This window comes from Zea mays, chromosome 10 (assembly GCF_902167145.1).
Source record: "Zea mays cultivar B73 chromosome 10, Zm-B73-REFERENCE-NAM-5.0, whole genome shotgun sequence".
NCBI lineage: Eukaryota > Viridiplantae > Streptophyta > Magnoliopsida > Poales > Poaceae > Zea > Zea mays.
Genome location: NC_050105.1, coordinates 40,069,653 through 40,141,741, shown reverse-complemented (window position 1 = coordinate 40,141,741; position 72,089 = coordinate 40,069,653). Strand labels below are relative to the sequence as shown.

The 72,089-nt window shown below is 43.3% G+C and overlaps 1 long non-coding RNA gene across 3 annotated transcripts; it reads left to right on the top strand.

The window, feature by feature from the left end:
- The first annotated feature begins 46,222 nt into the window (after positions 1-46,222).
- LOC109939181 (uncharacterized) lies at positions 46,223-50,376 on the top strand. 3 transcript variants are annotated; one of them, XR_004853137.1, is made up of 5 exons: positions 46,272-46,875; positions 47,992-48,119; positions 49,078-49,154; positions 49,782-49,874; positions 49,972-50,376. It is a non-coding gene; the product is annotated as an uncharacterized lncRNA (long non-coding RNA). The 3 variants fall into 3 exon arrangements; XR_004853135.1 differs by lacking the exon at positions 49,078-49,154 and having other exon boundaries at positions 46,223-46,875; XR_004853136.1 differs by having other exon boundaries at positions 46,275-46,875; positions 49,078-49,874.
- Positions 50,377-72,089: the final 21,713 nt, after the last annotated feature.

The window sequence follows — 72,089 nt, the reverse complement described above, 5'->3', positions numbered from 1 at the left end:
CTGATTCCGCTGAAGTAAAAGGCGAAGAAGCTCCTAAGGGAGGCTTGCAGTGAAAAAAATGTCAACCTTCGGCAAATATCATTTTGCATAACATCACATCATTACATCATTTGCATAGCATAACATCATACATCATATTGCATCAACAATGCAAGAAGGGGGTCTCGGTATTGATATTCGAAGATTGTTTTGAAGAAATAGTGACAAGACACAAAAAATAGCTATTGAAGAGTTATACCTTCGTCAAACTCTGAAATGGAAAGATCTATTGATTATTGATTTTACAAGGATTGGTTACTGATTTTATGAGAACACGGATATTATTTACGAAGCATGAAAAGAAGGGAACGTGTTTTTTCGCCGAAGGCTCAAAAACGGTATGTATATGATGTTTCATGCATCGTAAAGAATAGAACTATAAACAACTAATATATTACATTCAAAGTTACAAAATATTACACACAACAAATGTTACATTCTAAATGTTTTTTACAATAACAGCTAATCTTCCCTTAGAACTATCTCTGCAGCTTCGTTTAGTAGTTGATCAACAACTTTATCCATGATGGCTTCGGCCATTTTCCTAATTTCGTCGTCCCCCTTCGCGTAGGGGTCCGCAGATGGCTCGGCAGGTTCTGAGGGAGGAGAAGATACGGCTATATTACTATTACAAACCGTAAATATTACAAACCGTGAACAAGTTCGAAATCAAAAAATTACAACAAAAAATCAAAAACCACTAGTCAATACCTATTTGCCCTTCGGGCTCTGCACTTTTCTCAGCGGACTCTGCTACTTTTCTAGCGTCATGAATGCCTTTTTCGCTTTTCCGTATAATTTCTTGGGCCATTTCCCGGCCACCATTGTCCCAGATGTCGATGAAAAATTTTCCACCGACCAGGCTCGCTTTGGCCGAGGGGTCTTTTATATCTTCAGAGGACAAGGCGGCTTCGGATTGTGCCAAGGATTTCACGTGGTCACAGCCTTTCCTCTCCAAAATGGTAGCAATCCCCCTGGCACCCGAAAAGGCGCATATGTCTCCTCAACTACTTAAAATTTCTTCAAAAGCTTCAGCTTCGTGGCTGATCCATCCAATTGGGCCTTCGAGGTCACCCCTTACGAAGTTCTCCTCACTTGAGAATGCGCCAACGCTGGCGAAGCTAGTTTTTATTGTCTTAACACATTCCATAGATTTTTCATAGCATCTTTTCTTAGATGCACGAAGCTCTTCAACATTTTTCTCCAAATGATTTGCCCATTGTTCACTGATTTCTTGTTTCGTTTCTTCAAGGGTGCGCTCCTCTTTAGCTCTGGCTAGTTGTTTTCGAAGATCTTCAATTTCACGCTTCTGAGCCTCAGCTTGAGCTTTAAAAGTAGCTTCGTCTTCTTTTATTCTATCTATCAGTGAATATAATATTTTATCTTTTTCGAGACCTTCGTTCCTTAGTTCAATTACTTCAGAACGAAGGTTGCTCAGGGCCATAACGCACCCTTCGTCTTCAGCATCTTTTTGAGCCCTGAGGGCATTGCTAAGTATAAGACCCTGCAAAAAGTTTGGTTTCAATAAGCTTAAACAAATGAAAAATTTTGATTTCAGGAAATAATACAAAAACCTCATTTTCGCACCTTTAAGCTATTATACGCCAAGCTGTCGGCTAGTTCGTCTTTTGATAGCACCGAGAGCTCGTTTTCTAGTGTTGGGAATCCGAAGCTCTTGCTCATCTCCCGACAGACAGAAATCTCCTTGTTGTCAGGGAGACAATACAAAAAGTCTTCTTCTCCACTGCCGTTGAATATCAACGCCCCCTTTGGATATTTTATTTTTTGGGCGTAAAACTGGGCCTCTTGCTTTTCTTTTTCAGTCAATTTTTTCCCCGAAGCATGACGTAAAATGTAATCGAAAGTTTCGGAAGATGCTTCGGGGGCGGCAGTGCCAGTTTTTTCAGCCGAAATTTGTTCTGTTGTTTCTGTTCCTTCGGTTTCCAAGGATTTCACCTTGGTGGGCTCTGAAGGCCCAGCTTCAGTTCCAGATTGATGCTTTGAAGCTTCGGCATCAAATGCTTCGATTTGCACTTCGGAAGTCTCGCCAATTTTTTTCGGAGTAGTGCTTGAAGACTTTATTGTCTCCAATACATCCAGTACATTAACCATTCTTTTTCTCTTTGGGGTCATCATTGGCATTGGCACTGGCACCTCAATTTTTGCTGAAGGACTTATAATTTCCAATGTCTTTGTTTCTTCAGCCCTCGGTTCATCTATTTTTTCCGTCGCCGGCACTTCGGCCAGCCCTTCAATATTCGGCAGGGGGGTTGGTCCTTTAGCTTCGGTGACCGAAGAGGTCTCACCGACAAACTCAGGCACTATGGCCGGTTCAATATAACGTGCCCGGTGTGTGAGAACCATCATCCTTTTCCTCTTCGGCGCTGGCTCGCTAGTAGCAGCGGAAGCAACTTCTTTCGCAGAAGATGTATTCTTTCTTTTTTGACCCCGCGTTGGATAACGGTAGTCGGGGTAGACAAACCCAATAGCATCAAACACTCGGTTGAGTCTCTTCTTCTTTCGGCCTTCGAAGGCCGCTGATAGTGCAGTGTCTTCGGCCTTCGAGTATAATCCAAGCAATTCATCACTTATGGCCTCAATACTTTTTAGCCAGTCGTCATCTGGCTCGACGAATTTATCTCCATATTGGAATGTGTATTTTAGCCTAACTAATCCACCTTCGTCAGTTTCCCTAACGGTCTCCTTCGGCATTTCCCACTTTTCTACAAGTGGCCATACTCTGAAGGCAATGTGTTCTTGGACCAAATCCCTTGTCCCAATAAAAGAGCAAACCACGCCGAAGGCTCTCTGGCATTCTTCGGCTGCTTCATCCATTTCCACCTTCGGCCTCCGGAGGCCGAAGCGTTTCCAGATGGGGCGCATAATAATATCTTTAATATCTTCACGTATTTTCAAGTCATTCTTCACATAAAACCATTTCGTCATCCAGTCGCCGGGCCATCTCTTCCGAAAGGTTGGCACGGGACAGCTTGACCCAGATCGGGCACCGAAGCTGTAGCAGCCAAAATTGTTGTGATACTGCTCTTTACCCCAGGGTTTCGTCTCGTACAATAGCTCATGTATGTTGCAGAAACTTTTTGCATTTGGTTCTAAACCTTGGCTCCTCACGGCCCAGACAAAGATGCCCATCCTTATGATTGCTTCGGGAGTAAGTTGATGAAGGTAGATTTCAAATATCTTCAGTATTTCCACGACAAAACTGCTCAAGGGAAACCGCATTCCAGCCTTTAAGAAGCTTCGGAATATCACAACTTCATTTTCCTCGGGAGTCAGACAGGTCTTCTCTCCTTCGTCAGCCCTCACAATAGACAAGTCCCGAAAATATCTACCCCTCATATTGACAAGATGGCTTTGTTTAATACTTGATTTACCAAAAACCGCATGGCTTGGTCGCCAAGGTCGAACTTCGGAGTCTTCACCACCACTATCCACATCATAACTGTCACTGTCGCTAGTGTCTTCAGATAAACCCTCCAAAATCTCCCTAGTAATCTTCTCTGTATTGGTCTTTGCTATTGATTGAAGAAAGCCGAGATGCATCTCCTCAGAAAGGCTCAGCTTCGATTCAGCAACAGCTTTCTTATCTTCAGACATCTTCGCAAATGCTGAGAAAAGTGCTCTCGAACCCGAAGCTTAAAAATTTAAGAAAGCCAAGCAAGTGTTGTTACGCACAGGCTAAAAGTCGAGTGAGCAAGAGCAGATGGCAAGAAAGCGTGCCAAATAAACTCGTGGTGAGCTCTTATTTATACACCTAGTACGTTGAAAACTGGAGGGTCCCGCTTGTCAATGACTGTTGCTATTCTAGCAAAGGGAAGGTGTTTTTTCGGACCTTCGGCTTAAGGCCTTCATCCATGTCGCAATATGAATTTATCATTCTAGTAAATTAATATTGCGAGGGGCTACTGTTGGGGGCCTTCGGCTTCCGAAGGTCCTCAAAAACATAATTTAACAATGTTTTCCAAGTGAAATATGTGAACATGCATCTTCGGAATCGGATCATGAGTATACAAGAGCATGGTCAGGACGAAGCCTGAGCGAGACGTAAGGCGATTATGATGAAGGATAAGGTGATCACGAAGCTGTGCGTAGAAAAGCTTCGGCATAACAGCAGAGAAGGTGAACCGACTTAAAGATGAAAAGGCAAATTAGACCACGAAGAATTACTATAGAGTTATTGGTAAATGGAAAGGGCATGAATGTAATTCTACATGGGCTGCGTCCCGTGCCTATAAATAGATGAACAGTACTCCCGTACTGTTCACGCCGACTTTGCACTTTGCCCTCGCGTCACACTTGTACCCTTGTCTTCCTTTAAACAGAAGGTACATTTGCAATTTGTTATTGTTTGTACAAATATCGTAAATAAAAATAAATTGATAATAATGTTTAAAGTGATTATGCCATTTTTCCATATTTTGTATATAAATCTTTCTTCATCATTTATCGTGCTTATGAAGGTATGTCTTTCATAACCTTCGTCTGAAATTCATTATATCCGAAGGGAGATAATGCTTTGAAGGACGAAGGAATTTAATGTTTAGCACTTTTTATGTTGCCTTGTTCTTAATTATTAGCTTTTGAGAACAAGTCCCCAACAGCTTCGTTCAACAACCAAGCTGGAGCTGCTTCGGCTCCGAAGCTGGTACTCCCGATAACAGGCGGTTCATGCTCAGAGCCAGCCAACAAAAAGCAGAAGAAGGAGGCGCAAAGAAGGGTACAGCATGTCGGGGTGCAAGGACCCTTCATCAAGTCAAGATAGTCTCACATCCCAATTACCTTCTCCCAAGAGGACCTTCAACTCAAGGATTACCCTCACAATTATGCTATGGTTATTTCTTGTGTTATCAAAGGATTTCTGGTCCACAATGTTCTGGTTGATACAGGCAGTGCAGCGGATATTATATTTGCTAAGGCCTTCAGACAGATGCAAGAGCCAGAGGATAAGATTCATGATGCTACACACCCTCTTTGTGGCTTTGGAGGAAGGCAGATTGTAGCGCTTGGCAAGATCACAATGCCAGTGACTTTCGGGTTTGTTAACAATACAAGGACTGAGCAAGTTGTGTTTGATATTGTTGACTTGGAATACCCTTACAATGCAATCATTGGTCGTGGGACACTCAATGCTTTTGAAGCAATTCTTCATCCATCATATCTTTGCATGAAGATACCTTCGGATCAAGGACCTTTTGCTATTCATGGAAGTCAGGAAGATGCCAGGAAAGCCGAAGGAAACTATATAGATTCAAAAGCAATCCATAATATAGATGGAGCCGAAGCTTGTGAGCAATACAAGTACAGAAGGGAGAAGGCTGCTTCGGCTGATCAGCCGAAGCCCATGCTTTTATGTGAAGATATAGCAGAGCAGAAGGTGCTGCTGGGATCTCAATTGACTGAGGAGCAGGAGAAAACCCTAACAAGGTTCCTATTCAACAACAAAGATGTCTTTGCATGGTCAGCCAATGATCTCTGTGGTGTTAACAGGGATGTTATTGAACACTCGCTCAATGTTGATCCATCCTTCAGACCCAGAAAGCAGAGGCTTCGGAAAATGTCTGATGACAAAGCCGAAGGTGCTCGGAATGAAGTGAAAAGACTTCTCAGCGCTGGAGTCATCAGAGAAGTAAAATACCCAGAATGGCTAGCTAACACTGTTATGGTGAAGAAGGCCAATGGTAAATGGAGAATGTGCATTGATTTTACTGTTCTCAACAAGGCTTGTCTGAAGGATTATTTAATATTTAACAAAGCCTAAACCTAGACTTTTGGAATTTTAGAAATTATTTAATAACTCCAAAAATCATAAAACTTTTTGGGTAAACTTAATTTGATAATTAGAACCCATGGCTGAAGTTTGACATATGTTGGACCTTGTTTGATTCCCAAACCCAAAACCCTAGTTTTCTAGGTAATATTTGCTTTATGCTAATAGATTGCTGACTCAGAAAACCCTAGTTTCCCTGGTGTACCATGAAGGAAAGATGTATTCAAGATTCAACTTGATGTGTCTCTATTATAATTGCATATTCATAGCATCACATGATCATTCATGTATATGTATGGTTATGTATAGAAAAACAAAGAAGAAATAAGTGTTGAAGAAGAAGAGACTGCACCACCAACTGAAACTCCACCTGCCAAGAACTGTTTTTATTTTGATATCTGTGGAACAGATCCCGAATCCCCTACAACACAAGGCAAGCCCCGGTGCATTAACCTTTCCTTGTGATTTTAAACTCTTTATCACTTGAATGATGCATTAGGTTATAGGAGTTGGATGTTAAGCCAATTGCTACATTTCCTTCCTTGGAAATGTTTATCCTTCCTTGATTACCTATTTTATTAAAAGGTTTTCTGATGCTTAGTATTACTTTAGAGAACAAAAATGTTTTATTTTTCACAAAAGATGATGCTCCAGATGGAATGGGATGTTTTCAAAAATAAAACTTGATGGTGGATCCATCATGGCCGTGATGGATTCAACATCGGACAAGATGTACCTCTACCAGGTACCAAATTTTGGGTTTGTAAATAATATAGCTGAGACCGAGCGGGTGACTTGCACGAGAAGGAAGTGTCAGTGTAGTGTCTCCGTCTGAGTCGATTAAGGACCATACCGATGTAGGCTTGATGATCGAAGACCTTTAAATTGGCCACATGCCTCGTCATGGGTAAGCTTTGCCTTGGGCAGACTAATACGAGAAAGGCCAACACGCAATGGGAGTGGAGAGATGGCGAGAGTTGCGTGTACCCTCCGTGGCAAGAGACTAGACGGTGGTGTATCTGTGCTCTCAGTTGGTGTGAACCCGGTCTGGTCTTAAGAAACCCGGTGGCAAGTTGACATATGCAAGGGTTAAGTGCTACATATGTCGTGTGGTTGGAGATCCCCAACTGGGTATTAATCAATTCGGATCGCCATTACTTCTCGGACATGAAGACTTGGTCACTGCCCTACACATAGCAATCCAGTAAAGTAAAAGGGTGATAAAAGACGGCTAGTGTAGGTCAAGTGCTTGAACTAGAGTAGAAGAGGAAACAACAGACTTTTGTTGTTTTTGTTCAAAGGTGGTACCCAAGGAAGAGTCCCAGCAGTGAAGATGGTCGTGGGAGGATGTCGGCTTCCCACTTTGAAATCATTAAACTTTTGTGCGGGAGGGTGTTTTGCCTCCCTGGTCTGTAATAATAATACTTTATGCACTCGTAATACCCTGGTATTGTAATAATAATACTCTCTCTATATATTTTATGAATGTAAATTAAGTTATTGTAATTTGCTTCCACTTATTCTTTCCTCCGATGTGATGTAATATCTGTGTGACAGCTGAAGCGCTCTTGGGCGAAATGATGAGGATACAGTTACCGAACTTGTCAAGTGATTATGTACACCTACAAGGTTGTCCAAGGTCCTTAGGACAAAGACAACTGTAGGTGGGCCTAATACCTTGGAAGGTTCCGTCACAGCTGGTATCGGAGCGAAACCCATCTCTTCAGATATTACTTAGTACTTCAAAAGAATTTTCAAATAGTAACCTAGAAATATTCTTTCATTCTTACCTTATCACTTTCGGGTAGTCCCTTATGTTGTAGAATTGGGTAACAGAGTGCAATATATAGGAAGTCGGGGATCAACGAAGGTTGATTCCATATTTATTAGGTTATGCATGCATCATGTTTAAAATATACTAATAAATATTCTCCTCTTATAAAGACATGGCGCGTACAAGGAAAATAGCACGCAAATCTACTGGACCTTTTGGCATGCCTCGTCATCATCTAGCCCCCAGACATGAAGAGAGTAGTAGCGACAACAATAACCAAATCGGAGACCTAGAAGCCAAGGTGGAACAACTTCGGTCGGAGCTACGTCACTAGAATAGGGCATCGGCGCAGGACAGCCAACGTATAGCTGAATTGTCAGCTGACGTCAGCCGCTTGCAATATGAGATATCTGAACGGGATTCGGCCATTGATTGGGCCGTCAACTCGCGTTCGAGAGATTGGGACCGCGAAGCAAAAGCTCGAGCTCGTGTGGCAGAGCTTAGTGCGGCCCTCGACAGCCTACAAGTGTACTGTAATATTTTACATGAGAAAGTACATGTACTGTATGCTCGACTGCACCCGGATGTGCCATCCGACGCTGCCGCAATGGGAGCCATACCATCGAGGACAGCAAGTGAAGGACCTGATGGGGAGTTGGACCTTTTCAGGCCCCCTCCTTCCATGAACCTTGCTGATGAACGATCTCTTGCAGCAGGAAATGAAGCAACAAAGGATGACGAAGATGTTATACTTATGTAAAATAAGTACTGAAGTCAAGTTGTACGCTGGAGTCTGTATAATTATTACATTTTGGTAATGTAATATGATGGTGTGCGTTGGCGTGTTATATTTTTTTCCAAATGTTTCTTTGCCTCAGATGCCATCACAGACTTGTGCACATGATGGTGCGGGGACTTCCCGTGGTCAGGAAGATACTCCTAACCCACCACAAGTACCACCGACTTTGGCCGAGGCTATCGCTGCCTTAGTCAATGCAACCACAAATAATACATGCTTTTTGCGTGAGATGGTGGGCAATCAGTTCCAACAGCATGGAGGCAGAGCTCCTCCGCAAGGACCGCGTGAAACTACATATCTGGAATTCTCTGAGACCCGGCCCCCGCTCTTTATTAAAGCAGAAGAACCTCTAGAAGTTGATGAGTGGGTATGAGTGATGGAACAAAAATTTGGGCTAATTCGTTACACGAAGATGCAGAAACCACTTTTTGCTACACAATAGCTGAGAGGGCCTGTCAGTACTTGGTGGGCAAATTTTGTAGCAGTTCAACTGACTGGACATCAGATCACTTGGGAGGAATTCAAGCTAGCATTCCGAGAACATTATGTTCCAGAGGGGGTGCTCCATATGAAATAAGAAGAGTTCATCAGGTTAAAGCAAGGGGGAGATATTGTAATGCAGTATGTCAACAAATTCAACCATCTATCCCAGTATGCTATTGACCAAGTGAATACAGATTTGAAGAAAAAGAATTGTTTTATGATGGGATTTAATGATAGACTTCAATGGAAAATGGCAACATGTCTGGATCTTACCTACAGTAGGGCTATCAGTACAACACTGGCAGTGGAAGCCAAAAATACCGGGCATGGAAAATCAAAGGGGTTTGGAGGTGAAAGGTCAAATCAAGGGCCTGAGAAGAGAACCAGGTTAGTGATCCGACCTTTTAATCAAAATCGTTCTTCATCTCACCCACCTTCATATCCCTTCAAGCATCCTGTTTTTATTCGTCCCACTACTGCCCTCACTCCTACCAAACAGCCAAGTGCCACTGGTACTCGTTTCCCTGCTCTCCCTAGTTCTTCTACTGGTTGCTTCAACAGTGGAAATCCGGACACTTCATCAAGGACTGTCCATACCCAAAGCAAAATAAAACCAACTCCCAACAGAACTCTGGGAATTCCAACCAAGGAAAGGTGAACACGGCTAATACTTTAACGGGCAAGAATTTCAAGAAAACATGACAGATTTATTATACCCAAGTGGCTACAACACTAGAGGGCGAGCTGGTAATGATGGGTACGTTCCTTGTTGCCAATTACCCAGTAGTTATTCTCTTCGATTCTGGTGCATCACACACCTTCATAAGCAAGAATTTTGTGGAAAAGCATTGCATTCCTTGCACTGAATCAAGGGAAGGATTTATTATCCATTCACCTGGGGGACGGATATTTACTAAGGAAGTAGCCATCCACATACCTGTAGTGTTGGCCGGACGGGAATTTTCCTACCAACATGTTTGTTTTAAAGGGCCAAGACATAGATGTAATTCTGGGCATGAACTGTTAGCCCAGCATAAGGTCATCATCAATACAGACTTAAGGACTATCAAATTGAGCCATGGCTGTGAAGAGATTCAATTATCCATCCCTTTAGCTATCCCAGCCAAACCATCTAGACGAGTCTATGAAGCTGTCATGCAAGAAATCCAGGATATTCCGGTGGTATGTGAATTCCCGGATGTCTTTCCTAAAGATTTGCCTGGGTTGCCTCCAAAAAGGGATGTAGAGTTTGTGATTGAATTAAAGCCCGGTACGGCTCCTATTTCTAGAAGGTTGTACCGAATGCCACCTAATGAATTGGCAGAACTCAAGACTCAACTCCAAGATTTGCTTGAGAAAGGTTTCATTAGGCCTAGTTCATCACCATGGGGATGTCCAACAATTTTCGTTAAGAAGAAGGATCAGACACTTCGAATGTGCGTGGACTACAGACCCCTTAATGAGGTCACTATCAAGAACAAGTACCCTCTTCCCCGAATCGATATCTTATTTGAGCTCGAGTGTTCTCCAAGATTGACCTCAGGTCAGGTGATCATTAGATCCGTATTCGACCCGAAGATGTACCCAAGACCGCATTTACCATGCGGTATGGATTATTTGAATATTTGGTTATGTCTTACGGATTGACAAATGCTCCAGCCAACTTCACGTATTTAATGAACTCGGTATTCATGCCCGAGTTAGATAAATTTGTGGTGGTCTTCATTGATGACATCCTTATCTATTCCAAAAATGAAGAGGAGCATGCTAAACACTTACGGATCGTGCTAACGCGCTTAAGGGAGCATCAGCTGTATGCTAAGTTCAGCAAATGCGCGTTTTGGTTGGAAGAAATCCAGTTTCTGGGACATGTATTATCTGCAAAAGGAATTGTGGTCGATCCCAGCAAAGTCCAGGATATTCTAGAATGGAAATCGCCAACAACAGTACATAAGTTCGAAGCTTCCTTGGACTAGCTGCATATTACCGCAGATTCATTCTGGATTTCTCCAAGATTGTTAAACCTATCACGGGTTTATTAAAGAATGATACCAAGTTTGACTGGTCCTCAAAATGCAATGAAGCCTTCGAGCAATTGAAGGTGTTATTAACCACTGCTCCGGTATTGGCTCAACCGAACATTGAAAAACCTTTTGATGTGTATTGTGACGCATCAGGTACTGGACTTGGATGTGTCCTAATGCTGGAGGGCCGAGTCATAACTTATGCTTCAAGACAACTACTCTTGCATGAGGAGCACTATCCAACTCATGACTTGGAGTTTGCTGTAGTGGTTCATGCCCTCAAGATATGGCGTCATTATCTGTTGGGAAATACTTGCCATTTATATACAAATCGTAAAAGTCTGAAATATATCTTTACCCAGTCAGAACTGAACATGAGACAGAGAAGATGGCTTGAGCTGATTAAAGATTATGATTTAGAAATCTACTATCACCCAGGAAAAGCCAATTTGGTGGCAGATGCACTGAGTCGCAAGGCTTTCTGTCATTGTCTTACAGTGAGGACCCCTGACACCACACTATGTCAAGAAATGGAGAAGTTGAACCTGGGAATGATACAACATGGAACTTTGACCCAATTAAAGCTTAAGTTAGTTCTCCTACAGAGATATATTGATGCCCAAAGAACCAACATGGGTATGAAACATATTCATGAGAAAATAGAAGCCAGCAAAGCTAATTGCTTCAGAAAAGATGACCAAGGAATACTATGGTTCAATGATCGCATAGTTGTGCCTAAAGATGCTGAAGTCCGCCAACAGATCATGGATGAATCTCATCTTAGTCAATATTCCATTCATCCTGGAAGTACTAATATGTATCAAGACTTAAAGCAACACTATTGGTGGGCGAAAATGAAGATTGAGATTGCACGCTATGTGGCAAGATGTGACACCTGAAGACGTGTCAAGGCAGTACACATGAAGACCGCTGGGCCACTGCAATCTTTACCCATCCCAACTTGGAAATGGGAGGACATTAGTATGGATTTTATTGTGGGATTGCCCAAACCTGCCAAAGGTTTTGACTCCATATGGGTCATAATTGATCGGCTTACGAAGATTACTCACTTCCTGCCCGTCAAGACAAAATATCCAGTCGTCGCATATGCGGAACTTTATATTGCCCATATTTTCAGTTTGCATGGAATTCCAAAAACGATAGTATCGGATCATGGACCACAATTTGTATCCAAATTTTGGAGTGAATTGCATAAATTCTTGGGTACTAAACTGCTCCACAGTTCGGCCTATCATCCTCAAACAAGTGGGCAAACTGAAAGAGTAAATCAAATATTCGAAGACATGTTACGGGCATGTGACCTGGAGTTTCCACATAAATGGGATGATTGTCTGCCACTGGCAGAGTTTTCTTATAATAACAGCTATCAAGAGAGTATCAAGATGGCACCATTTGAAGCACTGTATGGACGACGGTGTCGGACACCCTTAAATTGGTCAGAACCTGGAGAACGGTGGTATTTCAGGCCTGACTTAGTCAAGGAAACAGAAGCAAAGGTTCATCAGATAAGACACTACTTGAAAGAAGCCCAAGCTCGACAGAAAAGTTATGTAGACAAACGATGCCTACCCTTGTTCTTTCAAGTTAAAGATTATGTGTACCACAAATATCACCAATGAAGGGTGTGAACCGTTTTGGGGTAAAAGGGAAGCTAGCACCCCGATACATTGGCTCGTTTCCCATTCTTGAACAATGTGGACCAGAGGCATACCGACTTCACTTGCCAAAAACATTATCTGCACTACACAATGTGTTCCATGTATCTCAATTGAAGAAGTGCCTTCGGGTTCCTAATCGAACCATCGATGTGGTGGATGTTACCTTGGAACCAGATTTGACTTATTCTGAACATCCCATTCGAGTTTTGGATCAAAAGGACAGAATCACCCAAAAAGGACTCTTAAATTCTATAAGGTACAATGGAACCAGCATACTGAAGATGAAGCTACCTGGGAGACTAAAGATTTCTTAGAAGAGAATTTTCCTAGGTTTTTAGCTTCATGTAACCTGTAAGATATATACATTTGTTTGTATTGTTGGAATAAACCCCATACCACCCCTGCTCTGTAAGACAAGGAAATAAAGATGTGACGTGTTTCCTTTTCCATTACTTACCCTAGGATCTTAAATCTCGGGACGAGATTCTTTTATGGGGGGAAGGATGTAACACCCCTAGTGTTACTGACACTAAAATTTGAGGATAACATCATGTGCATTGACATATCATGTGTTTGTTACACCTAGAATACATTCACTAGGTAAAATTTCAAAACAAGTTGTGATGAGGTGACTTAAAGAGTGATCAACCCTAGGGTAGGGTACTTAACCCTGAGTTAGGGCTATTGGATGAAAGTGAAGCCCAAATAAGTAATAATCTCATAAGTCATTTAATGTTCATAAGGTAGCACATTTGATGTACTTTAGTGGCACAAAACCCTAAAGTCCCCAAAACTCAAAAAGAAACCCTAGAAAACCCTAATTGGAACCCTAGGGGGTTAAATGTAAATTCTAGGCACTTTTGGACTAAAGTGCAAATATCAAAGTGATAAAACATCACAAACCAAATAACTTTCACATTGGAGAATTCAAGTAATGTGGAGGAATTTGGAGTTCTTTGCAAAAGTACCCCATGAGCTTTATAAGGTTAAGTCTGAATTTCAGTACAATGGGGTCAAATTTGGAGCTCTATATCTCTAAATCTACAAGAGTTTTGCCCTAGGTCAATTAGCAAACTTGTAGAGCTATGTTATGGGTACAAGTTTTACTAAGTGACTAAGCATTGGTGTTGTACAGAAATTGGAGATAGAAGGACTTAAAGTCGGGCTGTTAGTCAGCCCTTGAACTGAAATATGGCCACCACTGACATTGGCAGAACTTTGGGATCAAATTTGAGCAGGAACCAATGAGAATTTGACTGGGGATGCTATAACAAAATTGAAGATGGATTATAAATCATCAACTTTGATGCAGGTGGATGATCAAGTTGCCACACAAATTTTGGAGCAAATCGCCCCCAGGTGCTCCGAAGAACAATCGCAATACTACAGTAACAGAAATATCCCAGGTGTGGAGCACCTCGCCGCTAGCACCGATCAGCACCGTGATTCGCGCCGCGTCTCGGTCGGGTGCTTGGCGGGCATTTCTTCATAGCGATATTCATGAATTCGGTAAGATTGCCGCAGTGGAGCGCAAATATCCTAGCCGCCACGTGGCTGTTGGGGACTTGTTCTCAAATGCTAAGAGTTAAGAACAAGACAACATAAAAAGTGTTAAATATTAAAGTCCTTCGTCCTTCAAGACATTATGTCCCTTCGGACATAATGAATTCCGGACGAAGGTTGTGAAGGAAAAACCTTCGTAAGCACAATAAATGATAAGGAAGAATTCATATACGAAATACGAAAAATAATATAAACATTATCATCAACTTATTTTTATTTGCATTACCATATCCACAATAACAAATTATAAATGTACCTTCGGTTTGATGGAAAGTAAGGGTACATGCATGATGCAAAAAGAGAATGCCAAGTCAGCGTGAACAGTACGGGAGTACTGTTCATCTATTTATAGGCAAGGGACGCAGCCCATGTAGAATTACATTCATGCCCTTTACATTTGCTAATAACTCTATAGTAATTCTTCGAGGTCTGATCTGCCTTTTCATCTTTAAGTCGGTTCCCCTTTTCTGTTGTCGTGCCGAAGCTTTCCTGCGCACAGCTTCATGATCACCTTGTCCTTCATCACAATCACCTTTCGTCTCGCTCAAGCTTCATCCTGACCATGCTCTTGTATGCTCATGACCCGATTCCGAAGACACCTGTTCACATATTTCTCTTGAAAAACATTGTCAAATCATGTTTTGAGGACCTTCGGAAGCCGAAGGCCCCCAACAGTAGCCCCTCGCAATATTAATTTGCTAGAATAATAAATTCAGATTGCGATATGGACGAAGGCCTTAAGCCAAAGGTCCGAAAAAACACCTTTCCTTTGCTAGAATAGCAACAGTCAATGACAAGTGGGACCCTGCCACCTGCAACGCATTGGGCGTATAAATAAGAACGCACCGCGAGCACATTTAGCATGCTTTCTTGCCGTTTGCTCTTGCCTTCCTAATTTTTAGCTCTTTGCACACCATCGCTTGCCTGGCTTTTCTAAATTTTTAAGCTTTGTCTTTGAGAGCACTTTCTTGGCATTTTCGAAGATGTCTGAAGACAAGAAAGCTGTCGCTGAGTCGAAACTAAGCCTTTCCGAAGAGATGAATCTCGGCTTCCTCGAATCAATAGCAAAGACAAACACAGAGAAAATTACTAAGGAGATTTTAGAGGGCCTCTCTGAAGACACTGGTGATAGTGACAGCTATGATGTGGAAAGTGGTGGTGAAGATTCCGAAGATCGACTTGGCGACCAAGCCATGCGGTTTTTGGGAAATCAAGCATCAAACAAAGCCATCTTGTCAATATGAGGGGTAGATATTTTTGGGACTTGTCTGTTGTGAGGGCTGACGAAGGAGAGAAAACTTGTTCGACTCCTGAGGAGAATGAAGTCGTGATATTCCGAAGCTTCTTAAAGGCTGGACTTTGGTTTCCCTTGAGCAGTTTTGTCGTGGAAGTTTTGAAGATATTTGAAATCTACCTCCATCAAATCACTCCTGAAGCAATCATAAGGATGGGCATCTTCGTATGGGCTGTGAAGAGTCAAGGTTTGGAGCCGAATGCCAAAAGTTTCTGTAGCATGCATGAGTTATTATATGAGACAAAACCTTGGGGCAAAGAGCAATACCATAACAATTTTGGCTGCTACAGCTTCGGCGCCCGCTCTGGGTCAAGCTGTCCCGTGCCAACTTTTCGGAGAAGATGGCCTGGGGACTGGATGAAGGAATGGTTCTATGTGAAGAACGACTTGAGGACGCGAGAAGATATTAAAGATATTATTATGCGCCCTATCTGGCAGCGCTTCGGCCTTCGGAAGCCGAAGGTGGAAATGGATGAAGCAGCCAAAGAATGCCAGAGAGCCTTCGGCGTGGTTTGCTCTTTTATTGGGACAAGGGATTTGATCCAAGAACATATTGCTTTCAGAGTATGGCCACTTGCAGAAAAATGGGAAATGCCGAAGGAAACCGTCAGGGAAACTTACGAAGGTGGACTAGTTAGGCTGAAATACACATTCAAATATGGAGATAAGTTCGTCGAGCCAGATGATGACTGGCTGAAAAGTATTGAGGCCATAAGTGATGAACTGCTTGGATTATACTTGAAGGCGGAGGACACTGCACTATCTGCGGCCTTCGGAGGCCGAAAGAAGAAAAGACTCAACCGAGTATTTGATGCAATTGGGTTTGTCTACCCCGACTCCCGTTATCCAACACGGGGTCAAAAAAGAAAGAATACATCTTCTGCGAAGGAAGTTGCTTCAGCCGCTCCTAGTGAGCCGGCACCGAAGAAGAAAAAGATGAAGGTTCTCACACACCGGCCATGCTATATTGAACCGGCCATAGTGCCTGAGTTTGTCGGTGAGACCTCTTCGGCCACCGAAGCCAAGGAGCCAACTCTCATGCCGAATATTGAAGGGCCGGCCAAAGTGCCAGCGACGGAAAAAATAGAAGAACCGAGGGTTGAAGAAACAAAGACATCGGAAACTCTAAGTCCTTCAGCAAAAGTTGAAGCACCAAAAAGCCAAAAGGGTCCATCAATGACCCCCAAAAGAAAAAGGATGGTTAATGTACTGGATGTTTTGGAGACAATAAAGTCTTCAAGCACTACTCCGAAGAAAATTGTTGAAACTTCCGAAGTGCAAATTGAAGCCTTTGGTGCCGAAGCTTCAAAGCACCAATCTGAGACTGAAGCTGGGCCTTTAGAGCCCACCAAAGTGAAATCCTTGGAAGCCAAAGAAACAGAAACAACAGAACAAATTTTGGCTGAAGAAACTGGCACTGTCGCCCCCGAAGCATTTTCCGAAGCTTTCGATTATAATTTATGACATGCTTCGGGGAAAAAGTTGACTGAAAAAGAAAAGCAAGAGGCCCAGTTTTACGCCCAAAAACTGAAATATCCAAAGGGGGCTTTAATATTCAACAACAGCGGAGAAGAAGACTTCTTGTATTGTCTCCCTGACAGCAAGGAGATTTCTGTCTGTCGGGAGATGAGCAAGAGCTTCGGATTCCCAACACTAGAAGACGGGCTCTCGGTGTTGTCGAAAAACGAGCTGGCCGACAGCTTGGCGTACAATAGCTTAAAGGTGCAAAATGAGGTCTTTGTATTATTTCTTGAAACCAAAATTTTTTGTTTGCTTAAATTTATTGACGCACACACATTTTTTTGCAGGGCCTTATACTTAGCAATGCCCTCAGGGCCGAAAAAGATGCCGAAGACGAAGGGTGTGTTATGGCCCTGAGCAACCTTCGTTCCGAAGTAATTGAACTAAGGAACGAAGGTCTCGAAAAAGATAAAATATTACATTTATTGGTAAATAGAATAAAAGAAGACGAAGCTACTTTTAAAGCTCAAGCTGAGGCTCAGAAGCATGAAATTGAAGATCTTCGAAAACAACTAGCCAGAGCTAAAGAGGAACGCGCACTTGAAGAAACAAAACGAGAAATCAGTGAACAATGGGCAAATCATTTGGAAAAAACGTTGAAGAGCTTCGTGCATCTAAGAAAAGATGCTATGAAAAATCTATAGAATGTGTTAAGAAAGTAAGAACCAGCTTCGCCAGCGTTGGCGCTTTCTCAAGTGAAGAGAACTTCATAAGGGGTGACCCCGAAGGTCCAATTGGATGGATCAGCCACAAAGCTGAAGCCTTTGAAGAAATTTTGAATAGTCGTGGAGACATATGTGCCTTTTCGGGTGCCAGGGGGATTGCTACCATCTTGGAGAGGAAAGACTGTGACCATGTGAAATTCTTGGCACAATCTGAAGCCACCTTATCCTCTGAAGATATAAAAGACCCCTCGGCCGAAGCGAGCCTGGTCGGTGGAAAATTTTTCACCGACATCTGGGACAATGGTGGCCGGGAAATGGCCCAAGAAATTATACGAAAAAGCGAGAAAGGCATTCATGATGCTAGAAAAGTAGCAGAGGCCGCTGAGAAAAGTGTTGAGCTCGAAGGGCAAATAGGTATTCACTAGTGGTTTTTGGCTCTTTGTTGAAATTTTTTTATTTCGAACTTGTTTACGGTTTGTAATATAGCCGTATGTTCTCCTCCCTCAGAGCCTTCTTAGCCATCGGCGGACCCCCACGGGAAGGGGGACGACGAAATTAGGAAAATGGCCGAAGCCATCATGGATAAAGTTGTTGACCAGCTACTGAACGAAGCTGCAGAAGTAGTTCTAAGGGAAGATTAGATGTTGTTGTAAAAACATTTAGAATGTGATGACTGTTAAGAAACATGTGTAATATTTTGTAACTTTGAATGTAATATATAAGCTTTTTATGGTTCTATTCTTTACGATGCATGAAACTTCATATACATACCGTTTTGAGCCTTCGGCGAAAAAACACCTTCCCTTCTTTTCATGCTTCGTAAATAATATCTGTGTTCTCATAAAATCAGTAACCAATCCTCGTAAAATCAATAACCAATAGATCTTTTCATTTCAGAGTTTGACGAAGGTATAATTCTTCAATAGCTATTTTTGTGCCCTGTTAGTATTTCTTCGAAACAATCTTCGAATATCAATACTGAGACCCCCTTCTTGCGTTATTGATGCAATATGATGTATGATGTTATGCTATGCAAATGATGTAATGATGTGATGTTATGCAAAATGATATTTGCTGAAGATCGATGTTTTTTCACTGCAAGCCTCCCTTAGGAGCTTCTTCGCCTTTTACTTCAGCGGAATCAGCGTTTATTTTTCGTTGTAAGCCTCCCTTAGGAGCTTCTTCTCCTTTTACTTTCAGTGGAATCAGCGTTTATTTTTCGCTGTAAGCCTCCCTTAGGAGCTTCTTCGCCTTTTACTTTCAGCGGAATCAGCGTTTATTTTTCGCTGTAAGCCTCCCTTAGGAGCTTCTTCGCCTTTTACTTTCAACGGAATCAGCGTTTATTTTTTGTTGTAAGGTCTGCATTTTCTTCGGAACGACTTTTGAGCAGAAAACTTACGCTGCGCTCCCTTAGGAATGACTTTTTGTTATTTCGAAGATTCACCCCGCAACCATAAGTTCTTATGCTTCGGCAATTTTTTGGACTCCGTTATTCTGTGGAGAAGGTATACTTGCACTATAACAAAGTCGAAGCTATTACAAGAAATTGAAAACGACAAAGAACACTTAGACTTTCAATAATTGTTCCTTATTAAAAAGAAAATGATACTGAATGCAAAAACTCCTGCCGAGGTAGGATATTTGTCAATAAATGTGCTTCGATTCTGGCACAGTACTATTGACTGTGCGAGCTTCGGACTCTTCTCTGAAGTCTCATTGGTGTTGAGTATGCTGACTCCCTTCTGGCTGCTGGCCTCGTTGCATTGGTGGTGGAGGTGGAAGCTGTTGCCAAGATGCCTGAGATTGACTTGCCGAAGCAACAGAAGCTGCAGGGTGGTTACCCACATACTCTGGGATATAAGGCGAGTGGTACGAAGCAGTATGCATGACTTGCTTCGGCTGGGTATGTTGGGCTGCAGCTTCTGCTATTTCTTTTTGTTTTTGGATGGTGACATGGCACATCCTGGTGGTGTGGCCCTTGTCCTCGCCACAGAATAAGCAATAAATTTTCCTTGGTTGGTCCCCAAATCTTCCTTCGAAGCCCCTGGCACCTCTGCCCCTTGGAACTGGAGGTCGAGGATAACTCTGCTGCTGCCCCGAAGCCTGGGAAGCTTGGGAGGAATATTGCGGCCTCTGCTGCTGGCTTCCCCTGTCATCATTCTGGGTGGAATGAATCGATCTGACATGTCTAGGATGAAACCTCCCTCCGAAGCCCCTGGCTATTTCGGAGAATCTGTAAGCTTCCTCCCTTCTCTATCGAAAGTCATTGTCGGCGCGGATGTATTCATCCATCTTCTTAAGCAACTTCTCCAGAGTCTGAGGGGGTTTCCTGGCAAAGTACTGTGCTGAAGGTCCCGGCCGAAGCCCATTAATCATGGCCTCAATGACAATTTCATTGGGCACAATTGGCGCTTGTGCCCTCAGGCGTAAGAATCTTCGGACATACACCTGAAGATATTCTTCGTGATCTTGGGTGCACTGGAATAAGGCTTGAGCAGTGACCGGCTTCGTTTGAAATCCTTGAAAACTGGTGATCAGCATATCCTTCAACTTCTGCCATGATGTGATTGTTCCTGGCCGAAGAGAGGAATACCAGGTTTGTGCAACACTCTTGACTGCCATGACGAAAGATTTCGCCATGACTGCAGTATTTCCACCATATGAAGATATTGTTGCTTCATAACTCATCAGAAACTGCTTCGGATCTGAGTGGCCGTCATACATGGGTAGTTGAGGTGGCTTGTAGGACGGAGGCCAGGGTGTAGCCTGCAATTCAGCTAACAGAGGAGAAGCATCATCAAAAGCAAAATTTCCATGATGGAAATTCTCATATCAGTCATCTTCATGGAAGAAGCCCTCCTGTTGAAGCTCTCTGTGCTGGGGCCTTTGGTTCTGCTCATCTTGAGTAAGATGGTGAACTTCTTCAGAGGCTTCGTCTATCTGCCTTTGCAGGTCAGCTAGCCTAGCCATCTTTTCCTTCTTCCTTTGCACCTGTTGATGAAGCATCTCCATATCTCTGATTTCTTGATCTAATTCGTCCTCCTGAGGCGTTGGACTGGTGGCCTTCCTCTTCTGGTTTCGGGCCTCCCGAAGAGAGAGGGTCTCCTGATTGGGGTCCAGCGGTTGCAGAGCTGCAGCCCCTGTTGCTGAAGCTTTCTTTGGCGGCATGATGAAGGTCTATGCTTGCCGAAGGTGTTCGAAACTCAAAAAGTGGAAGTGAGTTCACCAGAGGTGGGCGCCAATGTTGGGGACTTGTTCTCAAATGCTAAGAGTTAAGAACAAGGCAACATAAAAAGTGTTAAATATTGAAGTCCTTCGTCCTTCAAGACATTATGTCTCTTCGGACATAATGAATTCTGGACGAAGGTTGTGCAGGAAAAACCTTCGTAAGCACAATAAATGATAAGGAAGAATTCATATACGAAATACGAAAAATAATATAAACATTATCATCAACTTATTTTTATTTGCATTACCATATCCACAATAACAAATTATAAATGTACCTTCGGTTTGATGGAAAGTAAGGGTACAGGCGTGATGCAAAAAGCGAATGCCATGTCAGCGTGAACAGTACGAGAGTACTGTTCATCTATTTATAGGCAATGGACGCAACCGATGTAGAATTACATTCATGCCCTTTACATTTGCTAATAACTCTATAGTAATTCTTCGAGGTCTGATCTGCCTTTTCATCTTTAAGTCGGTTCCCCTTTTCTGCTGTCGTGCCGAAGCTTTCCTGCGCACAGCTTCGTGATCACCTTGTCCTTCGTCATAATCACCTTTCGTCTCGCTCAAGCTTCGTCCTGACCATGCTCTTGTATGCTCATGACCCGATTCCGAAGACACCTGTTCACATATTTCTCTTGAAAAACATTGTCAAATCATGTTTTTGAGGACCTTCGGAAGCCGAAGGCCCCCAACAGTGGCCATTGGCCCTTGTGGCCGTACCTGGTCGCCGGCGCCGCTTCCCTCCGTTCATCCACGACATCAATGATTTAACTATGCTACTGTCGCAGCAAGACGTGTCTAACCCCTAGAAAAGGACCGCGCCCGACATCGTCGTTGATTGCCAACGAGGTCCGTGAAGGTTATCACCACGACCGCCGCCGTTGATGACCCGCCCTAAAAATTCACCGCGCCCTTACCCCCGTCATCCAAATTGACCATGCACTGATCTTCGCCCCTTAGTCGCGGAGCTAATAGCACACTAGCCATCCCGTTTCATCCCCTATCGACCGAGATCATCGGATTTCCTTGAAGTTGGTCACCTCCACCGCCGTGAAGGACCCATTCATGGGCAGCCCTCCTCGGGTAAGTACTTACCCATTTGCCTCTTGTTTTGGCTTGCCTTTAGCCTCATGTTGCTCATGATATCAGCCAATTGAACTCTACCAAGCCTAAACCCCGGAACACCAGGTCGCCCATAGAACGCCGCCGCGGACACCCTCTCTGTCAACCCACTCTCCCGTCCCCGTTTAGTCCACATTTAGACATGTACACAGTCTCTGGTGAACCCGTGAAGCTCACCCGAGCTTCAATTTTAGCACCACTGCCGTTAGTTGTCTAAAACGTGCTCACCGGAGTCTTTCCGCCGCCATGACCATGAACAAGCTTCAATTAGGGTTAAATCTTTCAAATTAAGTGAGGGCTTTTGCTCGGATAGACTTGTGCTTGATGTTTATAAGCTTGTTGCCTCCTGTCCGGGTCACCATCGCCGTGAAATCGCAGCTTCGGCCCGGTGTTCGGCATGGTCCCTTCGTGGACCAAGAACCGTGAAGAAATAGAAGTATGTGGGGTTTTTGCAATTGTCAGCAACACATAGAAACAGTGTGTGGGTTCTTTTCTAGTTTTTCAAATTCCTCACGGCCTTTGCGCAAAATCACCTGGGAGGGCGCGCGTGGGCACGTTTTCGCCTAAACGCGGGCTGACTTGGGCTAGTTTTCAGCACAACACTGTTCATTATTTTCCTTTTTCCTTTTCTTCTAGACTTAGGGAATTTATAGAAAATTCTAAAAAATGCTAAAAATATGAGACCAAATTTTCTAGACTCCTAAAATTCCCTAGTATTTAATAAAAATAGTCCCAAGATTTTTAGTCCAAACCAAGGATTATTTAATATTTAAGAAAGCCTAAACCTAGACATTTGGAATTTTATAAATTATTTAATAACTCCAAAAATCATAAAACTTTTTGGGTAAACTTAATTTGATAATTAGAACCCATGGGTGAAGTTTGACATATGTTGGACCTTGTTTGATTCCCAAACCCAAAACCCTAGTTTTCTAGGTAATATTTGCTGACTGAGAAAACCCTAGTTTCCCTGGTGTACCGTGAAGGAAAGTTGTATTCAAGATACAACTTGATGTGTCTCTATTATAATTGCATATTCATAGCATCACATGAGCATTCATATATATGTATGGTTATGTATAGAAAACGAAGAAGAAGTAAGTGTTGAAGAAGAGACTACACCACCAATGAAACTCCACCTGTCGGGAACTGTTTTTATTTTGATATCTATGGAACAGATCCCGAATCCCCTACAACACAAGGCAAGCCCCGGTGCATTTACCTTTCCTTGTGATTTTAAACTCTTTATCACTTGAATGATGCATTAGGTGATAGGAGTTGGGTGTTAAGCCAATTGCTGCATTTTCTTCCTTGGAACTGTTTATCCTTCCTTGATTACCAGTTTTATTAAAAGGTTTTCTGATGCTTAGTATTGCTTTAGAGAACAAAAATGTTTTGTTTTTAACAAAAGGTGATGCTCCAGATGGAATGGGATGTTTTCAAAAATAAAACTTGATGGTGGATCCATCATGGCCGTGATGGATTCAACATCGGACAAGATGTACCTCTGCCAGGTACCAAATTTTGGGTTTGTAAATAATAAAGCTGAGACCGGGCTGGTGACTTGCATGAGAAGGAAGTGTCAGTGTAGTGTCTCCGTCTGAGTCAATTAAGGACCGTACCGATGTAGGCTTGATGATTGAGGACCTTTTAACTGGCCACATGCCTCATCATGGGTAAGCTTTGCCTCGGGCAGACTAATACCAAAAATGCTAACACGCAATGGGAGTGGAGATATGGTGAGAGTAGCGTGTACCCTTTGTGGCAAGAGGCTGGACGGCGGTGTATATGTGCTCTCGGTTGGCGTGAACCCGGTCTGGTCTTAAGAAACCCGGTGGTGAGTTGACATATGCAAGGGTTAAGTGCTACATATGTCGTGTGGTTGGAGATCCCCAACTTGGTATTAATTGATTCAGATCGTCGTTACTTCTCGGACATGAAGACTTGGTCACTGCCCTACACATAGCAATCCAGTAAAGTAAAAGGGTGATAAAAGATGGCTAGTGTAGGTCAAGTGCTTGAACTAGAGTAGAAAGAACTCTAGCTACAAGTAATGGCTTAACTTGATGATAAAACTGGATTTTTAAGGATCCACTATTAGTAAGCATTTATGCAAACAGAGTCTTTGATTCTTGAATAGCCTTACCTTGACTCCCTCAAGCCAGCATATCCTTGAGAGTCTTTTTCTTTGTCGGGTAAGACTTGCGAAAGTACACTCTGTACTCAGGGTTTTCGAACCCATGTTGTTTTAGGAGAGGAAACAATAGACTTTTGCTATTTTTGTTCATAGGTGGTACCCAAGGAAGAGTCCCAGCAGTGAAGATGGTCGTGGGAGGATGTTGGCTTCCCACTTTGAAATCATTAAACTTTTGTGCGGGAGGGTGTTTTGCCTCCCTGGTCTGTAATAATAATACTTTATGCACTCGTAATACCCTGGTATTGTAATAATAATACTCTCTCTATATATTTTATGAATGTAAATTAAGTTATTGTAATTTGCTTCCGCTTATTCTTTCATCCGATGTGATGTAATATCTGCGTGACGGGTGAAGCTCTCTTGCGTGAAATGATGAGGATATAGTTACCGAACTTGTCAAGTGATTATGTACACCTACAGGGTTGTCCAAGGTCCTTAGGACAAGGACAACTGTAGGTGGGCCTAATACCATGGAAGGTTCCGTCACACTGAGTATACTAATACTCAGCTAGACTTAACCGGTGTGAGGAGTCTACTCCTCTACCTCTAGACCATGCAGCTGTTTGGCTGAGGGGTTTGGTTTGCCAAAAGCACTAGCTGAGTCTAAAATAAATTTTAGCTTTTCAAATTCTAGCATCATTAATTTAGCTAAGTTTGCTTCTTCTAAGCATACATGGTAGCAAACATTAAGTACAATCAACATGTTATCTCAAGTAAACCTCATTCCGCTTTTTACTCAATGCAGTACAAGGGGTCAAGCAGTCTCATTAGCTACGAGCAGATGATTCGAATCGAGTTTTTAAACCTTGCAAGGTAAACCTAAACACACGACATGTAGGGGCACTCCGTCCCCACACATGTCAACCGTCCCCATTGATTCCCCGTTCACGGCCAGGACTCACCGCCTTGGCATACAATGCTCCACTGACCCCAGCTGCCGTCGTGCAGTGAGCACACTTGTACCCACCATAGCTAGCGTGGGAGACCTAGTCTCAGGACGAGTGAGGGGTAAAGTCCGCGACCGGCTTCACTCAGGTACTAGGTTTACTGGTTACCATATTTCCCGACATGTGTTTAGTACTTTCAAACGCTTGACTCAGGTATCCACACATAAATCCTTAATTCCATTTGCGTCTCATGGACAAGTCATCCACCCTAGATCCAAGTCCATAGACCCTCATAGACCCTTTTATCAAGATGAATACAATCAATTCCTGACCTCGCGCGAGTGCTAGAAAAATCACTCGACTTCTACCGAGATCCTAATTAATAAAGCAGCTACTCAACCTAGCATACTAGTATCCATCTCAAAAAGGAATCCTGAGTTCATGCAACTAAAGGTTTCAAGCAACTCCTACACTTAAGTGCACATTACAAGCCTACAAACATTAAGTGTAGTAAAGTAGCATATATAAATTGGTTATGCATAAAACCGGGGCTTGCCATAAATTGCTAGGGCTGCGGGAAGATCCTCTGTGATAGGCTCGGGAGCTGGCTCCTGGTCTTCCTCATGGACAGCTCCTTGCTCAGGAATGAGCACGTACTCTCCGTCAGCGAGGTTGCAATCTAATGAATGCAATGAGTGAGATATATGTATGCCATGATATGCAATGTGGTTGTAATAGGAATGATTAAATTGATGAACTAAAGTTTTAAACTTACTACGGGAATTCTAGTGGTATACTTAGCCAATTTTAGGGTCAAGTATGGTTAAGTTAAATGGTCAGATTATTTTAGTACCCCACTGATTACCTTTTAGTGTCTTAGTGAAAGTTTAATATTATCCTTGCTGAATTCTTTGGGGGTGAGATTCATTATCCTTACTAATTCTCTCCTTTTTCCCTTTTTTCTATTATTCTCTTTAAGGTGGGTTTGAACTACAACCTAGTTTTATAAATTTCCAAAAATTCTGTAAAAAGTACAGTAGCTTCTCACTGGTGTATAACTCTTAGGCTCAAAAATTGAGATATAAAATGTTAAGGGTTTACTCTGTACAAAATTATCAATTTGTAGGGCAGAGGGGCTGCTTTGAACTACAACTCTCTTCTAATAGAGAATTATTCCCTAAGGCTTATTTTTGCTGGCCTTTAGGTGCCATAATATGACTTTGTACCAAGTTTTAGCCACTGGTGCCTATTGGTCATTTTATTGTGATTTTCTAAAGTTTTAGGGCCTAGTGGTGCCTTCTACTACTACTATAGTTGAAAAATGTCAAACAACACATTTCTAATTTTTCCTACCTTTTTCTTTATGCAAGAGCAATAATTCTAGAATTTGGCAACTTTTTGCTTAGGGGAAAGGGTGGTAGAAAATTTTGGAATATATGGCCTTTTTCATGGGGTAGGTGGTAATATGTGTTACCTTATATTTTTAATTGGGTTTCTTACTTTTCTCAGGTGTTTTGTTTCATAAGTAGTTTGGTATAAATTTGTTTGCCCACTGTTGCACCATTTTAGGATTTCTCATGATTTAATTAAAACATAGGTCAAATCCAACTCCTAATTATTCAACTCACTTATTGTAATGGGTTGGGGTATTTATTACTTTTGGAGTGATGTTCTAGCAGTTAGGAGTCTACTGAAATTTCCTTATCATTTTTGCATTGGTCCTTATTTTTTTAATCATGGTTTTTCTTGATTTCTTAGTGCTTAATAAAATAATTAACCTTGGATTAGCTCTTGACTAGGGTTCTCTGTATTTTTCCTATGTTCTTTATCCCTTAGGTATTCTACAAAAAATAGGTTCATCCTCTGTTTATTATTTTCCATTGTCTTTCTTAATTTTCTAAGTTTTGGGCAGAAATAGTTTTTAGTAGGCATTCTTGAGTTATTCTTGTATACTAGGGTGTTTAGTATTTTTAAATAGTGTGTATGTTGGGTATGTATCTTTACAAATTTTCTTAACCCTGGTATAGAAGTATTTCTATTTTTCTCTGGATTAATAGTTTTTGGGTATTTTCCTATTTTAAATCCAAACTCTAAAAAGTATTGCAGAAATCATGGGGTTTACTATTTTTGTCTGATAGTCTATAATTTGTAGGTCCTAGCAAAATTGGTTTGATCAAATTTGGTTGAATAATACTCAAGTTATGAATTTTCTAAGTTCTCTGCTCATTTAAAAAGAATAAACAGAAATGGTTAAAGGAAAATGACTTTGCATCGGGGTCCCTGGGTTTACTTCTATCTGAGTCGTTTAAACCGTGCCCCTGAAGCACTATTCACCTGAGTCACTGACTTCGCACTCAACCCCCTAGGTTTTTATCCCATCTAACATGCGCTCCTCCCTAGCCTGAATAGTGACCGAAGGAGAAAAAGCGGTGGCGTGGCTTGCCGGCGACGGTAGAGGTTCGGCGAAGGGTCGGGTGAGGACCGGGGGTCTCTGGCGATCACGTCGTGGTGTGGATTGTTGGCGGTGGTAGTCGGAGATGGGCTGGCCGCGTGAGCAGGCGGTCGGGCTCGCCGGCGATGTGTGCTCCGGCCTGCTCACGGCGGTAGGGTCAAATTAAAGTGCTCGAGGAGCTTCAGTGAAGGTCAGCAGTGATGTGGGTGCAAGGAATTTAAGAGTGGCTCACCGTGTGACTCGGTCTACACGCGGTGGCGGTCGACAGAAGTCTGGTGAGGTCGTGCTCGCTTCTCCAGTGAGGCAATGCCTCAACTCAAGCTAGGGAAAGCTTCTCTGCCTCTCGGGGAAGCCGTCCAGGGGCTAGGGCGAGGCTGGGGGACGTAGGGATAAGCTGGCCACGGCGGTCGAGCGCTCGGGAGGCTTGGCGGGCAGCGCAGAGCTCACCGAAGCCAAGGACTGGGCTAGGGCAGTGAGGGCAAGCGTGGAGTGAGGTGTTGCGCGTTCGAGGGTGGCCTTTAAAGGCGCGGCACGCTGCACAGGCGGCATGGACCAGAGCGGGCGCGTGGGCGTGCACGGCTCGGCGCGGGTGCGCGGTCTGGCGTGCACCGGGCATGTTAGCCGCGGTCGAGCACGTGGCATGGTTTCTTCTGCTCCTGTTCTAACGCCGATAGGGCGCAGATCTTTGCGAATTTGGGCAAGATCGCCGTGTAGGATTTGTTCCTCCGACTGAGCTCTGTCATTTGTTTGTGGATGTTGTGCGATATTGGGCTATGGACCAGGATTTGTCGCGTCGCCAAATTGCCAGTGTCACACAACCGAGTTCCGAGGAAAATCAGCGCCAAGATCGTGTCAAACGTTTGAAAAATTTTCTCAAACTTTGCCAGGGCGTGTTCAAGGTAGTTTGGCGCCATTTTGGTATTTGGACTTATTTGATTCAAGTTTTGAAAAATAGAGAACACAGTTGATCTTTGAAAAGGGGCTGAAATTCAGATTTCTGAATTTCTGAATTTTTCCAAAGGGCATTACTTCATGGGCAGTTTTGTGGATTTTGGAAAATTCAAATGACCAATCTTCCTTACTACATTTTGTAGGTTATTTAGTGCACTAAAACTTTGTTATTTGGTTCATATCAAAATTTTGTATTCTTTCCCAAGTCTTTTCTCCAATTCCCTTTATGTGCTTAAATGGCCCATTTGAAAGGTGTTAGGGTTTTAGATGTTTTTCTCACTTAAAGTGCATGATGTGCTTAGGGTATAATTCTTGAGTTGAAAAAGTTTTTGCTTAGTCTTTTAACCCCTTAGGTTTGGTGTTCATGCATTATTTGAGCCACATGTGATAATGGTCACATGTTGGGGTACTGGAAAAACCCTAGGTAACACTGGGGTGTTACAGCCTTCCCCACTTAAAGGAATCTCGTCCCAAGATTCGGGTCGGAGTCCTCCGGGGTGAAGAGAAGGTTATGGCTTGCTTGAATTTGGTGGGTTTGCTTATTAAGGTTCTCTAGTAACTGCTCTTCGAATGTCATCCTCTTTGTAACTTCAGAAGGAAGTCCTTTTTGATTTAGTTTTACAACTAACTCATTTCATGTTAAGATCATCCTTCTTATTATTATATTCAAAGGGCAAGGGGAGGGGCTGGGCATGGTTACGTACCGATTCCATTAGGTAGACAATCGAGGAAGTTCGAACGTAGAAATTCCTCAGTCTCCTAAGTATCTTCTTCCTCTGAGTGATTGATCCACTAGATCTTATACATTTTGATCGACTTAGCACGAGTTGATCTTTCCTTGCAATCCAGAACCTTGGAAGGGTACTCTTGATACGATAGATCTGGCTCTATCTCCACTTCTGGTTTTGCTATGACCTCGATTGGTAATCGAACACATTTCTTCAATTGGGATACATAGAACACATTGTGGATGGCAGACATTTTCAGAGGTAACTTCAATTTGTATGCCACGGGTCCACATGCCTCCACGATCTCATAAGGTCCAATGTAGCGAGGGGCTAACTTGCCTTTGATCCCAAACCTTTGCACTCCTTTGGTGGGTGACACCTTCAGATATACGAAATCTCCCACTTCAAACTAGAGGGGTTTTCTTCTCTTATCATGGTAACTCTTCTGCCTGGCCTAAGCAGCTTCTAGATTTTTCCTGATTAGTTTCACTTTCCTTTCGACTTCAGTCACAAAGTCAGGTCCAAATATTTCTCTTTCTCCAGGCTGAGACCAGTTGAGGGGTGTTCGACACCTTCTTCCATATAGGGCTTCGAAGGGTGCCATCTTTAGGCTGGATTGATAACTGTTGTTATAAGCAAACTCTGCCAAAGAGAGGTACTTATCCCAGTTTTTGCCCCAATCGATCGCACAAGCCCTTAGCATATCTTCGAGAATTTGATTTACTCTTTTGGTCTGACCGTCAGTCTGGGGTGGTAAGCTGAACTCCTTATTAGCTTGGTTCCCAAAGACTCTTGCAATTGCTCCCAAAATCTGGCAACGAATTGGGCTCCTCGGTCAGAGACAATGGTCCGGTGTAACCCGTGCAAACACACGATTCAGTCAATATACAATTCTGCATACTTCTGAGCCTAATCGATGGTGTGCACAGGAAGAAAATGTGCCACTTTTGTCAATCGGTCCACAATGACCCAAATCGAATCATGATGCTGAGAGGTGTTGGGCAGACCCACAATGAAATCCATGCTGATGTCATCCCATTTCCATGAAGGTATTGATAGGTGTTGCAAGGCACCAGCTGATTTTAAGTGGCTTGCCTTTATCCTCTGACATGTGTCACATTCCGATACATACTGAGCTATTTCCATCTTCATTCTGGTCCACCAATACAAGGGCTTCAGATCATGGTACATCTTGGTGCTTCCCGGATGCATAGAGAATTTGGAGAGATGAGCCTCATCCAAGATTTTGTTCTTGAGATCTTTATTTTTAGGAACCACCAATCTGTCTTCAAACCACAATATTCCCTTGTTGTCTTAGCGAAAACACTTGTACTTCTCCGCTTTCTGATGGAGGTTCTCCTTGATGATTTGCACTCCCTTGTCACTGAGTTGGGCCATAATTATCTGGTCTTGCAAGGTTGGCTCAATGGAAATGTGAGACAAGGTACCAGAAGGAATCACTTCAATCTTCATCTTGCTCAACTCATCACACAGGGTATTGATGCGAGAATCCATCATAACACAGTTGCATTGTGACTTCCGACTCACGGCATCAGCTACCACATTGGCTTTCCCTTGGTGGTAGTGTACTTCCAAGTCATAGTCCTTGATCAATTCTAGCCACCTTTTTTGCCTCATGTTGAGATTAGCCTGAGTAAAGATGTACTTGAGGCTCTTATGATCTGTGTAGATGTTGCAGTGGGTTCCCATCAAATAGTGCCTCCACATTTTTAATGCATGAACCATGGCTACTAACTCCAAGTCATGAGTGGGATAGTTTTTCTCATGAGGCCTGAGTGCTCTTGATGCGTAGGTAATAACTCGATTGTCTTGCATCAAAACACAACCTAGTCCAGTGCCAGAGGCATCACAGTACACATCAAATGGCTTGTTGTTGTCGGGTCGCGCTAACACGGGTGCTATGGTCAGATGCTGCCTCAAGGTGTGGAAAGCATCTTTGCACTTCTGACCCCAATCGAATTTGGCTCCCTTCTTCAACAATCCAGTCATGGGCTTCGCAATTCGAGAGAAGTCTAGAATGAACCTTCGATAATAACCAGCCAATCCCAGAAAACTTCGAATCTGACGGACAGTTGTTAGCGGCTTTCAGTTCATCACTTCTTGCACTTTATCTGGATCAATAGCGATGCCCTCCTAAGAGATAGTGTGACCCAATAATTTGATTTCCTTCAGCCAAAAATCACATTTTGACAGTTTGGCATAAAGACGGTGCTCTTGCAGACGTTGGAGCACTACATGCAAATGACCGGCATGCTCTTCTTCATTCTTTGAGTACGCCAAGATATCATCGATGAAAACCACCACAAACTTGTCTGGTTTAGGCATGAAGACTGAATTCATCAGATACATGAAGTATGCTAGCGCATTTGTTAACCCAAACGACATCACCAAATACTCATACAGTCCATATCTGGTTGAGAAGGCAGTCTTTGGAATATCACTTGCTCGTATCTTGATCTGATGATAGCCGGAGCGAAGGTCTATTTTGGAAAACACTTTGGCTCCGACGATCGAAAAGAACATCAATACGAGGCAAAGGATACTTGTTTTTGATAGTCGCCGCATTGAGTGGGCGGTAATCTATACATAGCCTCAAGATTTCATCCTTCTTCTTCACAAACAAGGCTAGACATCGCCAAGGCGAAGTACTTGGGCGGATGAAACCCTTGTCCAACAACTCTTGCAGTTGTTTCTTCAATTCTGCAAATTCAGCGGGTGGCATCCGGTAAGGCCTCTTGGAAATAGGTGTCGTTCCCGGTTGCAACTCGATGGCGAATTCAATATCCCGGTCTGGTGGCATTCCTAGCAACTCATCAGGAAAAACATCTACATATTCACAAACCACTGGAATTTTCTTCAAGGGTAATTCTATCATAGCAAAAGCACATGACCGAGTGGTTTCTTGGCTTGGCAGAAATAAAGAAAATTTCCCACAGATTGAGGTTTGGATTTCAACGATGCGGTTGGCTACATCTAACACCACTTGGTGCCAGGTCATCCAATTGGCTCCCAAAATAATGTCCACATTTTCCAATCCTAGAATAAGGAGGGTGGTTTTGACAATGCTACTTCCCAGCCAAATAGGCACACTTTGGTTTAATTGGTTTGTTGCAATCTTGCCTCCCAGCGTTGCGATCATAAAAGACCCTCATGTATGTTAGAAGGGCAATTGACATTTAACGCTAAAATTCTGGCTAATGAAGCTATGTGATGCACTAGAATCAAACAGAATTAATGCAGGTTGATTAAAAACTGAAAAGATACCAGTCATGACGGGGGTTCCTTCTGGTAGCTCCTCTAGAGTAGTGAAATTGAGCTTCCCTTGTCTGACCTGCACCTTCTGCTTTCTCCCCCTATCTTGGTTTGGTGCTGGCACCTGCCTCTGCTAATTCCTTGGGCAATTCTTGGCATAATGGCCCACATTGCCACATGTGAAGCACTTGTTTCCGTTTCCCTGGCGGAACTGTTGGTGCTGATGCTGCTACTGGGGTTGATTGTTCCTTGGGGCGAGAGCTGGGAAACGGTTGGGTGCTTGCTGCTGCTGAGGCAGCCTGATCACCCATCTTCCTGCCTGCTGCTGAAATCCTCTGCTCTGATTGTTGGAGACAATCCTGAACCTCTAGGGTGGAGCTGAAGGTCATGACATTGGTGCTTTCCTCTTCTTCTCTGCCCGGTGAGGTACAATACAGTCTTCCTATGATATGGCCATGTTGACCTACTCATTGAAGCTATTAACCCGAACAATGTTGAGACGCTCACGCAACTTGGTGTTGAGACCTCTACGGAAACGGTCTCTCTTCTTCTCGTCAGAATCTGCATGATAACCCGCATACTGGCACAGGTCATTGAAGGCCTGGGCATACTGCAGCACAATGCGGGTTCCCTGAGTCAATGCTAGAAACTTCTTCAGCTTGCGATCCAGAATCCCTGCTAGAATGTGGTGTCCCCTGAAAGTAGTCTAGAACTCCTCCCATGTCACTTCATGATCAGCAGGTAGCATGGCGCGGAAATGGTCCCACCATGTTCGAGCAGGTCTGCTAAGCTGCTGCGCGGCGAAATGAGTCTTGGTGTCATCAGGGAAAGCTCTCGTGAGGAGAGGAAACTTGGACTCCATGACTCGTAGCCACACATCGGCATCAAGCGGATCATCTGCCTTGGTGAACAAGGGTGGTTGCGTGCTCAGGAACTCTTGGTAGGTCACCGCGGCCAGAGGACGCTGCGGCTGGCCTCCACCATACTGCTGAGGGTGGGGATGGCCCTACAATAGCTGTCGTAGAATCTCATTCTGCTGAGTCATCAGCTCCTGCACCGTGGGAGCTGGAGGAGGTGGCGGGGGAACTTGCTCGTTCTGCCCGCGACGTTGCCTAGCTGCCATGTGAAAACAAAGATTTTCGCCAATGTTATCCCAATTCACCATTCCGAACAATATTGTTTATATCATATGAAAAGGAAATGCCATAACATAACATCAAATCAGACTAGGATAACATGATTACATTCACTTCATTACTCACAAAAGTTCTCCTGGGTTACATCAATTTAGGGGAAAGTACACATAAGCCTAGTCAATGATGCCAACTAAGCTCGTGTGGGTTTCTATCCTCCTAATGCGTCAAGTTAACCATCAACCCTGAGTAGTAGAAGCGACACTAGATACGGGCGAAGGGGGCATCTCGGAGGGAGTCGCATTGGTACTAGGGGCTAATTCTAACTCCTCGGGAGCCTCCTTTCCCTCGCTTTCGGCCTAGTTTGCCTCCATATCCTGGTGGTGCATCTCCAGGTGGTCATTAGCTTCCTCAAGCTCTTCCTGCACATTACGGAGCTGGTTCTCTAGGACATCAATGGTGTTATCCCGGATCTCCACCTGCTGCTCCAGGGTGGCGATGCGCTGGCTCAACTGTTCCACATGTAGGATCTTCTCCCCCAACTCTGAAGACAAGTCGACCACGAAGTCCTCTCGGCTGTCGAGGGTGAGCTTGGTGGTCTGAGCAAGGTTAGTGAGGTGTGCCATGGCGTCGCTCTACAGGGCCTGAAAGTGGTACAGTGCACTCATGCACTGAACAGTGATCCTCCCAACTTGTTCGGGATGCATGGCCCACACGTCTTTCACATGGCTCACACGGTTGCACCACATGGGGTCATCCCTCTTTTCAGCGAGGAAGAGTCCCAGTGGGTGCATTACCATCTCCAAGGCATGGTAGCTGCAGAACGTTGTCAAAGTCTTCATAGCTGCCACCTCGGTGGTGTCGTCTGACCTGAATCCAATAGTCTCCGAGTCAAGGGAATGCTAACCACGCTGTAGGGGGTGAGCCTCCAGAGTCAGCCAGACTCGGCAACATGGTACCCGATGCTCCTCGTACAACTGCACTGTGTACAAAGGAGGTGTAGGGTAACCGGCGGAGCTGAGCACCTCCCACAAGATGGAAGGGAAACCCTCGTGGGAAAGGAAATCGGAACTGAAACGAGTGTCTCCTCCGTTGGCGGGGTGGGTGAAGTCATCTGTGGAAGAGGATTAGACGTAAACGTTACGGTAGTGGAAAGGAAAACCATGTGAGCCCGGATTGTTAAAACGAGGTGGGTTAGATTAAATTTTTGCTCCCTAGGTTATTTATTATCATCCTTATTTGCTACATTCATACTTATATGCATTTTTCCTTTAATTTCTAATCCTTTCATGTTTTCTAATGCATGCATGCTGAAAGAACGTCTCCTCACTGATTAGAAGGGTGCTTTTGGGACATCCATGCAATTCTATAACTGTCCATATGGCCTACTTAATTAGCCACCTGTTTTCCCCACTATTGCTAAGGCCTTTCATCCTAGGTCTAGCGTTCTAGTCCTGACGATTCCAATACTGGTTTCTAAGCAGATTTATTTTTAAAAGTTGGTATTCATGACTTATTGACTTCTCTGTGGTGGTATTTGCTTCGATACCAGCTGTGGCGGAACCGCCCGAATTATTCCAGCTTGAGTGCCCAAGTCACGCCTTGGAGGCCACAACACACTTAAATCAGAATAACACGTCAGTCCCTCAGATCTAGTATTTTGAAGCCACTTCCCTGGAATCAAATACGACTAGCTCACTCGAAGGTGAGTCACAGAGAAAATACAATAAAGCATGAAACCATAAATTAAAGTACTAGAGTTATTACATAAATCGGAGTTTTAAATAAAAGGGAACGAGTTCATAAGTAAAGTGCAGCGGATAGTCGATAGCGTCGAATGCTGAGGAATAGGGCAAGGCCTGGCCCACTACTCCTTCCGCTCCTCTCCTGCCGGAGCAGCATCCCACTCGACCGTCCAACCCTGTGGCAGGGTGGAAGGCCAAGTCACACCAGCAACCATGTCATGTAGCGTACCTGCAAAAAATTGTGCCACAAGCAAGGCTGAGTATACTAATACTCAACTAGACTTACTCGGTGTGAGGAGTCGACTCCTCTACCTCTAGACCATGCAGTTTTTTGGCTGAGGGGTTTGGTTTGGAAAAAAGCACTAGCTGAGTCTAAAATAAATTTTAGCTTTTCCAATTCTAGCATCATTAATTTAGCTAAGTTTGCTTCTTCTAAGCAAAAATGGTAGCAATCATTTAGTATAATCAACATGTTATCTCAAGTAAACCTCAGTCAACTTTTTACTCAATGCAGTACAAGGGGTCAAGCGTCTCATTAGCTACGAGAAGCAGACGATTCGAATCGAGTTTTTAAACCTTGCAAGGTAAACCTAAACACACGACATGTAGGGGCACTCCATCCCCACACACGTCAACCGTCCCCATCGATTCCCTGTTTGCGGCCAGGACTCACCGCCTTGGCATAGAAGGCTCCAGTGACCACGGCTGCCGCCGTGCCGTGACCGCACTTGTACCCACCATAGCTAGCATGGGAGACCCAGTCTTAGGATGAGTGAAGGGTAAAGTTCGTGCCCGGCTTCACTCAGGTACTAGGTTTACCGGTTACCATATTTGCCGACATGTGTTTAGTACTTTCAAACGCTTGACTCAGGTATCCACACATAAATCCTTATTTCCAATCTGTCTCATGGACAAGGCATCCACCCTAGATCCAAGTCCATAGACCATCATAGATCCTGTTATCAAGATGAATACAATCAATTCCTGACCTCGAGCGAGTGCTAGAAAAATCACTCGACTTCTACCGAGATCCTAATTAGCAAAGCAGCTACTCGACCTAGCATACTATTATCCATCTCAAAAAGGAATCCTGAGTTCATGCAACTAAAGGTTTCAAGCAACTCCTACACTTAAGTGCACATTACAAGCCTACAAACATTAAGTGTAGTAAAGTAGCATATATAAATTGGTTATGCATAAAACCTAGGCTTGCCTTCAATTGCTGGGGCTGCGGGGAGATCCTCTGTGGAAGGCTCGGGAGCTGGCTCCTGGTCTTCCTCGTGGACAACTCCTTGCTCGGGAATGAGCACGTACTCTCCGTCAGCGAGGTTGCAATCTAATGAATGCAATGAGTGAGATATATGTATGCCATGATATGCAATGTGGTAGTAATAGGAATGATTAAATTGATGAAGTAAAGTTTTAATCTTACTACGAGAATTCTAGTGGTATACTTAGCCAATTTTATGGTCAAGTATGGTTAAGTTAAATGGTCAAATTATTTTAGTGCCCCACTGATTACCTTTTAGTGTCTTAGTGAAAGTTTATTATGATCCTTGCTAAATTCATTGGGGTGAGATTCATTATCCTTACTAATTCTCTCCTTTAAGGTGGGTTTGAACTACAACCTAGTTTTATGTATTTCCAAAAAATCTATAAACATTACAGTAGCTTCTCACTGGTGTATAACTCTCAGTCTAAAAAATTGAGGCTTAAAATGTTAAGGGATTACTCTGTACAGAATTATCAAGTTGTAGGGCAGAGGGGGTGCTTTGAACTATAACTCTCCTCTAACAATGAATTATTCCCTAAGGCTTATAATATGAAGTTGTACCAAGTTTTAGCCACTGGTGCCTACTGGTCATTTTATTGTGATTTTCTAAAGTTTTAGGGCCAAGTGGTGCCTTCTACTACTACTATAGTTGAAAAATGTCAAACAATAGATTTCTAATTTTTCCTACATTTTTTTTTGTGCAAGAGCAATCATTCTAGCATTTGGCAAGTTTTTTCTTAGGGGAAAGGGTGGTAGAAATTCCTAGAATATATGGCCTTTTCATGGGGTAGGTTGTAATATGTGTTACCTTACATTTTTAATTGGGTTTCTTATTTTTGTCTAGTAGTTTGCTTCATAAGTAGTTGGGTAAAAAAATTTTGCCCACTGTTGCACCATTTTAGGCTTCCTCATGATTTAATTAAAACATAGGTCTAATCCAAGTCCTAATTATTCAACTCACTTATTGTGATGGGTTGGTGTGTTTATTATTTTTGGAGTGGTGTTCTAGCAGTTATGAGTCTACTGAAATTTTCTTATCATTTTTTCAATGGTCCTTATATTTTTAACCATGGTTTTCCTTGATTTCTTAGTGATTAATAAAATAATTAACCTTGGATTAGCTCTGGGCTAGGGTTCTCTGTATTTTTCTATGTTCTTTATCCCTTAGGTATTTTAGGAAAAATAGGTTCATCCTCTCTTTATTATTTTCCGTTGTCTTTCTTAATTTTCTAAGTTTTGGACAGAAATAGTTTTTAGTACACATTCTTGAGTTATTCTTGTATACTGGGGTGCTTAGTATTTTTAAACAGTGAGTATGTTGGGTATGTATCTTTACAAATTTTCTTAACCCTGGTATAGAAGTATTTCTATTTTTCTCTGGATTAATAGGTTTTGGGTATTTTCCTATTTTAAATCGAAACTCTAAAAAGTATTGTAGAAACCATGAGGTTTACTATTTTTGTCTGATAGTCTATAAATTGTTGGTCCTAGCAAAATTGGTTTGACCAAATTTGGTTGAATAATACTCAAGTTATGAATTTTCTAAGTTCTCTGCTCATTTAAAAAGAATAAACAGAAATGGTTAAAGGAAAATGACTTTGCATCGGGGTCCCTGGGTTTACTTCTATCTGAGACGTTTAAACCGTGCCCATGAATCACTATTCACCTGAGTCACTGACTTCGCACTTGACCCCCTAGGTTTTTATCCCATTTAACCCGCGCTCCTCCCTCGCCTGAATAGTGAGCGAAGGAGAAAAAGTGGTGGCGTGGCTTACCGGCGACGGTAAAGGTTCAGCGAAGGGTCGGGTGAGGTCCGGGGGTCTCTGGCGATCACGTTGAGGTGCAGATCGTCAGCGGTGGTGGTCGGAGATGGGCTGGCTACGTGCGCAGGCGATCGGGCTTGCCAGCGATGCGTGCTCTAGCCTGCTCACGGCGGTAGGATCAAATTAAAGTGCTTGGGGAGCTTCAGTGAAGGTCAGCGGTGATGTGGGTGCAAGGAATTTGAGAGTGGCTCACCGTGTGACTCAGTCTACGCGTGGTGGCGGTCGGCCGAAGTCCGGTGGGGTCGTGCTCGCTTCTCCGGTGAGTCTATGCCTCGGCTCAAGCTTGGGAAAGCTTCTCCGCCTCTTGGGGAAGCCGTCCAGGGGCTAGGGTGAGACAGGGGGTCGTCGGGATGAGCTGGCCACGGCGGCCGAGCACTTGGGTGGCTTGGCGGGCGGCGCAGAGCTCGCTGGAGCCAAGGACTGGGCTGGGACAGTGAGGGCAAGCGCGGAGTGAAGTGTTGCACGTCCGGGGGTGGCCTTTAAAGGCGCGGCGCGGTGCACGAGCGGTGTGGACCAGAGCGGGCGCGCGTGCGTGCACGGCTCGACGCGGGTGCGCGGTCTGGCGTGCACCGGGCATGTCAGTCGCGGTCGAGCATGTGGTATGGTTTCTTTTGCTCCTGTTCTAACGCCGATAGGGCGCGAATCTTTGCGAATTTGGGCATGATCGCCGTGTAGGATTTGTTCCCCCGACTGAGCTCTGTCCTTTGAGTGTGGACGTTGTGCGACTTTGGGCTATGGACAGGGAGTTGTCGCGTCGCCAAATCGTCAGTGCCACATGTGATAATGGTCACAAGTTGGGGTACTGGAAAACCCTAGGTAACACTAGGGTGTTACATCCTTCATGACCTTCGTCTAAAAACCATTATACCCGAAAGGAAATAATGTGTCGAAGGACAAGGGTCTTTAATCGTTAACAATTGTGTTGCTTTGTTCTTGATGTATAGCATTTGAGAACAAGGACCAGCACACTACTTAATGTCCAAAACTCATGTTTGGGGTGGTTTCATGCAATTGCGTTGCCGCACGTCACCCATTCCGAAAATGGGTATCATGGTGCATTCAAAGCATGACTTTTTGCCATAGGAACCAATTCATCATTTTTCGCAACGAACATGTCCAATCCACTACTTGAGGTCCAAAACTCATGTGTTGGGTGGTTTCGCACAATTTTGTTGTCGCACGTCACCCATTCCGAAAACGGGTATTTGGTGCATTCAAAGCATGAGTTTTTGCCAACGGAATTATTTCTTCATTTTTCACAACGAACATGGCCAATCCACTACTTAACGTCCAAAACTCATGTTTGGGGTGGTTTCACGCAATTTCGTTGCCGCACATCACCCATTCTGAAAACGGGTATCATGGTGCATTCAAAGCATGAGTTTTGCCATCGGAACCATATCTTTATTTTTTGCAACGAACATGCCCAATCCACTACTTGATGCCCAAAACTCATGTTTGGGATGGTTTCGCGCATTTTTGTTGTCGCACGTCATACATTTCGAAAACGGGTATCATGGTGCATTCAAAGCATGAGTTTTTGCCAATGGAACCTCTTTTTCGTTTTTTGCAACGAACATGCCCAATCCACTACTTGAGGCCCAAAACTCATGTTTGGGGTGGTTTCCCGCAATTTCGTTGTTGCACGTCATTCATTCCAAAAAACAGGTATCAGCATTCAAAGCATGAGTTTTTGGCACCGGAACCATTTCTTCGTTTTTCGCAACGAACATGCCCAAATCACTACTTGAGGTCCAAAACTCATGTTTGGGTGGTTTTGCTCAATTTCGTTGCTGCACGTCACACATTCTGAAAACATGTATCATGGTGCATTCAAAGCATGGGTTTTTGCCATCAGAACTATTTCTTCGTTTTTCGCAACGAACATGCCCAATCCACTACTTGAGGGCCCAAACTTATGTTTGGGGTGGTTTCACGCAACTTCATTGTCACACGTCACCTAGTCCGAAAACAGGTATCATGGTGCATTCAAAGCATGAGTTTTTTTCACCGGAACCATTTCTTCAGTTTCGCAACGAACATGCCCAATCCACTACCTCAGGCCCAAAACTCATGTTTGGGGTGGTTTCGTGCAATTTGGTGAACGGTCTGCTGTGGCAGGAAATGGAGCAGCAAAGGATGACGAAGACTAGAATAGTATAGTTTAGATGAAATACTTATGTAAAATAAGTACTGAAGTCAAGTTGTACGTTGGAGTCTGTATAATTACATTTTGGTAATGTAATATGATGGTATGTGCTGGAATGTCATATTTGTTCCAAATGTCTCTTTGCCTCATATGCCATCACGGACTCGCGCGCATGACGGTGTGGGGACTTCCCGTGGATGGGAAGATACTCCCAACCCGCCGCCTGTACCACCGACACTGGCTGAGGCTATCGCTGCCTTGGTCAATGCTACTGCAGATAATACCCGCTTCTTGCGTGAGATGGAGGGTAATCAGTTCCAACAGCATGGTGGGAGAGCTCCTCCACAAGGACCGCGTGAAACCTCATATCTGGAATTCTCTTAGACACGTCCCGCTCTCTTTATTAAAGCAGAAGATCTTCTAGAAGCTGATGAATGGATAAGAGTAATGGAGCAGAAGTTCGGATTGGTCCGTTGCACGGAGCCACATAAGCCATTATTTGCTGCCCAACAACTGAGAGGCCCTGCCAGTACATGGTGGGCGAATTTTGTAGCAGTTCAACCGGCTGGACATCAGATCACCTGGGAAGAATTTAAGCTGGCCTTCCATGAGCACTATGTTCCAGAGGGAGTGCTCCACATGAAACAAGAGGTGTTCATTCGACTGAAGCAAGGGGGATATACTGTAATGCAGTATCTCAACAAGTTCAATCATTTGTCCCAATATGCCATCAATCAAGTAAATACTGATTTGAAGAAAAATAATTTCTTCATGAGGGGACTTAACGACACGCTCCAACGGAAAATGGCTACCTGCCTAGATCTTACTTACAACAGAGCTGTCAGCACGACACTGGCCGTAGAAGCCAAGAACACAGGCCATGGAAAATCAAAGGGATTTGGAGGTGACAGGTCTAATCAGGGACCAGAGAAGCGAACCAGGTTGGTAATCCGACCTTTTAATCAGAATCGTTCTTCGCCTCGTCCACCGTCCTATCCGTTCAAACAGCCTATTTTCATTCGTCCTGCCACTGCCCCCACTTGTACAAATCAGCCGAGTGCCCTGGTACTCGTTTCCCCGCTCTTCCTAGTTCTTCTACTGAATGCTTTAATTGTGGAAAGTCCGGACACTTTATAAAGGACTGTCCACACCCAAAGCAGAATAAATTCAACAATCAGTAGAACTCTGGGAGCTCCACACAAGGAAGGGGGAACATGGCTAGTACTTCAACGGGCAAAAATGTCAAGAAAACAGGGCGAATATATTATACTCAAGTGGCAACAACACCGGAGGGCGAGCCGGTAATGATGGGTATGTTCCTTGTTACCAACCACCTAGTAGTTATTCTCTTTGATTCTGGTGCTTCACATACTTTCATAAGCAAGAATTTCATGGAAAAGCATTGCATTCCTTGCACTAAATCAAGGGAAGGATTTATTATCCATTCACCTAGGGACAAATATTTACTAAGGAAGTAGTCTTCCTGTGCCAATAACATTGGCTGAACGGGAATTTTGCACCAACATGATTGTGTTAAAAGGCCAAGACATAGATGTAATTGTGGGCATGAATTGGTTAGCCCAGCATAAAGCTATCCTCAACACTGATTCAAGGACCATCAAGTTGAGCCATGGTCATGAAGAGATTCTCTTGTCCATCCCTGTAGCTGTCCCAGCCAAACCAATTGGATGGGTCTATGAAGCTATCATACCAGAAATCTTGGATATTCCGGTAGTATGTGAATTCCCAGATGTCTTTCCTAAAGATCTGTCTGGATTACCTCCAGAAAGGGACGTAGAGTTTGTGATTGAACTAAAGCCCGGTATGGCTCCTATTTCTAGAAGGTCCTATCGAATGCCACCTAATGAATTGGCGGAACTCAAGACTCAACTCCAAGATTTGCTTGAAAAGGGATTCATTAGGCCTAGTTCGTCACCATGGGGATGTCCCGCAATTTTTGTCAAGAAGAAGGATCAAACACTTTGAATGTGCGTGGACTACAGACCCCTTAATGAGGTCACTATCAAGAACAAGTACCCTCTTCCCCGGATCAATATCTTGTTCGATCAACTTACTGGAGCTTGGGTATTCTCCAAGATTGACCTCAGGTCGGGTTATCATCAGATCCGTATTCGACCCAAAGATATACCCAAGATCGCATTTACTACGCGGTATGGATTATTTGAATATTTGGTTATGTTATTCGGATTGACAAATGCTCTAGCCCACCTCACGTATTTAATGAACTCGGTGTTTATGCCCGAGTTGGACAAATTTGTGGTGGTCTTCATTGACGATATCTTGATCTATTCCAAGAATGGAGAGGAGCATGCTAAACATTTACGGATTGTGTTAACACGCTTAAGGGAACACCAATTATATGCTAAGTTCAGCAGATGCGCATTTTGGTTGGAAGAAATCCAATTTCTTGGACCTGTGCTGTCTGCAAATGGGATTGCGGTTGATCCCAGCAAAGTCAAGGATATTCTAGAGTGGAAACCTCCAACCACTGTACATCAAGTTCGAAGTTTCCTTGGGCTGGCTGGCTATTACCGCAGATTTATTCTGGATTTCTCCAAAATTGTGAAACCAATCACAAGTTTGTTGAAGAATGATATGAAATTTGACTGGTCCTCAAAGTGCAATGAAGCCTTCGAGCAGTTGAAGGTATTATTGACCACTGCTCCGGTATTGGCTCAACTGGACATTGGAAAGCCTTTTAATGTGTATTATGACGCATCCGGCAATGGATTTGGGTGTGTCTTAATGCAGGAGGGCCGAGTCATAGCATATGCTTCAAGACAATTACGCCGGCATGAGGAGCACTATCCAACTCATGACTTAGAATTAGCTGTTGTGGTTCATGCCCTTAAAATATGGTGTCATTATCTGCTGGGAAATACCTGCCACTTATATACAGGTCATAAAATTCTGAATTATATTTTAACCCAGTCAGAACTGAACATGAGACAGAGAAGATGGCTCGAGCTGATTAAGGATTACGATTTAGAAATCCATTATCACCCAGAAAAAGCCAATGTGGTGGCAGATGCACTAAGTCGCAAGGCTTCCCGCCATTGTCTTACAGTAAAGACCTCTGACATCACATTATGTCAAGAAATGGAGAAGTTAAATCTAGGAATGATACAACATGGAACTTTGACCCAATTAAAGCTTGAGCCAGTTCTTCTGCAAAATATTATTGATGCCTAAAGAAGTGACATGGGTATGAAACATATTCATGAGAAACTAGAAGCCAACAAAGCTAATTGCTTCAGAAAGGATAATCAAGGCATAGTATGGTTTAATGATCACGTAGTTGTGCCTAAGGATGCTGAAGTCCGCCAGCAAATTTTGGATGAAGCTCATCTTAGTCGATATTCTATTCATCCTGGAAGTACTAAGATGTATCAAGATTTAAAGCAACATTATTGGTGGACAAAAATGAAGATTGAGATTGCACGCTATGTGGCGAGATGTGACACCTGTAGACGTGTCAAAGCAATACATATGAATACTACAGGACCATTGCAATCTTTGCCCATCCCAACATGGAAATGGGAGGACATTAACATGGACTTCATTGTGGGATTGCCCAGGACAGCAAAAGGATTTGATTCTATCTAGGTTATAATTGATCGACTTACCAAGATAGCCCATTTTCTGCCCGTCAAGACAGATCACCCAGTTGTTGTCTATGCCTAGTTATATATTGCTCGTATTCTTAGTCTACACAGAGTTCCAAAGACAATAGTGTCGGATCGTGGACCGCAATTTGTATCCAAGTTTTGGGAAGAACTACATAAGTCCTTGGGTACTAAGTTGCTCCACAGTTCGGCATATCATCCTCAAACAAGTGGATAGACTGAGAGAGTGAATCAAATACTTGAAGACATGTTGCGGGCATGCGTTCTAGAGTTTCCACAAAAATGGGATGAATGTTTACCATTGGCAGAGTTTTCATATAACAATAGTTATCAAGAAAGTATTAAGATGGCACCATTGAAGCATTGTACGGACGACGGTGCCGTACCCCCTTAAATTGGTCTGAACCAGGAGAAAGGTGGTTCTTCAGGCCTGACATGGTTAAAGAAACGAAAGAAAAAGTCCAACGAATCAGACACAACTTGAAAGAGGCACAAGCTCGACAAAAGAATTATGCAGACAAACGACGCCGACCCTTGTACTTTCAAGTGAAAGATTATGTTTACCTGAAAGTATCGCCAATGAAAGATGTGACCCGTTTCAATGTAAAAGGAAAGCTTACACCCTGATACATTAGTACATTTCCTATTCTTGAACAATGTGGACCAGTGGCATACCAACTCCAACTACCCGAAACATTGTCTGCAGTACACAATGTGTTCCATGTATCTCAATTAAAGAAGTGCCTTTGGGCTCCTAATTGAACCATTGATGTGGTGGATGTTTCATTGGAACCAGACTTGGCATATTCAGAACATCTCATTCGAATTTTGGACCAAAAGGATAGGATTACCCAAAAAAGGACTCTTAAATTCTATAAGGTTTAATGGAACCAGCATGCGGAAGATGAAGCTACCTGGGAGACTCAACACTTCTTGGAAAAGAATTTTCCTGTGTTTTTAGCTTCATGTAACTTGTAAGATATGTACATTGAATGTAAAGGAGAAATAGACCCCCATACCACCCCTGCCCTGTAAGACAAATAAGGAAATAAAAATGTGACGTGTTTCCTTTTCCATTACTTGCCCTAGGACCTTAAATCTCGGGACGAGATTCTCTTAAGGGGGGAAGGATGTAACACCCCTGGTGTTATTGGCACTAAAACTTGAGCATAACATCACATGCATTGACATTTCATATTGCTTGTCACACCTAGAAAGCATTCACTAGGTAAAATTTCAAACAATTTGTGATGTTATGATTTGATGTGTGGTTAACCCTAGGGTAGGGTACTTAACCCTAAATTAGGACTTATGGGAGAAAGGGAAGCTTAAATGAGTAAAAATCCCATGAGACATGAGAAATGATCACAAGCACTACAACACATATGACCTTCTATGACGTTTGCATGATGACATTAAATAAATTCGTCATTAAATCGATTGCTTTATGACGATTTGTAGCAAATAACTAAGTTTAGTGACAAAAATCTAACAATTGTCATTGAAAACGTCATAGATTTTTTAGGATTCATATTTGTGACGATATCATGTGACAATTTGCATTTGTCATTCAAAAGATTTCGTCATTTCAAGTTGTACATCATGGTTGTGATGATATCAAATGTCAATGCCTATTTGTCATAGATATTTAATCTATTTTAGAAAAGAAACTCTGTATACTCCATGTTTGTGCTGAGTGTAACACCCAGGTGTTTCACGAAGTGTGGAATTTAATAATCACCCAAAGCAGTGAATGTGATTTTGAAAAGTGTTTGAATTTTATAATTCGGACCACACTAGAGATCCAAAAAACAAGGCATAAAGTTATTAGTCAAATTGTTCTCCAATCAATTGTTTGGATAGTGGACGAAATTCGTCTGACTTCAACTGATTCAGATGTCGATTAAAATATTGTAGCCAATGTCTTTTTGTTCAGTCCATTTACATCTCGCTTAAACCCTAATCTAAGCACCAAGATATTTTGTTTGCTTTTGTTCAAAAAAGGAAAATCCATCTTTTTCTTTTCCCCGCCGCCATACTCCCTCAAATTATTTCCCCACCGCCTCCATTAGCCCTATCCGGCTATCCCTCAAGAACGCCCTCTCTCCACGCTTGTGCCAATTTCTTCGCCCTCCACCAGTGAGCACGCCAAGCCACCGCCCCTTCCTGTTGCCCAGCGCCCCCCTGCAGCGCGCCCGCCCGCCCGCCTCCCTACCCTGGCCGCGGCGGCCTTCGCTCCATGCACCTGCTTTAGGTTGCGCCGCCGTGCGCCCTCGCTGTGCCGGCCGACCTCGCCGCGGCCTGACCCAGTCATCGTCCCTGCTTCATCTCCCCGTCATGCTCCTCCATGGGCGTGGTGATCACCTATGCCGTCGTAGCCATGCCTTGGGCGCCACACCGGCCGTCAGCCTCATCTCTCTGCTCGCCTGTCTCCTTGCCTCCCTGTGCTCACCACGCCGGACGCCGCTCCCAACCCTCCACACTTCCCTCCCCAGGCCGCGGCGGCCTTCGCTCCAGTTCTGCCTCGCCATCGACTGAGTCCCCACGTCCCTGCGCGGCGACGTGCTCGCCCAGGCCCTGCCAAGGACTCCTGCGAACTCCAACCTCATCGCCTAGCCCCGCCACCGTTTCTAAAGTGGTGATCCACAACTTCCCTCTGTTGTCAGTGAATACAATTTTTGCTAGTACCTTGCTGATGTATGTGTGTACCGTGTACGTGTGTGCAATTGGAGCATAGGAATCCCATGAATGTGTGGAGAAGCAAGCCCCAACACGACGCCCGCTAGATTTTCGATAAAATGAGTGAACTAGGGTTTCGTCGTTGTTCTTGCAAATATCGAATTTAGTCTTGGTGGGCTAATTCTCTATTTTTGTTCGTTAGTCTAGTTCTTGGTTTTCTTCTAATTTTAATTTGGCTTACTCGCTCAGTATGACCACATTCATTATTAAATTATTAGTCATATTGTACAGTTGCTTTCAGACATTTATTAGGCATTGGATATTATTATTAGCAAAAGCAACTTGCTTACCGTACTCCTTTTTTGAGCTGTGATATGTGAAATTGAAGTGATTGATCTCGTGGCACTGTTAGTATTGTTGGTCATTAGATTGATTGCCAGGAACGAATGGAACTCTTCCTCTACTGAATCTGTTATGCTTTAGATCTTTAGGTTGATGTGAATGTAGTTTCATGAAATTTTATACTATTTAATAATGTTTATCCGTTAGATCAAATGGTATGTTATCCTAATCAGCTAGTGTATGATTCCATTAATGTAGTGTTGGTTTCCAGGCAAGCCCCAATGCATACAACCCTATGGTTGTGCTTTTAAATGTTTTTTAATACTCTTAAGTCTAGTGAGTTGTGCATTAGGTGAAAATGAAATAGAATGTGCTCCCTATTCAGAGTCCCTTTGTACACTTATTTTTTCCTAAAATTCTCGGGAGTCCTGATCTATTTGGAATTTTGGATGGAGGGAGTAGTATCTTGGGCTGATGAGGATACTCTGGTTGTTCGCGTTCCATAAATTTTGTTGCATTGTGGTGAGAGTTTGAGAATGTTCTATGTTTGTTCTATCATTTTTGCTTCAAATTCTCATGTGTTCTGCATGTGCTCCTTGTGCGGAGTTCGAGAATTTCCTACATTATGTACTTACTTATTCATTTCAAGTTGTCTTTATTGAATATTTGTTTGTTTGTGAAAATGTTGTATCATTGTGGCCATAAGTTATTTAGGGAATAACTCTGGTTGCAGATGATCCATTCAGCATGTCCTCGTGCTCATCGCATGGATCATATCTGGGCTCACACTGGGGCTCGTCGCTCGGCCTCGTCGAGCTAGAGATCCTCCAACATAGCAGCACAGACGCCAAGAAGGCTTAGGTTGGTCCAATCTGAACCCCTACATATTCCCTGTTGTTACCTCGTTGTGCTCGATCTGGTTACTGCCCTATGTGTGGGTTTGTTATATTGGTAGTGGAGATCTCACTGTCGTGGCTTGTTACATTAGGTAATAGGGATGAGAGCATCATATACTCTATTGGATTCTCAAATTCCTCTGCAATTTTGAACATTAGAGCGTCTTTAGTGTATGTGGTGAATTTTTTTCTCGCCCCTATTAGAAGTCTGCTAGATTTTGTAGGTGGTGGTAATGATAGTGAGGATATAATCTGATGGTAACACCAACATTGACATATTATTTACATGTAGAAGTGTTTGAAAAGGGATGTAGAACAAACAAAAAAGGGTATAGTCAGGAATAAGGAAAAACAATATGGATGGGATTCATTATTTTGTAAGGTTCACCTCGTTCCAGTGATATATGAAATGATACATCAGATAGGTGGGAAGTGGAAGTAGAATGCAATGGATAATAATAAAAATTGATCACTCGAGTATCCTGGATCTACCATTTTTGTTTACTAGGGTAGCATGCACTTTCGGTTTTGTCTTACCTGGTAATCTTTACAGTGCGAAAGGATCTCTAGCTGAGTTGATTAGGTTATCTAACTAGCACTCCTTAGGTTTTGAGTTTGACTCTCTGTGTAAGCATTTTAGGCTATATTAAAAAAATCTAATGGGTTGTCCCATGGCAAACCACTGCTCTAAGCCTCGACCCCGGTGATGTCTTGGTTGTTCTCAAATGGGCTACGGTGTTGTTGCTACGCCAAAGCATAGGTCCAAGGATCGCCCTCGGTGCAGTCTTTTAGCATCCCCTTTTTAGTTACAGTGGTCTATTGTTATTGCCTTATTGAAGTCCAACTCAATTGTCGTATTTGCCCTTGACTAATGGTTCTTCTGTCCCTCATGTTTGGTTTACTATTTACCATGTTTGCTGCAGCTGTCATCCTTCTAGTTGTTCAAAAGCAGCACTAGCTTCATGTCACCCTATTGTTGTGTAATGTTGCTGCCATGGAGGTAGAATATTTGGATTGTAATCATATCAATTATCACACTATTTTGTACTCTAGAACTGAATTCATTTGCTAAAAGAATGTATGGTAATATCAGAATTATTTTGAAGCTTCTAATGAATTATCCTAGCATCAACACTTAGACCTTTTAACTCATTATTGGGAGAGAGGGACAAGGTTCTGAAGTTGTATGTGTTCAACTTTTTTGGCACCATGTCACCATGATTTTTTGTAATCCTATTTATGTTTATCTTACATTTTGGAACTAGTTGATGAAGTTTAAATAAGATTGAGAATACAACCTATTGCATCCACTATATAAGCTTATTTCTCCCGGTTGCTACTAGTTTCTTTCATCATCCAACTTCAACACATTCAATTTGTGTTAGTCCAAATACATCGTATGGTGTATGTATATCCGATCAATATTATTTTCCGAGTCCTAAATCTACTATCAAACTTCTCATACGAGTGTTCTTTCACTAGTTGATACTCTTACACCTTATTCCTTTTTATTTTTGTATTCTAAAGTCATTGATAGGTAGGGCATAGGTCACATATTGTTTTTTTCTGATATCTTTTGCACTACATTCTATTTTAACCATTGAATTTTATGTTAACCTCATTGCAGCCTTTGCAGGCACTTCCTATATTTCTTGATAGGATGTTTCATCATGTTCTTGCTGTAATATTGTCAGTGACATTTGTTCTTGCCTTTGGAGAGGTATTCATCTGATGTCCAAAATTTACTATTTGCTCATTGTGTGGTTTGACTGATAGTGATTGTGTGGGCATCTCATACTTCCCCGTGCTCTTCGCAGGGATCATATCTGAGCTCAGACTGGGGCTCATGTCGCTCGGCCTAATGTAGCAGCACAGTCATTTCAGGAGACCATTGATAGTATGATGAGGTCGATGCAAAAAAAAATAACAACCACCTTCATCAACTATTAAGCTTCAGTCGAGGTCAAGCGTGTCCATCTTTAAGTCTGCTTGACCACTATAGGATCTGTAACCTTATGGATGTTATAGTAGCTAGTAACAATATGCTTAATATTTAGTACTTGAGTTGAAGTTATAGGATTTTCTTTGGAATTGAAGTTAAAGGATTTGTAGATATATGTTTTGACGTTATATGATTCTCTAATGGATGAAATATTCGTGTTCAACATATTAATATGATATTTTGGTTGTGATGTGTAATATTCCATGATGGTATGAATTCATACGATGTGTTTCTTTTGATGACGATTATATGTGTCACAAATGCTTTACATCGTCACTTGCCACGTTAGTGGCCACTGCATCCCAATTTATGACGAAATTCTTCATCACAATAATTTTGCCACGTGATCAAATCTATGACAAATATTTTTGTCATAAAGGTTTTGCCATGTCACATCTCACGTCATCACCATTAGCCATGTGGCAATTCATGTCAGTATGAATTGTGACGTTTTCAGAGCGATTTATGACAAAATAGAGTGTCATAGATTTAGTGACGAATCTAATGTGTGTCATAAAATCTATGACGCTTTTTTTATGAACGTCATTGTAGTCTATTTAACACGCACCTTCTGTGACGATGACCTTTTTGTCACAATAGCGTCACCAAAATACAATCTATGACAAATAAACACTAGTTAGTGACATAATCACAATGTCACAGAAGGCCTAAAAGGTTGTAGTGAAGGTATCACATTTGATGGACTTTAGTGGCACCAAAGCCCCAATGTGCCTAAAACCCTAAAAAACAAACCCAAGAAACCCTAATTGAAAACCTAGGGGGGTAGATGTAAATTTTGTGCACTTTTGGACCAAAGTGCAAATACCAAAGTAAAAGAGCACCTCAAACCAAATATCTTTCATATTGGAGAATTTGCAAGTTGAATAGTGGAATTTGGACCTATTTGCAAAAAGTAGCCCATGAACTCTATGAGCCTAAGTCTGAATTCAGTTTAATGGGGTCAAATTTGGAGCTCTATATCTCAAAATTCTTAAGGATTTTGCCCTAGGTCAACACATCAAATTTATAGAGCTATGATAGGAGAATAACTTTGCTTAAGTGATTGAGTCTTGATGTTGTACAAAAATTGGAGTAAAATGGACAGAAAGTTTGGCTGTCAGTCAAGTCAGAAGACTGAATTGTGACTCACAGTGAACGAGAACCAAGTTTGGGAGCTATTTTGAGTATGATCAAGTAAGTATTTGAGTGTAATTGCTATAGCAAGATTAAAGCTGGATTGTAGGGCAAAAACTTTGTTACAAGGGATTAACGATTTGCAACATAGAAATCGGAGATTAATGCCCTGCAAGTTGCTCTGTCAGACAGACTGAATGAAGTTTTGATTGTACAGTAACTGAAGAAGATCGTTGGTGCAGTGCACCTTGCTGTCGGCGACCCTCGCGCCTGGATTCACGTCGTCGATGCGATTCATGCCCGTTGGCGCACGGATAACGCCTCGGGGTGAAAAGATCTTCACCGTAGATGAGATCGGGAGCTGGCCGCCATACCCGCTTGCCTTATCGCCGGTCCAGATAACCTCGCCGGAGTTTTGCCACCCGTCACTCGGGTGCCACGAGCCTGTGAGGTTTAACATGTCGCAGTAAACCACTGAAGTGTGTCCGTTCATCGCCGGTGGCCTTGCCACGGTGAAAGCCACGATATCACCTGCCAGTAACCTTCCTTCTCTCCGGCCGCCAGGACGCCATTCCAAAATTAGGAGCCACCGCCCTTGGACTCTATAAATTGAGCATACCACTAGCTACGTTAGGTAATCACGCATCCAGCGCACCCACCCGTGTCTCGGATTGTCCACCAGAGAGCTCTAATTTAGAGGTTCCCCTAATTCAGTTCTCCACGCTGCCGTGAGTGAGCTCGCCGTGGCTAGCCTTCTGCAGGTCCGTTGACGCCCTCCTCGCTCTCGTTTCAACACCCCTATGTGCTATGGATGCTCATCGACCTAGCCAATTGAACTAGACCACGTTAGATCGTCGGAAACACCTCGGTTCATCTGTAGATCGCGCCATCACCGTGGATAGAGAAATGGTGAGCTAGAACTCCGCAATTGATTGAGGGATTAGTGTCGCCGAGGGTAGAATTAGGTATTGAGCAACAAAGAGGCATAGTCGTTGCGTTTTCCGGCCGGTCTGGGCTCACCGGAGCCACTGCTCCGCCGCCATGGTCGGGGATCTCTAGTTGCGAAGAAACAGAAAGGGAGGGGCCTCGATGCAAATGTCAGTGAGACATAGGAATAGTGCGCAGGATTCTTTACGGGTTATTTAAAAGATCAGGGTCCTCTGCACAAAGTGGACACCACGGGCGCGCGCGCGGGCGCGTTTCGCCTGTCGTGGGCCGACCTGGGCGGAATTGAGCTAGTTACTGTTTATGCTTTCTCTTTTTCTTTTTCTACCAGACTTAGGAAATTCATAGAAAATTCTAGAAAAATGCTATAAATATGAGACCAATTTTGTTGGACTCCTAAATTTCTCTAGTATCCAAGATTTTTAGCCCAAACCAAGAATTATGTAGTATTTAAGAAGGCCAAAACCTAGACTTTTGGAATATTTGAAATTATTTAAAGACTCCAAAAATCATAAAACTTTTTGGATAAACTTAATTTGATAATTAGAACCCATGGGTGAAGTTTGACATGTGTTGGACATTGTTTGATTGCCAAACCCAAAACCCTAGCTCCTTAGGGTAAAACTGTCTAACCCTACTAGGGTGTTGACCTAGAAGACCATAGTTTCCGTGGTAAACCGTGAAGGAAAGTTGTATCAAGATACAACTTGATGTATCTCTACTATCGTTGCATTTTCATAAACATCACATGAGCATTCATGGTTATATATATGGTTATGTATAGAAAACGAGGAAGAAGTGACTATTGAAGAAGAGGAGACTGCACCACCAGCTAAAAATCCACCTGCCGGGAACTTTTTTATTTTGATATCTGTGGAACAGAGCCTGACTCCCCTACAACACAAGGCAAGCCTCGTTGCATTTGCCACTTCCTTGCTATTTTAAAATCTTTATCACCTTATATGATGCATTAGGTGATAGGAGTTGTGTGCTAAACCAATTGCTGCATTTCCTTCCTTGGAACTGTTTTCCATTCCTTGATTACCTATTTTATTAAAAGGTTTTCTGATGCCTAGTCCTGCTTTAGAAAAACAAATGTTTTGCTTTAAACCAAAAAGGTGATGCTTCACAGTGGATGGGATGTTTTCAAAAATAAAACTTGGTGGTGGATCCATCATGGCCATGATGGGTTCAACATCGGAAAGGATGTACCTCTGCCAGGTACCAAACTTTGGGTTTTTAAATGATAAAGATGAGACCGGGCGGGTGACTTGCACGAGAAGAGAGTCTCGGTGTAGTGTCTCCGTTTGAGTCACTTAAGGACCGTGTCGATGTGGGCCTACTGACCGAGGACCCTTTAATTGGTCACATGCCTCGTCATGGGTAAGCTTTGTGTCGGGTAGACTAATACCAGAAAGGCCAACACGCATGAGAGTGGAGAGATGGCGAGAGTAGCATGTACCCTCCGTGGCAAGAGGCTGGACGGTGGTGTATCTGTGCTCTCGGTTGGCGTGAACCCGGTCTGATCTTAAGAAATTCGGTGGCGAGTTGACATATGCAAGGGTTAAGTGCTACATATGTCTTGTGATTAGAGATCCTCAGTTGAGTATTAATCGATTCGGATCGCCGTTACTTCTCGGACATGAAGACTTGGTCACTGACTTACACGTATTATTCCAATAAAGAAAAAGGGTGATAAAAGACGGCTAGTGCAGGTCATGTGTTTGAACTAGTGTAGAAAGAGCTCTAGTTACAGGTAATAACTTAACATGCTAATAAAATTGGATTTTTAAGGATCCACTTTTAGTAAGCATTTCTGCAAAACAGAGTCTTTGACACTTTATCAGCCTTACCTTGACTCCCTCATACCAGCATATCCTTGAAAGTCTTTTCTTTTGACAGGTAAGACTTGTGAAAGTACACTCCGTACTCAAGGTTTTCAAACCCATGTTGTTGTAGGTGAGGAAACAACAGACTTTTGCTGTTTTTGTCCTCAGGTGGTGCCCAAAGAAGAACCTCAGTAGTGAAGTCGCGGGAGGATGTTGGCCTCCCACTCGAAAAACAATATACTCTTATGCGGGAGGGGTTTTTGCCTCCCAAGTCTGTAATAATATTACTCTATGCACTCATATAACCTGGTAATGTAATAATAATACTCTCTCTATATTTTAATGAATGTAAATTAAGTTATTGTAATTTGCTTTCGCTTATTCGTTCCTCCGATGTGATGTAATATTTGCGTGACGGGTGAAGCGCTCTTGGGCGAGGAAATGAGGATACAGTATCGAACTTGTCGAGTGATTATGTGCATCTACAGGGTTGTCCAAGGTCCTTAGGACAAGGACAACTGTAGGTGGGCCTAATACCTTGGGAGGTTCCGTCACATTACCCATTCCAAAAACGGGTATCATGGTGCATTCAAAGCATGAGTTTTTGCCACCGGAACCATTTCTTCATTTCGGCAACGAACATGCCCAATCCACTACTTGAGGCCCAAAACTCATGTTTGGGGTGGTTTCGCGCAATTTCATTGCCGCACGTCATTCATTCCAAAAAATAGGTATCAGCATTCAAAGCATGAGTTTTGCCACCGGGACCATTTCTTCGTTTTTCACAACGGACATACCCAAATCACTATTTGAGGTCCAAAACTCATGTTTGGGTGGTTTTGCGTTTTTGTTGCCACACGTCACCCATTCTGAAAACTGGTATCATGGTGCATTCAAAGCATGGGTTTTTGTCACCGGAACTATTTTTCATTTTTTGCAATGAACATGCCCAATCCACTACTTGAGGTCCAAAACTCATGTTTGAGGTGGTTTCGCGCAATTTCATTGCCGCACATCACCTAGTCCGAAAATGGGTATCATGGTGCATTCAGAGCACGAGTTTTTGCCACTGGAACCATTTCTTTATTTCGGCAACGAACATGCCCAATCCACTACTTGAGGCCCAAAACTCATGTTTGGGGTGGTTTCGCGCAATTTCATTGCCGCACGTCATTCATTCCAAAAAATAGGTATCAGCATTCAAAGCATGAGTTTTTGCCACCGGGACCATTTCTTCGTTTTTCACAACGGACATGCCCAAATCACTACTTGAGGTCCAAAACTCATGTTTGGGTGGTTTTGAGCATTTTTGTTGCCGCACGTCACCCATTCTGAAAACTGGTATCATGGTGCATTCAAAGCATGGGTTTTTGCCACCGGAACTATTTTTCATTTTTTGCAATGAACATGCCCAATCCACTACTTGAGGTCCAAAACTCATGTTTGAGGTGGTTTCGCGCAATTTCATTGCCGCACATCACCTAGTCCGAAAATGGGTATCATGGTGCATTCAGAGCATGAGTTTTTGCCACCGGAACCATTTCTTCATTTTTCGCAACGAACATGCCCAATCCACTACTTGATGCCCAAAACTCATGTTTGGGGTGGTTTTGCGCAATTTCGTTGCCGCACGTCACCCATTCCAAAAACGGGTATCGTGGTGCATTCAAAGCATGAGTTTTTGCCACCGGAACCGTTTCTTTGTTTTTCACAACGAACATGCCCAATCCACTACTTGAGGACCAAAACTCATGTTTGGGGTGTTTTCGCACATCTATGTTGCCTCACGTCACCCATTCTGAAAACGGGTATCATGGTGGATTCAAAGCATGAGTTTTTGCCACTAGAACCATTTCTTCGTTTTTCACAACGAACATGCCCAATCCACTACTTGAGGTCCAAAACTCATGTTTGGGGTGGTTTCGCGCTATTTCGTTGCCACACGTCAACCATTCTGAAAATGGGTATCGGGTTGCATTCCAAGCATGAGTTTTTGCCACCGGAACCATTTCTTTGTTTTTCACAACGAACATGCCCAATCCACTACATAATGTCCAAAACTCATGTTTGGGGTGGCATAGCGCAATATCGTTCCCGCACGTAACCCATTCCGAAAACGGGTATCACCGTGCATTTAAAGCATGAGTTTTTGCCACCGAAACCATTTCATCATTTTTCGCAACGAACATGCCCAATCCACTATTTGAGGTCAAAAACTCATGTTTAGGGGTGGTCTCGTGTAATTTTGTTACCGCACGTCACCCATTCCGAAAACGGGTATCATGGTGCATTCAAAGCATGAGTTTTTGCCACCGGAACCATTTCTTCGTTTTTCGCAACGAACAAGCCCAATCCACTACTTAATGTCCAAAACTCATGTTTGGGGTGGTTTCGTGCAATTTCGTTGCCGCACGTCACCCATTCCAAAAACGGGTATCATGGTGCATTCAAAGCATGATTTTTTTTTCACCGAGACCATTTCTTCCTTTTTCGCAACGAACATGCCCAATCCACTACTTGAGGCCCAAAACTCATGTTTGGGGTAGTTTCGCGCAATTTCATTGCAGCACGTAACCCATTCCAAAAACGGGTATCGGGGTGCATTCAAAGCATGAGTTTTTGCCACCAACAGGTCCAAATCACTACTTGAGGTCCAAAACTCATGTTTGGGGTGGTTTTGTGCATTTTTGTTGCGGCAAGTCACCCATTTTGAAAACAGGTATCATGGTGCATTCAAAGCATGAGTTTTTGCCACCAAAAATGTTTCTTCATTTTTCGCAACAAACATGCCCAATCCAGTACTTGAGGTCCAAAACTCATGTTTGGGGTGGTTTCGAGCAATTTTGTTGCCACACGTCACCCATTCCGAAAACTGGTATCATGGCGCATTCAAAGCATGAGTTTTTGCCATCGGAACCATTTCATCATTTTTCGCAACGAACATCCCAATCCACTACTTGATTTCCAAAACTCATGTTTGGGGTGGTTTCGCGCAATTTCGTTGCCGCACGTCACCCATTCCGAAAACAGGTATCTTGGTGCATTCAAAGCATGAGTTTTTGCCATAGGAACCATTTCTTCGTTTTTCTCAACGAACATGCCCAATCCACTACTTAATGTCCAAAACTCATGTTTGGGGTGGTTTCGTGCAATTTCGTTGCCGCATATTACCCATTACGAAAACGGGTATCATGGTCATTCAAAGCATGAGTTTTTGCCACCAGAACCATTTCTTCATTTTTCGCAACGAACATGTCCAATCCACTACTTGAGGCCCAAAACTCATGTTTGGGGTGGTTTCGCGCAATTTCGTTGCCGCACGTCACCCATTACAAAAACTGCGGTATGGGGGGCATTCAAATCATGAGTTTTTGCCACCGAAACCATTTCTTTGTTTTTCACAACGAACATGCCCAAATCACTACTTGAGGTCCAAAACTCATGTTTGGGGTGGTTTACGCATTTTCGTTGCTGCACGTCACCCATTCCGAAAACAGGTATCATGGTGCATTCAAAGCATGAGTTTTTGCCACTAGAACCATTTCTTCATTTTTCGCAACGAACATGCCCAATCCACTACTTAATGTCCAAAACTCATGTTTGGGGTGGTTTCGCGCAATTCCATTGCCACGCGTCACCCATTCAGAAAACGGGTATCTTGGTGCATTCAAAGCATGAGTTTTTGCCACCGGAACCAGTTCTTCATTTTTCGCAACGAACTATCCCAATCCACTACATGAGGACCAAAACTCATGTTTGGGGTTGTTTCGCGCAATTTTGTTGCCGCACGTCACCCATTCTGAAAACGGGTATCGGGGTGCATTCAAAGCATGAGTTTTTGCCACCGGAACCATTTCTTTGTTTTTCGCAACGAACATGCCCAATGCACTACTTTAGGTCCAAAACTTATGTTTGGGTGGTTTCACGCATCTTTGTTGCCTCACGTCGCCCATTCCGAAAACGGGTGTCATGGTGGATTCAAAGCATGAGTTTTTGCCACCGGAACCATTTCTTCATTTTTCACAATGAACATGCCCAATCCACTAGTTTGAGGCCCAAAACTCATGTTTGGGTGGTTTCGTGCAATTTCGTTGCCACATGTCATCTATTTCGAAAATGGGTATCAGGTGCATTCAAAGCATGAGTTTTTGCCACCGGAACCATTTCTTTGTTTTCGTAACGAACATGCCCAATCCACTACTTAATGTCTAAAACTCATGTTGGGTGTGGTTTTGCGCAATTTCGCTGTCGCATGTAACCCATTTTAAAAACGGGTATCATGGTGCATTCAAAGCAAGCGTTTTTGCCACCTCAACCATTTCATCATTTTTCACAACGAACATGCCCAATCCACTACTTGAGGTCCAAAACTCATGTTTGGGATGGTTTAGCACAATTTCGTTGCCACATGTCACCTATTCCGAAAATGGGTATCATGGTGTATTCAAAACATGAGTTTTTGCAACCGAAACTATGTCTTCATTTTTCGCAACGAAAATGCCCAATCCACTACTTGATGCCCAAAACTGATATTTGTGGTGGTTTCGCGTAATTTCGTTGCCGCACGTCACCCATTCCGAAAACGGGTATCGGGGTGCATTCAAAGCATGAGTTTTTGCCACCGGAATCATTTCTTCGGTTTTCACAACGAACATGCCCAATCCACTACTTGAGATCAAGACTCCTGGTGAGGAGGAGTGAGCTACCTGCATGCCTCTCCACCAAATTTGAGCCTCCCTCTTCAACTGTTGCATGCCAAAATGAACACGATCCCCATACACAATCTCGAAAACATCCGTCTTCTCCTCCACATAAGCCAGCCAATCCCCTGCCTCAACCGGAGTACCACTGCCATTAAAGGTGTCCAGCTTCATGCCCATCCACTGCATCAGAGAGAGACCACTGACGGGAAGGGGCACCTCAGCCCCGCCACCTGGAGCAGCACCCGCAGGGACAGCGCCCCCGGGCACTCCACCTCCGGCACCCTGAGTAGCACCAGCAGGGGCAACAGGAATGGCTTGCCTCAGAATGGCCAACTCCTGCTGCTTGGCCTGCATCGCGGCTAACATTGTCGCGGACTCATAGAATCCCCATTAGGATCCTGCGGGCTGCCACGAGCCCTACGAGGCGGCATAACTTTAGCCATAGGAGTAAGTAAATAAATAAATAAAATTGGCATAGCACCATTTCAAATAATGTCAAACTAGGACTGACAATTCATAATATATCAATAGTAAAGCAAGAAACCCATCCTATATGTGCAGTGTGTCAATTTATCATTATTTCACTTGCTAGGACCTATAGCCTATCCCTATGATACCAACTCTAACACCCCATTCCTCCCAAACACAATGGGTGTCACAAAATACCCTTCCCACAAATTAGAAAGCATAGAAGGATGGAGACAGAAAGAAAAATTCGGCAGCACCTCCCTTGAAAGTTGCATAACGAGGAAACCATAGAGTTTATACATGATGCAAAAGAAAGGTAATCCACAGTGTATAATCATGATGCAAAAGAAGAAATAAACATTCAAGACAAAATTAATTCCGCTAACCACAAATACGACCACCATAAAGACTAGAACATAATAGACCACTGGCACACACTATTTCAAAATAATCAACATCCTTGACCTGAAACCCCTGGTTAAAATCATTACTAAGCAATGGTATATTTATTTAGAGGTGTAGTGATCGTGCTGCTACTTCCCTCCTTTCCCCAAGCAAAGTTCAAGTGCCTACATCAAACAATGCAAGAGTGAGATGACATATCTCAGCAAGTAAAATGATCAAGCAACAATTGGACAACGTAAACGAACCGTGTTTTACCAACCACGAAGTTCACAACTCCCTTCTTAAATATTAAAGTGCAGCAAGTAAACAAAGTACCAAATACCCAGTTCCAAAATCACAAAGAGGAGGTCCACAATATCAACTTAACCATGATAAGTTCCACGTTTTACCCATGAGTGCACATGGTTACAAATGCAATAAAGACTTCTGCCTTCATACCTCTAAGGATATGAAGCTGCTTCATACCCCTCCTCGGGCAACGTATGATGCCTATTGTACCGGTATGGTCAGACCATATGATCGCGACGAAACTTCAATGCAAGGAATGATGGATGCACTATGCATGACACCAACATGAGACCACCCCATCTAACATGTGTTAAATTTATACTTCCACTTCCTCAAAATAAGAATCAACACATATAACATGCTCGAACAATGCCCTCAACATATGCAAATAGTAGAACATGAATAACTTCAAACAACAATTCTCAAAATGGAATGCGATGACGAACACATTTGACATGGATATGAATCAAGAACAGGACACATAAATCAATCGAATGGTATAAACCATCACTTTTACTTGCCTTCACCGGGAATTTGGGAAAAGTCCTAAGTACGATCCGGAAGTACACCACCTGTTTTTGACACACATTTTAGTGCACAAATCCACATAACAAATGCTCATAAACAACTCCGCACCTACGCACAATTTGAACCCGTCGCGAGCGACAACTCTCCCCATCACCCACCCAACTGCAGCGGTGCTGCTTGACAATTTCATATTTATAAAATTATGACAGCCGTGATATCAAACAAAAACTCCAGAAGCATCTACATCAAATTTCCCACAAGTTTTGTATTCAACTAAAATTTAAATTCCAACATCTAGATGGCCCCAAACAGCCGACAAGGTACACCCTGCGTTCAGTTTTTGGACAGCAACCTAGCTGAGTTAAAAATGCGATATCTCCTAGAATATACCTCCAAATTGAATGCATAAGTAGTCTATGGAAAGATATGACAAAGCTCTACATGATTTTAACAGTGATTACAGCTAATTACCCCCGCAAAAATCTCAGAAACTACTAATACTACTGCTGTTCGTCCACCAACAAAAAACTGGACAGTACCTCTACCGAATCGCCTAGGTGAACGGATAACCAAATGAATTGCAGCACCAATAAAAAGATAACTACAAGATCACCTTGAGTTCTTCCTTCTCTCCTTCCTTCTTCCTCCCACCAAAACTCCAATTGGAGGCTTGCACCAACACGAAGGGGATCCAAGCGGGGAGGGGCTGCACCTTGGAGAGGAGGAGATGGGGGGGGCTAGGGTTGTGAGTGATGGAGGGGCGTCTGCAAGAACTTAGGGAGGGGGGCGGCGGCCAAAGGGTGGACAAGGGGGCAGCTACAAAACAAATGAGGGAGGAGCAGGGGTCGGCTAGGGTTTAGGGGAAAAAGAGTGGGCTCCCATCCATCGGATTGAGATCAATGGCCCGAACTCGCTCTCACATCTGAGCTCCCGACCCTAGCGGAAAAAGTCAAAAAAAGTTCTTCTGCTTCACTGAGGTATGCCTCCTAAAACTCTAAACCCCAATAACACAGAACACAGAAGAAAAGAGGAAAAGAAATTTTAACTTCTTTTTAGAAAATTGGGTATCACACGTAACCCATTCCGAAAACGGGTATAATGGTGCATTCAAAGCATGAGTTTTTGCCACCAGAACCATTTCATCATTTTCACAACGAACATGCCCTATCCACTACTTGAGGTCCAAAATGCATGTTTAGGTTGGTTTCGCGCATCTTTGTTGCCTCACGTCACCCATTTCGAAAACGGGTATCATGGTGGATTCAAAGCATGAGTTTTTGCCACCGGAAGCATTTCATCATTTTTCGCAACGAACATGCCCAATCCACTACTTGAGGTCCAAAACTCATGTACGGGGTGGTTTCGCGCAATTTCGTTGCCGCACATCACCCATTCCGAAACGGGAATCATGGTGCATTCAAAGCATGAGTTTTTGGCACCAGAACTATTTCTTCGTTTTTCACAACGAACATGCCCAATCCACTACTTATTGTCCAAAACTCATGGTTGGGGGGTGTTTCGCGCAATTTCGTTGCCGCACGTAACCCATTCCAAAAACGGGTATCATGGTGCATTCAAAGCATGAGTTTTTGCCACTGGAACCATTTCATCATTTTTCACAACGAACATTCCCAATCCACTACTTGAGGCCCAGAACTCATGTTTGGGGTGGTTTCACGCAATTTCGTTGCCACATGTCACCCATTCCGAAAACGGGTATCATGGTGCATTCAAAGCATGAGTTTTTTCCACCGGAATTGTTTCTTCGTTTTTCGCAACGAACATGCCCAATCCATTACTTAATGTCCAAAACTCATGTTTGGGGTGGTTTCGCGCAATTTCGTTGTCGCACGTCTGTGGCGGAACCGCCCGAATTATTCCAGCTTAAGTGCCCAAGTCACGCCTTAGAGGAAGCAACACACTTAAATCGGAATAACACGTCAGTCCCTTAGATCTAGTCTGATAAAGCCACTTCCCCGGGATCAAATACCACTAGCTCACTCAAAGGTGAGTCACAGAGAGAATACAATAAAGTAGGAAACCACAAATTAAGTACTGGAGTTATTACATAAATTAGAGTTTTTAAGTAAACAGAAACAAGTTCATAATTTAGAATGCAGCGGATAGTCGATAACGTCGAAGGATGAGAAGTAGGGCAAGGCCTAGCCCACTACTCCTCCTGCTCCTCTCCTGCTAGAGCAGCATCCCACTCGACCGTCCAACCCGGTGGCAGGGTTGAGGGCCAAGTCACACCATCAACCATGTCCTGTAGCGTACCTCCAAAAATTGTGCTACAAGCAAGGCTGAGTATAATAATACTCAGCTAAACATACCCGGTGTCAGGAGTCTACTCCTCTACCTCTAGACCATGCAGTTGTTTGGCTGAGGGGTTTGGTTTGCCAAAAGCACTAGCTTAGTCTAAAATCAATTTTAGCTTTTCCAATTCTAGCATTATTAATTTAGCTAAGTTTGCTCCTTCTAAGCATACATGGTAGCAACCATTTAGTACAATCAACATGTTATCTCAAGTAAAACCTCATTTCACTTCTTACTCAATGCAGTACAAGGGGTCAAGCAGTCTCATTAGCTGCGAGAAACAGACGATTCGAATCGAGTTTTTAAACCTTGCAAGGTAAACCTAAACACACGACATGTAGGGGCACTCCGTCCCCACACACGTCAACCGTCCCCATCGATTCCCCGTTCGCGGCCAGGGCTCATCGCCTTGGCATACAATGCTCCAGTGACCCCGGCTACCGCCATGCAGTGATCGCACTTGTATCCACCATAGCTAGCATGGGAGACCCAGTCTCAGGACAAGTGAGGAGGAAAGTTCGCGCCCGGCTTCACTCAGGTATTAGGTTTACCGGTTACCATATTTCCGGACATGTGTTTAGTACTTTCAAACGCTTGACTCAGGTATCCACACATTAATCCTTAATTCCATTTCCGTCTCATGGACAAGGCATGCACCCTAGATCTATGTCCATAGACCATCATAGATCCCGTTATCAAGATGAATACAATCAATTCCTGACCTCGCGCGAGTGCTAGAAAAATCACTCGACTTCTACCGAGATCCTAATTAGCAAAGTAGCTACTCGACCTAGCATACTAGTATCCATCTCAAAGAGGAATCCTGAGTTCATGCAACTAAGGGTTTCAAGCAACTCCTACACTTAAGTGCACATTACAAGCCTACAAACATTAAGTGTAGTAAAGTAGCATATATAAATTGGTTATGCATAAAACCGGGGCTAGCCTTCAAATGCTGGGGCTGCGGGGAGATCCTCTATTGCAGGCTCGGGAGCTGGCTCCTGGTCTTCCTCGTGGACAGCTCCTTGCTCGGGAATGAGCACGTACTCTCCGTCAGCGAGGTTGCAATCTAATGAATGCAATGAGTGAGATATATGTATGCCATGATATGCAATGTGGTAGTAATAGAAATGATTAAATTGATAAAGTAAGGTTAAATCTTACTATGGGAATTTTAGTGGTATACTTAGCCAATTTAGGGTTAAGTATCGTTAAGGTAAATGGTCAGATTATTTTAGTGCTCCATTGATTTTCTTTTAGTGTCTTAGTGAAAGTTATTATGATCCTTGCTGAATTCATTGGGGTGAGATTCATTTTCCTTACTAATTCTCTCTTCCTCTCTTTTTCTTTTATGCTTTTAAGGTGGGTTTGAACTATAACATAGCTTTATAAATTTCTAAAAATTCTATAAAAATTACAGTAGCTTCTCACTGGTGTTCAACTCCCAGTCTCAAAAATTTAGGCTTAAAATGTAAGGGTTCTCTCTGTACAAAAATATTAAGTTTTAGGGTAGAGAGGGTGCTTTGAACTACAACTTTCTTTTAACAGTGAATTATTCCCTAAATATTATTTTTTGTTCGCATTTAGGTGTAATAATGTGACTTTATACCAAGTTTTAGCCACTAATACCTATTGGTCATTTTACTGTGATTTTTGAAGTTCTTGGCCATTGGGGTGCTTTCTACTACCACTATACTTGAAAAATGTCAAACAACAGATTTCTAATTTTTCCTATCTTCTTATTTGTGCAAGAGAAATAATTCTAGAATTTGGCAACTTTTTGCTTAGGGGAGAGGGTGGTAGAAATTCTTGGATTATATGGTCTTTTTCATGGGGTAGGGGGTAATGAGTGTTACCTTACATTTTTAATTGAGTTTTATATTTTTATCTGGTGGTTTACCTCATAAATAAATTGGTAAAAATTTGTTTGCCCACTGTTGTATAATTTTAGGCTTCCTCATGATTTAATTAAAACATGGGCCAAATTCAAGTTTTAAATGTTCAACTCACTTATTGTGATGGGTTGGAGTGTTTATCATTTTTGTAGTGACGTTCTAGCAGTTAGGAGTTCACTGAAATTTTCTTACCATTTTTTAAATGGTCCTTATATTCTTAATTATGGCTTTTCTTGATTTCTTAGTGCCTAATAAAAATAATTAACCTTGGATTAGCTCTGGACTAGGGTTCTCTATATTTTGCCTATGTTCTTTATCCCTTAGGTATTCTAGGAAAAATAGGTTTATCCTCAGTTTATTATTTTCCATTGTCTTTCTTAATTTTCTAAGTTTTGGGCAGAAATAGTTTTTAATAGACATTCTTGAGTTATTCTTGTATACTGGGTTTCTTAGTATTTTTAAACAGTGTGTATGTTGGTTATGTATCTCCACAAATTTTCTTAAGCCTAGTATAGAAATATTTCTATTTTTCTCTAGATTAATAGGTTTTGGGTATTTTCCTAATTTAAATCAAAACTCTAAAAAGTATTGCAGAAACCATGGAGTTTACTATTTTTGTTTGATAGTCTATAATATGTAGGTCCTAGCAAAATTGGTTTGATCAAATTTGGTTGAATAATACTCAAGTTATGAATTTCCTAAGTTCTCTGCTCATTAAAAAGAATAACAGAAATGGTTAAAGGAAATAGGTTTTGCATCGGGTCCCTGGGTTTACTTCTATCTGAGTCGTTTAAACTGTGCCTCTGAAACACTATTCATCTAAGTCTCTGACTACGCAGAAAACCCCCTAGGGTGACTCTAAATCAAACCCGCGGTCCTTCCTCTATTTAAACCGTGTTCGCGGTGGAGGAAAGGGCGAAGGGGCTTACTGGCAGCGAGATAGCTCCGGTGAGGTGTCCAGGGAGGTCGGGGAAGTTACGGTGGTCACGTCGAGGTGTGGATCGTCATCAGAGATGGTCGAAGTTGGCGGGTCTTCGTGCACAGGCGAGGGAGTTTGTCGGCGACGAGTAACCCGACCTACTCACGGTGAAATAGTCCAATTGGTTGGCTTGGGAGGCTTGACCAGGTGACATAGAGGCGGTACACGGAAGGAATTTGATAATGGCGCAGAGACTTACCCGGTTCACGTTCGCTGGTGAGTGGAAGAAGTCCGGCGAGGTGATTTGTGTCCTCCGGTGAGGCTCTGCCAGGTCTGAGGGCTTGGGGAGCTTTGCGAGCCTCTGGCAAAGCTAACCGAATTGCTGGCGTGGACTAGGAGTGGCTGGGGTGAGCTGGGCATGGTGGGCGAAGCTCGGGTGGCTTGGCAGGCAGTGGCGCGTCGTGCTCAGGGAAAAGTCCGATGAACTCGGGCTTGGGTGGGACTGTGAGCGTGTGGGGGTACGGGGTACGGCCGAGGCCCTGGGACTGCTTCATAGGCGTGGCGCAGGCAAGGGCGCGTGGCGGACTTGACCGTGCACTGAGGTGAGCGCGCGTGCGGGTTGGGGGAACGCCGGTGTGCCGACGAGGGTCGAACACGTGTGTGCGTTTCTTCTGCCCGAGTTCTGGCGCATGTAGTCACTCATCCAAGCCTACTCTTGCCTTGGTCAGTGCACAAAACCTCTTCTCCTCCCTATAAGCTACCGATTATGTGTGGGGGTCATAGGATTTGGCCTACTGGTTCCAAAGATATGGAGCTCTCAAGTCGGGTTTGTCTCTCAGCCCGAGCCCGAGGCAAATCTTTGGTTTTGTCATGTCTAGGGTCTGAATCCCAATGCCATCTTCAGATATGTGGTAGAGGGATTAGTTTAGCACATATTTGTTAATGGGAGCTTAGGGTTATGAGTTATATATTAAGGTGAACGCGCTCGGGTTTGGGTTAGAGGCTGAAATTCAGAAATCTGAATTTCAGATTTCTCTAGAAAGCCTCCATTTGAATGGCCTGTTCGGGGTTTTTAAAAACTTCTTTTGGCCAAACTCCCTTACTAACTTTTGTACCTTAATTAGTATATTTCAACTTTTATAATTGGCCTAAGCCATGATTCCATGTTTTTCATGGTCTTTTTACCAATTTCCCCTTTTTCACTTAAATGGCTTAATTAGGGTTATTCTAGACTTTGAGGTGTATGCTATGATTAGGGCATGATCCTTAAGATTAAAAGACTTAGTTGAGTTTTTGCTCCTATGTTTTTGGTGTCTTTTGCTCAATTGGATTCACATGTGATAATGATCTTGAGTTAGCACTGAGAAGAAACCTAGGTAACACTGGGGTGTTACAGCCTTCCCCCCTTAAAGGACACTCGTCCCGAGATTCGGGTTGGAGTCCTCCGGGGTGAAGAGAAGGTTATGGCTTGCTTGAATTTTAGGGGTTTGTTTATTCAGGTTCTTCTAGTAAACTGCTCTTCGAATGTCACCCTCTTTGCAACTTCAGAAGGAAGTCCTTTTTGATTTAGTTTTACAACTAACTCATTTTATGTTAATATCATTCTTCTTATATTTAGATTCAAAGGGCAGGGGGAGGGGCTGGGCATGGTTAAATATCGATTCCCTTAGGTAGACAATTGGGGAAGTTCGAACGCAGAAATTCCTCAGTCTCCCAAGTAGCTTCTTCCTCTTAGTGATTGCTCCATTGGATCTTATACATTTTGATCGACTTAGCCCGAGTTGAGCTTTCTTTGCAATCCAGAACCTTGGAAGGGTACTCTTGATATGATAGATCTGGCTCTATCTCCACTTCTAGTTCTGCTATGACCTCGGTTGGAAATCGAACACATTTCTTCAATTGGGACAGATGGAACACATTGTGGATGGCAGACATTTTTAGAGGTAGCTTCAATTTGTATGCCACGAGTCTGTGGCGGAACTGCCCGAATTATTCCAACTTAAGTGCCCAGATCCCGCCTTAGAGGCTAGACCACACTTAAATGGGAATAACCCGTCAATCCCTCGGATCTAGTCCGACACGGCCACGGACAGGATCAAGTACCACAAGCTCACTCGAAGGTGAGTCACAGAGTAAATACAATAAAGCATAAAACCATACATGTCACAATGTTAAATTATTACATCACCATCATCATCATCGGAGTTTTGCAAAAGTAACCATCATTGTTCGAAGTGCAGCGGAATAAAACTAACGGTAAATAAAACAGAGGGATGGGGAAGCCTGTCCCATCACTCCTCATGCTCCTCCTCGGCCGAGGCAGGGTCCCACTCAACAGTCCAACCCGGTGGCAAGGTGGACGGCCAAGTTATCCCAGCAACCATCTCCTCCAGAGAACCTGTAAAAATTATGCCACAAGCAAGGCTGAGTATACTAATACTCAGCTAGACTTACCCGGTGTGAGGAGTCTACTCCTCTACCTCTAGACATGCAGCTATTTGGCTGTGGGGTTTGGTTGCCAAAAGCACTAGCTGAGTTTCTAAATCAAGATTTTAACTTAATCAAAGTTAAGTGTGACTCTCTTAAGGCTAAAAGTGAACTATCTACTCATACATGGTAGCAAGCATTATTATCAATCAACATCTTTTCTCAACTCATCATACTTCCACTTATTACTCAATGCAGTACAATGGATCAAGCAGTCTCATTAGCTGCGAGAAGCAGACGATTCGAATCGAGTTTTTATCCTTGCAAGGTAAACCTAAACACACGATATGTAGGGGCACTCCGTCCCCACACACATCAACCGTCCCCATCGATTCCCTGGCAACAGATCAGGGCTCACCGCCTTGGCGTACAATGCCCCACTGACCCCGACTGGCCGTCGTGCAGTGGCCGCACTTGTACCCACCATAACCGGAATGGGAGACCTCGTCTCAGGTCGCGTGAGGGGTAAAGTCTGCGGGCAGGTTCACTCAGGTACTAGGCTTACCGATTTACCATATTTCTCGGTATGTGTTTAGTACGTTCAAACGCTTGACACAGGTATCCGCACGTTAATCCTTATTCCATTTTCCATCTCGCAAACAACCAATCCCCATGGATTGTTGTCCACCAACTAGTAATCATGACAGTGTGAAAGTGGGTACAATCAATTCCCTGATCTCGCGCGAGTGCTAGAAAAATCACTCGTCTTCTACCGAGATCCTACTTAAGCAAAGCAACTACTCGACCTGCCATACTAGTATTCATTTCAAAAGGATTTCTGAGATCATGCAACTAGGGTTTCAAACAATTCCTACACGTAAGTGCACAATCAATCCTACAATCATTAGGTGAAGTAAAATAGCATAAATAACAGGTTATGCATAAAACCGGGGCTTGCCTTCCAAAGCAGTGGCAGGTAGGTCCTCTGGTGCTGGCTCGGGTGCTGGATCTGGGGCTACCTCCTGAGCAGCTCCTTGCTCCGGCACGAGGATGTACTCTCCGTCAGCAAGATTACAGTCTATCGAATGCAATGAACATGTATGTCATGATTATGCATGATTTAATAACATTTATGTAAAAGAAACTAATTCAAGAAGTAACTTAGGGTTTCTTAGTCACGTGGGGCTTCTAGTGGTATATATATGTAGATACATAGACTTATGACCCTTTAATCTTAGGTTTTCTTTGAGGATAACATAGTGGTTTGATATTGCCTTGATATATTTTAGTGGACTGATTACAAAGTTTTTGGGACAACATTTATTCACATCTTTCATTTTTCTTTCCTTAATTTCCATTTAGGGCTTTTAGTGTAGGTTTGAACTACAACAGGGTTTTAATAATTTCCAAAAATTCTGTAAAAATTACAGTGGGTTGTCACTGGTTATTCTAGCTTGTTTTAAGAATTTGAGGCTTAAAGTATAAAAGTTAGGCTTTAAACAAAAATAACAAAAGTTAGGCAAAATGGGCCACTTTACACTACACCTCTTAGTTAGGGGTAGGTTCTGTCCTAAAGGTTATTTTTGTTGGCATCCTCTGGTAATAATAGGTCTTTGTGCTAAAAATCACAGGAAACTAAAGGGTGGTTATTTAGTTATGATTTTCTCAAGTTTAATGTCAAAAAGGCACTTTCTACTACATTATTATTTGAAAAATGTCAAACAGCAGATTTCTTATTTTTCCTAAGTTCTTTCTAATAAAACAATAGTTATCCCAAAGGTGGGGGTGTTTTTACCTTGGGGTCATTTTTGTAGGGTTTTTCTAAGTTATCCTTGTTTTATTAAAATAAAAGATATCCTACTTAATTTGTACTAAACCAGGGTATGATATATTTTTCCAGTGAACTATATTGAATAAGTAACCTAACAAAAATAAAAGTACTTTCTGGTTCATTAATTAAGTTGCATTTTCTATTTTCCTTATCCTTAAGCATATTTTAGAATAAAGGGTAAAGTTAACTTAAATGGAGTAGACAGAGGGATTTAACATTTTTACTTGGTCTAGTAGGTAGATATAAGCTTCCCAAAATTTTTCTAAACCTGGTCAAGCAATATTCCTATTTTTCCCCCTAATATTTGGTTTTGAGTGGTTTTCTTATTTAATTCTAAACTTCAGAAAGAAATACAGAAGCTATGGGTTCTATTATTTTTCTCTGATAGCTCATAGATTTCTGAATCTAGCAAAATTGGTTTGAACATTTTTGGATGATTATTCTGCAAGTTATGCATTTACTTAGCTATCTGCTATAACAAAAAAAAAGAAATTCGAAAATAGAAAAGAAAACGTGTTTACACCGAGGCCCCTGGGGTTTTTCCTTTTCTTTTCTCACAGAACAGCCCTTGGTCCACTATTGGCTTGAGTCACTGACATTGCGCAAAGCCCCCCTGGACTTAACTAAAATCTAACCCGCGCTCCCTGACCGGCTTAAACAGTGCCCGCGGTACATTTTACGGCGGTGGGGCTTACCGGCGGCAGTAGAGCTCCGGCGGGGTGGTCAGCGACGTCCGGGAGGTCGCAACGGTCACTCCGATGTGCGGGTCGGCGTCGGAGGTGGTCGGAGCTACCCTGGCCACGAGCACAGGCGGCGGGGGTCGTCGGCGGCTCCTGCTCCGGCCAAACCACGGCGGCATAGATCAATTAGGGTGGACGAGGAGCTTCACGGGGTGACACAGAGGCCGTACGCGCAAGGAATTGGAAAACGGTGCAGGGGCTTACCCGGTCTACGTGCGCCGGTGGGTTCTTGAACTCCGGTGAGCACGATTGGGCTATTCCGGTGACGCGGGTCCCTGGGTCAAGCTTGAGCAAGACTCACGGCTTCACCAGGAAGCTCTCTGAGGGCTTGGATCGAACGGAGGAGGACGGGAGAGGGGCTGGCCACGGTGGTTGCTCTCGGGCGGTACTGGCGGGTCGCGGGGAGGTCGCCGGAGTTAATGGCTGGCTCGGGCGAGTCCGGCGCAGTACGGAGGGGGTAACGGGGAAGGCAGCCAAGCACTAGGGCGGGCTTTATAGCCGTGGCGTGGGCGTGGTCACGGGCGGCCGCGGGTGCGCGGGGGTTCGCGCACGGGCGTGCTCTGAGCGCGCCCCCGGATGCCAGCTCGCGTCGAACACGTGGAAGCTTGCTTCTGCCATGGTTCAACGGCCGATTAGAGCGCCATAGCGTGCGTATCTTGGCAAAGTCACTGTGTACGGTCGCTTCTCTGCTCCAAATCCTATCTTTTCGCTGTGAGTTCCAAGCCGAGATATGGTCGGGGTAGAGAGATAGAGAGGGGAGAAGTTTGCTGTGTCAGCCAAGCCCGAACCGAGACAAAAGGAGTGTCAAGTCATGTCTAGCGCCCTAGGATAGGTGTCATCTCTTTCCAGGGTGTTCTAGGGTTAATTTGGCGCCATTTTGTCAATTGGGTCGAAGGGTTTTGAAAAGGGGATTAAGGTGAACATGTGGAGTCTTTGTGCAAGGGTTAGTTTTTGGACTTAGGCAAAAACTGAATTTTCCCTTGTGCTAAAACTTAGGTGAACTGTTTAGGGCTTTTCTGAAAACTTTTTGGGGGTACTTCCTTACTATTAACTGTAGGTTGTTAAGTGTACTACAACTTTTATATTTGGCCCAAACCATGATCATAAGGTTTACATGATCTTTTGATCATGGCTTCAGTTAGGGTTCCCATTGCCTATGGGGGGGTTTTGCTTTAGGGTTTTGGGAGATCCCCACTTAGATGTACATGACAAGCTAGGGCATGACATCCAAGGTGGATTACACTTGCTTAGGACCTAGAATTCCAAGTTTGGTATATTTTGCCCAATTCAGTCTTCATGTGATAATGGGTAAAAGGGGGTAACCCTGGGATGGACACCCTGAGTAACACCTGGGGTGTTACAGCCCTCCCCCCTTAAAGGAATCTCGTCCCGAGATTTAGGTAGAGTCCCTCGGAGGGTGCTTGAAGGTGTGCTGGTGTTGTTTTTCTTTCACACTAAAGTTTCTCTTATTAACTGCTCTTCGAATGTCATCCTCTTTGCAACTT